General features: G+C 37.1%; 5 protein-coding genes across 9 annotated transcripts in view; 4 read left to right on the top strand and 1 right to left on the bottom strand.

Annotated features, from left to right (window-relative positions):
* LOC132276332 (2-phytyl-1,4-beta-naphthoquinone methyltransferase, chloroplastic) overlaps positions 1-5657 on the top strand; it is a 5847-nt gene extending 190 nt beyond the window's left edge. Inside the window, exons 2-8 of one of the 2 annotated variants that reach the window (XM_059777717.1) lie at positions 66-130; positions 231-321; positions 2619-2707; positions 2957-3152; positions 4442-4541; positions 5164-5260; positions 5361-5657. In XM_059777717.1, the coding sequence (XP_059633700.1) occupies positions 66-130; positions 231-321; positions 2619-2707; positions 2957-3152; positions 4442-4541; positions 5164-5260; positions 5361-5373 (651 nt within the window). In that variant the 3' untranslated portion in view covers positions 5374-5657. Of the gene's footprint in view, positions 1-65; positions 131-230; positions 322-2618; positions 2708-2956; positions 3153-4441; positions 4542-5163 lie in introns of both variants that reach the window. The other variant, XM_059777718.1, reaches the window with a different exon arrangement.
* Positions 5658-5894: 237 nt separating this feature from the next.
* Positions 5895-10020, bottom strand: LOC132276331 (cysteine-rich receptor-like protein kinase 3). The gene is made up of 7 exons (XM_059777715.1): positions 8993-10020; positions 8250-8363; positions 8009-8148; positions 7694-7904; positions 7371-7605; positions 6607-6751; positions 5895-6510 (listed from the first exon to the last, which is right to left on the bottom strand). The coding sequence occupies exons 1-7, from the start codon at positions 9753-9755 to the stop codon at positions 6178-6180; spliced, it is 1941 nt and encodes a 646-aa protein (XP_059633698.1). The 5' UTR covers positions 9756-10020; the 3' UTR covers positions 5895-6177.
* Positions 10021-25674: 15654 nt separating this feature from the next.
* LOC132279439 (polygalacturonase At1g48100) lies at positions 25675-28218 on the top strand. The gene is made up of 8 exons (XM_059781417.1): positions 25675-26042; positions 26131-26259; positions 26395-26562; positions 26663-26698; positions 26873-27080; positions 27225-27306; positions 27439-27547; positions 27677-28218. The coding sequence occupies exons 1-8, from the start codon at positions 25749-25751 to the stop codon at positions 28079-28081; spliced, it is 1431 nt and encodes a 476-aa protein (XP_059637400.1). The 5' UTR covers positions 25675-25748; the 3' UTR covers positions 28082-28218.
* Positions 28219-31405: 3187 nt separating this feature from the next.
* LOC132276554 (uncharacterized) lies at positions 31406-32058 on the top strand. The gene has a single exon (XM_059778017.1). The coding sequence runs from the start codon at positions 31480-31482 to the stop codon at positions 32011-32013; it is 534 nt and encodes a 177-aa protein (XP_059634000.1). The 5' UTR covers positions 31406-31479; the 3' UTR covers positions 32014-32058.
* A 3144-nt stretch (positions 32059-35202) lies between these two features.
* Positions 35203-70400, top strand: LOC132276329 (alpha-glucan water dikinase, chloroplastic). Of its 4 annotated transcripts, none has more exons than XM_059777713.1 (35): positions 35203-35344; positions 35573-35867; positions 37389-37430; positions 37599-37708; positions 37809-37887; positions 38016-38107; positions 38215-38368; positions 38828-39052; positions 39372-39713; positions 39803-39910; positions 40060-40155; positions 40306-40437; positions 40581-40669; positions 42731-42865; positions 43163-43325; positions 43446-43535; positions 43611-43796; positions 44298-44360; positions 44448-44522; positions 53414-53476; positions 53582-53641; positions 53748-53900; positions 54068-54151; positions 55070-55246; positions 55346-55452; positions 56586-56799; positions 57077-57180; positions 62279-62417; positions 62603-62728; positions 63574-63684; positions 66885-66983; positions 67454-67627; positions 67932-68024; positions 68730-68845; positions 69864-70400. In XM_059777713.1, the coding sequence occupies exons 2-35, from the start codon at positions 35598-35600 to the stop codon at positions 70066-70068; spliced, it is 4476 nt and encodes a 1491-aa protein (XP_059633696.1). In that variant the 5' UTR covers positions 35203-35344; positions 35573-35597; the 3' UTR covers positions 70069-70400. The 4 variants fall into 4 exon arrangements, with proteins under 4 accessions (XP_059633696.1, XP_059633694.1, XP_059633697.1 ...); XM_059777711.1 differs by having other exon boundaries at positions 40306-40446; XM_059777712.1 differs by lacking the exon at positions 35203-35344 and adding an exon at positions 35409-35430 and having other exon boundaries at positions 40306-40446.
* Positions 70401-70717: the final 317 nt, after the last annotated feature.

Below are 70717 nucleotides of genomic sequence, written 5' to 3'. Positions count from 1 at the left end.
TACCTCTTACCATGTACTCTCTAACACTTGAAATTTTTCTAAATTTTTGTTTGTTCTTTGTGTAGTTGAATGACTTATTGAGTTTGGGTCAGCATCGATTATGGAAACGCATGGCTGTATCCTGGACTGGGTAATTTTCCAACATTGTATATTTATTCATACATACATGTACACACATATATATCCATACAAGTGTTGGTATTGAAGTTTGTTGTATTGGGTTTGCATAGAGCGAAAGAGGGAGACAATGTGTTGGATTTGTGTTGTGGGAGTGGGGATTTGGCGTTTCTCCTGTCTGAGAAAGTAGGACCCAATGGCAAGGTTTCATCTTCTTCTTTCTCCGTATTTATCTTTAATTTGATCATATATATATGTGTGTGTGTGTGTGTGTTAATGGCATTTGGATTATACCATACTGCTTAATATGTGGAAATCCAACCTTAATGGCGACATGATATCTTTCTTTGGAGAGTGGTGGAGCGTTTGATTCTTTGCCTTTAAGGTTCTTTGTGGAAGAGATTGCTTGCCCCCTTTGTGAATTTGAGTGGGGTGTGAGTAGATAATTAGTTTCAGAAAATAGTTCTTGACGCTATAACAGAATGTTCTTTGAAATTTCAGCTTTTCTAAAGCTGTAAACAAAACAAATTTTCCTACTGTATTATGTGTTTCTGTTATTTGAAAAGGAAAAACTGAACCAGACATGTGACATACTAAGTTGAGGCAATCTGACTCCATCCTGATTCAGGAGGTTATTAAATCTCATTAAAGCCTGCATCTAATCCAAATATGTAGTTATATATGTGCACATCCGTATTTTCCGCTAGACCCGCCTCAACTGTGCTGGTGGGTTTTTAGGTCAATTCCCATCCCCAAGTAGGCTTGGCACCCACATTCAGTAGTTTTTCCTCAATGGCATTATATCTTTCTTTTTCGCCATTTATGTTATGTCTTCCTCTCCTTGTTTTTGTTTGCTACTTTGCTGTAGGGGGAGTGAAGCATCATTTTGAAGCAGTGCCTAATAGTTTCTGTGCCTCATTCTAGAATAAAACTGCATGTTGGGATTTGCCTCCTTCAATACAGTGATGCTCTAAGAAGTTGTGTTCAATCATAACTTTCTCATGATATATTCTCTCTTGTAATGCTTGAACTATTATGAAAATAATTCTTTATGGCATTGAAAATTTGGAACATATACATAATGAAGACGACAAGATGAATTTGGAACATACCATAATATTAGAAAGGGGTCACATAAAATCATAAAAGACTTATATGCATAATGATAAATCTTATTAACTTCTAAAATTTGATCTATTAACCCTCCATATGATTTTAATTATCTGAGCAAGTTTAGTAGCATTGGGTGTAGGTGCTTCCTTCTAAGAACCATGTAGGATATTAATTTCAATCTCGAACTTGTGTATTCCAGCTCTGTAACTATATTCTTATTATTCTAGATCTATCTTTGCTACCAATTTCATCTTCTGATAGTCTAATCTCTCCTTTTTTCTCTCCAAATGCTGTATCATTTCCAAAAATATAGCTTTATTTAGCCTTTTTATTTTTTTATTTTTTTTGTAGCATAAATAAATATATATATATATATATATAGAGAGAGAGAGAGAGAGAGAGGGGTGGGGGGTTTGTTGGAATTTCACAATTCTGGGAATTAAATTTGAGACAAACTCGTGTTCTTCGTAGCTCAGAGGTCGAATCAGGAGTACTAATATCCCCTGTCTAGAATCTCCCCAAGAAGCGTGAATGAATGATACAAAGCACTTCCTCACTTAGACACAAAATCAATTAAAGAAATTTATTCCCGTTGTACCTTAAAGTTACACAATTTACTATAAATTATAGACGATCAATTGTTTTATGTTTGTTGGTCTTTCATTATTTTTGGTACTAAACATGCAGTAATACGTGCATGTTTTTTTTTTCCTTCTTTTTTTCTTTTTCAATTATATCATCGAGCCATCAGAGATTTAGCAAGTAGTGGAGCTATTTCCAGTTACTCCCAAGCCCTTTTCACCAGTTTCTTATCTCGAATATATGGTATTTCATGATTGTATTATCTCTAATTAGCATCTAGTTCTACTATGGAAGTATTAGGAGAAACCTAAAGTTGCTCACTGTTGCTCTTTCACTGCACAGACTTTTCTACATTTTTAGCTTCCTCTAAGGTTCTCAATAGTTCAATCTCTGTGATGATATAACATACTATATCAATAGATGGGTGAAGACTAGTTTACTAGAAAGTATTAGGTGTCCATAGTACTTAAGAGGATGTAGTTTATTTTGGGTGATGACTTGTTACCCAGTGGGGGAGAACCCAATTGCTTAACCTTCTTTAATCTTCTTGCCTTCTACTTATTATGACTATTATTTGCAATGTCTTGATTCTAACTGGATTTTCAGGAACTACATCTGATAGATCTAGTTTCTTATTCTATTTTACTACATTTTGCGAATTTCTATTCTCATAGCTAGCTCCATTAGTTTCCAATAACTCATGCGCTTTGCTTTGGAGGAGCTCATACTTAAATCTACCCTCTAGAAATTTGGAAATTTACTTAGAAATCTATACTAGGTCTTCCTTTCTTGCTTGCAACTTGCAGGTGACTGGTCTTGATTTCTCGAAGGAGCAATTGTTGATTGCTTCGTCTCGGCAGCATTTACGCTCAAGGGCCTGCTACAAGAATATTAAGTGAGCAATTGATAAATCTAAGCGTTGATTAATTAACTGACTTGAGTCACTTGATCAAAATCGATAAGGCCTATTACTCACAAAAATCAGCAATGCTTTCTCCAAATCTTTCTACAATGTTATCTTACAGCTATAGTTAAATAATTATGTAATTCCATGCAATTGCATCTGGAACTGATAAGCTTTTTGATGATGTTTTTTTACTAAACAATAATATCAGGGAAACTGATATCATGTGATGCATCATAGGTGGGTTGAAGGCGATGCTCTTGATTTACCATTTTCTGACTGTTGCTTTGATGCCATTACCATCGGCTATGGGTTAAGGAATGTGGTCAACATAGATAAAGCTATGACAGAGATGTTTCGAGTTCTGAAGCCAGGTTCAAAAGTATCCATCCTTGACTTCAACAAAAGCACTCATCCATTTGGTGCTTTTATTCAGGTATTGCTTAGAAGGCAGAAAGTTCTTTTATATTGATTTGACATTTAAATGCTATTCAAACTGATGAACTAAAATTAATATTTGGGTTTTCTTACACAGCTTTTCCATTCCTGCAACTTTATAATTTTCTTTCTTCTCTCTCTACCTGTATTGAAACCTCGATCTAGGGCTTGAGAATTAACACCCAAAGCCACTAAGACAAAGGTGGACCAGTAACTTTAAAATTACTATACCATAAAATAATGGACAGCAACTATATGTTCACAGGAAAGCTTGGAACGTTTGACATTGCTTCTTGTGCATGCTGGACATTTGTGAAGCTGTTGATTTGTAGAAGCATGTAAGATTTGTTTGTCTAGTAGTGACTGTAACCAATAAGTCCGTAGTGAAATATGAGGGTGCCTTGGCCTTGTCAACTTTATGTGATTTATATTGGACAATACTACTATGTGGTGGATTCCTAAGTGTGGATATAGGTTTATATTTTGTTCAGTTTCAGGTTCAAGAATGTGCATGTCTTAAAAGGCTAATTTTTCTCTAGCTTTCCTAGTTGAATTTGTCTGCAAGTTTTCACAGTGGAGGTAGTCAGCCACGTTACATTGACATCTTCCAAATATCTGAAGTACTCTGGTGGACGCATGACACTTAGTATGGGTATATGATATGTGTCTTGCATGTCTGTTGGATGTACACCTATCAAGCATGTTATGATTTAAGGATACTAGTTTGTAAATGAGAATCAAACTCATCATTATTTTCTTTCTTGTTAATACATTATTACTTTAAAACAAGTAAAATATCCGTATTGAACACCTGTTACATGAAAACACCATTTTACCTTATAAAATCAAAGAACTGAGAAAAATATGATTTTTTAGTTGTGATCGGGCTTCATGACTTAATATATTTGATGCTTAGATATAACCATCGTTGAACATACATTACAGTCCATGTAAAATAGTTAATTAGTAATATGATGGATTATTATAACTTCAGTTCACCTTTTGCAATTTATCTTTACCTGATTTTCTTTACAGAACTAGCTACTTTAAAATATCTGCATCTAAAATGATAGGAGAGAATTAGGCATGTTGTTTTCCTTTAGTTGTCGTGCCAGTACTTAAATCTTTTCATGTCATGAATACAAGTCTTATGTAGGTTAATTGACTTACCTCAACTTTAGAGTGCATTTACAATCATTCTATTGAACAGTCATTGCAGTAAATGCTTTCTGAATATATAGCCTATAGAACATGAAATTTAAATTTTTTTATCACTCATTTTGCAAGGAATGGATGATTGACAATGTAGTTGTTCCGGTGGCTACTGGTTATGGCCTTGCAGAGGAGTACAAATATTTGAAAAACTCAATTCGTGAATTTCGCACAGGTTTGTTCTTCTCATTAAATAGAGCATCTCTTGGACTTTTAGGTGGATGATACTTGGATCTAGTAGTCTTAAAACCTATTACTGTTTTCTTTTTCTTTCCTTCATGAAACCTAATTCTGTTTGATAGCCAAGTGTCCCATACTGGAAAACTTCAGTATTCTCTCTCTTAAGAGCATTAAGTGAAATCCACATTTAGTTAGCACCTTAATAGAAAATTTACTTACAAAGTTTACCCTTAAAATTTTCCGTTTTGAAAATCCAGTTGTGTAAAGCAGTCGAAACTATAATTCAGTACTAAAAAATTCAGTGACTTAATTTCGTCCCTTAGTCTTGTACACGATAAATTAATTATATTATCATTGTTTATTTCTCCACTGAATCAGCAACAGTATAAGACTTTTTGCATGTTTCTTGATTATACTAATCAGTCTATACTCTATACCTCGGAAGATTCCTTCTTAGGCCCTTTGCTTCATTGTCAATAGAAGTGTACCACTGGATATTACATAGCAGTTTATGTCTAAAGGTGTTAATCGCACTTAGCTGCTACAATTTTTTTTTTGCTACAATTTTTTTTTTTTTTTTCGCCATTAAGCTTCTTGTTTAATCTGTTTTGATGCAGGAAAGGAGTTGGAGAAGCTTGCTTTAGAAGCAGGATTTATTAATGCTAAACATTACGAAATCGGCGGAGGACTCATGGGGAATTTAATAGCCACACGGTAGATATGATTTATGCTTAATTATCCCTTGTCATTTTTTTGACTTTTGTTTTATGTTTAACCTCCCTTTTAAAAATATTTAGAATGAACCTTTTTATAGCCACTGTTTGTGAGAGGTTGCATATGGAAAAGGTAATGACCGTTGCAAAGGTTGTTCCGGGTTTACTAGAGCAGCTGGTTACGTTTTTTTTCCTTTAATATTATATGTAGCAGACCAATAGCTTATGATTGACCGAGAATGCAATTGGCAATTTGGTTACAAACTACTCGTTGTATATGTTCAATCAATTTGAAAAACAAGTCTCTGTTTGACAGCTAAACAACGTTTGATTTGGTCCCGGCAGCCACCTGTATTCTTCTATTATTTCAAACCATAAATAAATTATGTGTTTTATTAGTTTGGAATCTTCTAGAAGCTACCAGCAAGATTTTGAAGTTTTTATCATTGTACAAAGAATGGATGGTCAAATAATGCTGCCCCACCTACCAATTTAATTGTGAACTCTTTAAATTTCTTTTTTTTTTTTATTTTTTTATTTTCATACAAGTTTCATTTCGTATATACACTCCTTTCAAATGTCAAGGAGGAATTGAAAATAATAAATTGGATTCTTCTTTGCAATAAGAAGAAGCATTAGGAGAAAAACAAATAAATAAAATCATTAACATAGATGATCTAAAGTCGATACAAAAAAGTTGTGGGTGCTTCATAACTGTTACAACTTGTTATACAAAAACAATGGTTTTAGTGCAAGGCTTACAAAATTTTTGATGTTTCAATTTCATTCTAAACTAATCTCAAAGCCATTGTCAAAGAATTTAGTTTTACATTCAATTTACAGTAAGCATTTAGCTCTATCTTCTATCTTGTATAAACACAAACACACACACACACACACACACACACACAAAAGATGTCATCTAGGTTCTATCCAGCTTTCTGATATGCTATTACCAGAAGACTGGGTGTTAGAACTGGGCTGAAAATTGTTCGTTCCGCGTTTTTGACTGAATGGACTGATTTCTGTACTACTAGAATTGAGAAATGGTGGCTGTTTTGGCTGAGGAATTTCATGGTTAGAGGTAAGCATTTTCACAACTATTGACATAGATGGTCGCAGTTCAGCGGAGGCTTGTACACAAAGTAGACCTACTTGAAGTAATGTAGATGCCGCCTCTGCTTGATATTTACCATCTAACGACGGATCAACTGCTTCACATAACCTTCCTGTTCCATACAGGTTCCAGACCTATAAAAAAGTCGATAACAAATGTAGATGATGTTTGAAGTAGTTCCTCAGACTATAAAATTTAAATGAGAAGATGTCGAGCAAAAAGAGGTGTACCATTTCTAGGATGGAGAACGAATTCTGAGAGAAAGAATTGGTCCTCTTCCCACAGACAACTTCAATTAAAAGAACTCCAAAACTGTATACATCTGCTTTCTCAGTCAATTTACCACGAACTATGTACTCTGGAGCCATATAACCTCTGCAGATGTAAATATAATTAACTTTCTCTTGCTCTAGATATACAAACAGAGATGCTAGATACATCAAGAATTCAATATCACAGAAATAAGATGGATGTTGTGTTTGGGAGCACCGAATCGGTGCTTTGGATTTGGTGCTTCCAAACATAGCAGCAATGTCAAATAGTGAACTCAAAACTGAGGACAAGTTTATTCAACAAGAAGTGCTAAATATTAAGGAAAACTTGAACAGGAGACATGCACATACTCCTAGCAGAAGGATAAATTTAGTAGTTGTGTTTGAATTACTCGAAATTTTGTAATCAAGAAAAACCAGTTGGCTTAAAAATTAAGAGATGACATAAGTTTAGCAAGGGAATCATTAGAATCTATCTTCCGGCTAACATTGGAACACCATCACTTTTGTTGTTGCCAAACACTGGGAAGAGGCTTTTGACATGTGAGACATGCACAAATTTGCTATAATTTATTGTAAAGGCGTTAACATTAAACATACATTATCTTAGCAATCTCAAATGCTTTACATTTTTAGTTAAGGGAAGAGAAAAATGAAAAACCATGAATTAGATAAGGCTTGAAGAACTTAGAAGATGAATCAACCGGGGGGACTAGACTTACAGTGTACCAGCAATGGCAGTGCTGATGTGAGTCTTATCTTCTGGAAATAATCTTGCAAGCCCGAAATCAGCAATTTTTGGCATCAAGTTCTCATCAAGAAGTACATTGCTCAACTTTATATCTCTGTGTATGATCCTCAACTCCGATTCCTCATGAAGATAGGCCAAGCCCTCAGCTGTACCCAATATAATATTAAACCTCACTTCCCACCCAAGCGGCTGAACATTCTTTTTAACTGGATCAAATAAATAAAATCATCATTAAAAAGTAGTGAAAAGAAAAAAACTAGTTACTCAAATTCAGTTCATGGATGGGAGAACAACCGAAGAGGTAGTCGAGAAGGCTTTGATTTGGCACATATTCATAAACAAGAAGGCTTTCAGGGCCTGTAATACTGCATCCCAACAACTTTACTAGATTCGGGTGATGAATGTCACTAATCAAGTTGACCTCATTAAAGAAATGATCCACCCATTGCTTGGTATTGAAGAAAAGCCTCTTTACGGCAACTGTTTGTCCGTCCGGCAAAATCCCCTGTTTGATCCAAGGAAGGGGGAAGGGGAGAAAAGGATTAATGAACTCCATAAGTAAAAATATGCTTCCCTGCTAAGAGAATAAAAGGTGAAATAAGGAATTACTTTGTAGACTGAACCAGATCCACCTTGACCGAGTTTATTGGAATCATGAAAGTAGTTTGTGGCCCTTTCAAGAGTTTCATATGAAATATTGAGTTTGGACTTGTTTACAGTGGCCAATAAAGCACCTAGTTGCTTCTCCTCTACAAAAAGAAGAAGAAGAAGAAGAAGATAAATATAACTTAAAATCATAAACGATGACAAATATTTGAAGACGAATATCCTAAGTTTCAGACATGGGTACCTCTCCTCTTCTTCACAACTTTTTTCCTCATGAAGAAAAAAACCGCCGCTACCGTCAACACAAAGGCAGAAGCAGCTGAAGTTGAAGCCAGAATAACAGCAAGGCGGCTGTCTCCTGATGACCATTAACATATGATACCATGGCTTAGTACAAATTTCATTAATTGGAACCAAAAGGAAAAATATAGACAAGACATTTCTTTAGCTTCGGCATACCATGGCTTAGTACAAATTTCATTAATTGGAACCAAAAGGAAAAAAATAGACAAGACATTTCTTTAGCTTCGGCTAGTGTGAGCACAATTAGAAAATGATACACAAGTGTATCTTGCTTAACGACAGTTGTTGCTAAGCTTGCTCCACTTTCTGAATTAACATTTGCAATAATCCAATTTGCACACATGAAACCATTGGATATCAATCATTTTTATTATAGTTAATCTTGCAAATCAGAATTATTTCTCATGGATCACAATTCCATAAAACCAATTTCAAGGATCAAACAAGGTTTACTCTGGAATATAAAATTCAAACTAAGTCCAATTATGCGCAACAAAATAACTAGAATGCAAGAAAAACAAATATCATGACAAAACTCGATTGTGTTTGATATTATGAAATCCACATCTTAAAAATTGGAACTTAAAATGAAGCATATAAATAGTTCAAACTATAAACTAGTTTTTCTCTGATTCCAATTCCAAGACGCGAATTTCATGCTATCTATAAAAAAATTCAACTCACCTCCATCTCCATCAGATGCAACACTTGCTGAATTGTTATAGAACTTCTGCGTCGAATATCTCATGTAGCAACCGGCATTCAACACCCTCCCTCCCTCCATTGGAAGGCATGAACTGATATTAGACACCGATTTCGCCAAGCAATGCTCACAAGCACTCCCATTCACATATTCCCAACACTGAGCCAACCCATAAACGGATAAATTCCCTCTATTCACAGAACCCACAAAGAACCCATCGTTCTTAGGCCCTTCCACACTCAAATTCTTCATCAACTCAACAACATTAGACCTAAACAGAGTCTGATTCCCACCAAAACTACCATTCCCACACACAGTCGTATCAACCGAACTCGAACTTTCATTGAAGAACATATAATCATCATACCTCAAGTAACATCCATCAAAGAAATTTCTACCCCCACGAGTCAGTTTCTGAAATGGAACGCACCTGAGGATTGAGGTTTTGCACTGTGCAAAGCAAAGATTGCAATCATTTTGAGACAAATCTTTCATGCACTCACCAAAGGCATAGACTGTTGTGTTACCACTCCCATTCACCACATCCCCGTATCCTTGGTTGGCAATTAATGGAGTCAACGCCTCCATGGCTGCCAAGAAGTTTGCAACAAACACTTGGCGATCAGACGAAGCTGCGCTTATGTTGCTACATATCAGAGCCGCCTCTGTAGCTCTGGGATCTGAAACAGACTGGTTTACCAAGAAACATAAGTAAATAAGCGCACATAGTATTCCAAACCCCATGGAAGGAAGAGATTTGAGAAAATATTTTACTGGGTTGTTTGGAATGAGAGAGAATTTGATCAAACAATTAGAAAAAAAACAAAAACCCACTGAAGGAAGAGATTTGAGAGAATTTGATGAAACAATTAAACGTATAATATATATGTGCAAGTTTTGGAGGGTAGGTGTGAATAGAGAAATAACTACATAATTACAGCAAGTTTTGGAGGGTAGGTGTGAATAGAGAAATAACTACATAATTACAGCGCATTTGACTGATGAGAAAGTGATGAGAAAGCGCGAGATGGGGGGGGGGGGGGCAATCTATACTCTATACGCGGAGGACAAGGCGACGTTGAGTGTTAGAAACGTACGTCTTCTGGGACATTGGCTTGTTGTGAGAGAGACCGGGGTGAGTTTGACGTTTGTGTGGTGCTATTACGTGTAAGCTAATGATAGGGCGGTGATTTATAGATAACGACCATGGAAGTTGAGTTAGCAAACTTAGCATCATTTTTTTTTAAGCCGGAAAAAATGGAAGTCAAAGGCGGTTTTAGTTTCGGATCGCGTTCGAATCCAAACAGTGCCCGTGGGCCGTGACGGCGTGAATGGGAAATGAAAATAACTTATTTATACCCGTACAAATTGTTTACAAAGAGATCTTATTGGCCAAAAATTAAACAAATAAATTGTAGTTTTTCTTTTTAAATTAATTTTCAAGAAACATGTATACTCCTCTCACCTCTGTGATTGATTCTTTTAGCACAACGAAATTTTTTTTCCTTCCTCGCTTAGCCAGATGTTGAGTTTAGGTCTATTTGTTTTTCATTTTTCAAAAAAAATAAGTATAGAAGTATGAATGGTAATATTTGAAGATAGTCTCAAAAAAATCAACTCAAATTAAGTTTGACTCTTAACAAAATTTCATTAATACTTGAATTATATAATTGTAAATGTGTTACATGACCTTCAATCATAAGATTGCTTAATTTGAAAATTCCCAATTAATTTATTTAAATTTTTAAAAATAAGAGAATTTTAATAAATTTAGGGGTTAATAACACTCACACCTTTATGTAGACGTGTTAATGGATCGGATTCGGATCGGATCGATCAAATCCATATCTAATTTGTTAAGTAAACGGATTATCAGATTCGGATCACTAACGGGTTCTCGGACTAAATGTCCCAATCCATATCCTATTTAGCTCGGACTCGGATCGGATTGGATTCGAAATTGGATTAAAATAATATTTACTAACATATATAATTTTAAAGAGTATGATTTTATTAGTACGTGTACTAAAAGATTTATTAGCATATGCATGAGGACACCACAATATTTATATATAACATTATTATTATTATTATTATTTTGGATTTTTGGGTTACCTCTAATACGATTCTAATAAGAGTTTTGATATATATATATATATATATATATATATATATATATATATATATGTAAAATTATTGATAAATAATTATATATATATATATAATTATATATATATATATATATATATAATTTCAATTGGATCGGAATTTTATCGAATTGGATCAGCATAATCCATATCCGATTTGTTAAGCTAACGGATTATTAGATTCGGATCATAACCGGGTTATCGGATTTTTTGTTCAATCCATATCTAACTAATCGGATCGGATTCGGATCGGATCAGGATCCGTTCCATTGACAGGTCTACCTTTATGAGGTTTGCTGTATTGATAACCAGATGAAAGTTAATCCATTTTTAAACAATGACACCTACTCAAGTTTCGTAAAGTTAACAATGACACCCACATCTGACACAATAAATTGACCTTGTTACCTGTTGATGACCGCGCCACGATAGCTGATTAAGTGGCGCCACCTCTGCAACATAGGCATAACTGGCCAGTGCTAACTTGGCGTGCCCATGGTGGATTAGGTATTCTCGAGCTACCTATCCAATAATGGAACTCACTGGTCGAGGGAGGGGTCGCTACCCTTCCTCTACTGTGGACGCTCCCCGCTCCAGTCGGATGGGCTCCTCCCCCCCCCCCCCCCCCCCGGGCTCGCTCGAGGGTGTTCTTTGAAAGAGCAACCTCGACTAACCTGTGTACACATTTCCCTTCTTGGCAAAGAAGACCTCGGGATAGAACTGAGATGGGAACCTGCGAGGTCATGAAGGTAGGACCTAGAAAAGGGCTTATCCCTACTGAAGTACGGGAATCTGAGGACATGTGGATAGGTGGCTGAGATCTAAGGGGTCGCCTCAGTCCGAGGCCAACACAAGGGGGAAAGGATACCCGGTACCTAAGCTCGAGCGATGAAGGATAAGCAACGCATTAATTGCGAAAGACATTTGATAAGACCCGCATTAATTAGGGAGCGTCGTTACCTTCTTTGACCGGGGGGCAAAGCGCCACGACCCATCCATCAGTGTCGCATCCGTCAGACGAATAGGCCATCGAACCTTTGGATAAGAGCGGGCTCAGCTAAAGGACTAAAAGGCATTGACCAAGGAGGTAAACGCTATAAATAGGGGTGTTAATCAGCCTTAAATGGATCAACCACCACATTAACACTTATCCTGTGACAAGCTCGAGTTTGCATGGTACCGAGGTTGGCCTTCCCCTTCTTAATCTCCATACCTAGAGAATCCCTTATGTTGCTTAGATCTCCACTTGGATACTGATCTCAGATCTCTTGGCTTGCGTGGAATGATCTCCTTATCCTATTCACGAACTACCATTAACATTTTGGCGACTTCACTGGGGAGGAGCGCTTCACCTATGTTAAGCATACAAGAGATCAGTCCGCCCTCTCAAACCAACCCTGCCTTGGGCGAGGGCTACGATGGGTCTGTAAGTATGCCGAGATCGTACTTCCCTGGAACCAGGATTATCTATCCTGATGCGCTAGTCGAAGCCTATAACGCACTGTCGCATAGAATGGAGTAGCTAGAAGGCACTCAGAGGGAGGTAGTGACCCTGCTGCGATAGATTACTGACCAAGGAGCACTGCGGCAAGGCGCAAATCCGAGTGATACTCTCTCTGGTGAACATGCAACCCCAGACAATCCGGCGTGACAGACGCTCTCGTCGTCAGCTGAGGTAAGGCGAGCCACTGGTCGACACAGGCGAACGCGGGATACATCGCCGTGGGCTCGTCGAACCCTTTTTAGTACTCCTCTTACAGCGCCTGCAAGGTTGAGTACGCCGAGTACTAGTCGGAGATAGGCTTGTCACAGAAACATGGGCTCGGAAGGATTTGGCCATCAGCAGGACCCCGTGCAGCGATCGCCATATGTAACTATGGCGGACCTACAAACACTGTTACGAAACGAAAAAAATATACTGATGCAGGAGGTAGCCCCTGAACCACCTTACGCGCAATCCATCGCGCTTCTCCCTTACCCCCCAGGGTACCTAACCCCCAAGTTTAGCAAGTTTGATGGAAGGAAGGGGAACCCCCGAGAGCATGTGGTACGGTTTATTGAGGCTTTAGAGCCCTTCGGAAACGATCATACCTTGCATTTTAGGGAGTTTTCAAAAACTCTCACGGATAGGGCCTACAAATGGTATGCAAATTTGGAATCTGGGTCACTCACTACCTGGAACCAATTAGCCACGATTTTTCAGTCGAAGCTCTTTCACGTAGAGGAAAGGGTGACTACATTTTCCTTAACTAAAGAGACTCAAGGCCCAGGAGAGGATTTGTTTACCTACATCCATAGATTTCATGCCATGGAATGCTATGAGACCCATGAAGAGGAAGCGCTGGCAAAGATTTGCATACAAGGCATGTAGGGATCTTACCGAATCCATCTCATTAACCTCAAACTCCCCACTTTCGCCTACCTGATAGAGGCATCCCAGAACTTGGCAAGTAACCTCGTTATTTGTGCATAGGCCGCTACACAGGAAGAATATCGAGGTATGCGTAGACCTCAAGTTTCAGCTGCAGACGAGTCTCCGAATAAGAGGGGCGCAAGACCAGCCCGTGCTCCCCGCTCGAAGAATCCGGACGAGGCTCCTCCGCCGTTCCCATGCACTCCAAAGGAAGTAGAGACCATTCTTTAAAAATGGATCCAACATGGAGACATCAGGCTGCACGAGGTGGCCCACGAGCCCACATCAAAGGAGATGGCTAATCCGAAGTATTGCTTGTACCACCGGCATACTCGTCACCCCACCTATGACTGTTAGGCGTTGCGAAATACTTTCCACAGGCGGATTGCTAGTGGTGAACTCATTCTTCCCCCCAGGGATATGAGAGAGGAGCCTTTCCCTGCGCATGATCGAGGCGTAGCGATGATGGTATTGGAAGTGGCAATCGGCAAGGAAGGGGTCGGGAAGGATGCCGACCAGGTCACGTTGGTAGAAGAACATGACCTGAATGCGTTTCGTTTATTGGGAACGGCCCGTGTCAAGAATATTCTTCAAAAGATGGATTTATCCCCTTTTGCCCAGAAAGAAATAGCGAAGTTTCTGTGGTTAGCGGTGAAGGAGGGTGTCAAAGAGGTAGCGTCCATCGCGCCACTCCCTGTATCATAAAAGTCAGCTGGGTCAGCTATAGTCTTTACAGAGGAAGACAAATGTGTCCCTATTCCACACAACAGGCCATTGTATGTCACGGCGTCGCTCAATGGGGTCGAGCTCAAACGGGCGTTTCTGGATAATGGTTCGTCTCTCAATATCATGCCTCTGGAAGTCTTTCGCCGCAGCGGTCTCCCAGACGAGAAACTTATCCGAAGGCCAACTGAGATCGCTGGGTTTGGAAATGATATCCGGAGAATTGAGGGGCACGTGACGGCCGAGCTGGCCATTGGGAAGTTTAAAAGTTCGGTGAAATTTCATGTCATTGATTCGGACACCTCTTATCATTTGCTCATGGGTCGAGGATGGATGCACAAGTTCGGGATCGTACCATTCTTGTATCACCAATGCATGCAGGGGTTCTGGAACGGGAAGTAAGTAATGGTCCGTTGCTCCGATCGACCATTTACTAAAAAAGAGTCTCATATGGTGGAGGCTGGATTTTTTAACGAGTTAGAAGATACAGAGGAACCCCAGCCGTTGAGGGCCTTTCTTCTACCGAAATGGGAAGAGATTGACCAACAGAAAGAGGAGAGAATGCCAGGGCCGACTGCTAACCAGAATAGGCTAGCTGTTTGCAAAAGGATACGTTTGTCCAACGGGAGAATATCATACCATTTATGACGGTGTTGGAAGGCACGATCTTGGGCGAGACCGCGCCCCCGAGTAGAGTAGTGTCAAGTAGAATCCCCGGGCTCGGAGGAGGAAGCCAAAACGGATTCAGGCGAATCCGCTTGGCTCGACCAAGATGAAATAGAGGAAGTCAACTTAGCCAATGATGGCCGCTCCCGGGTAGTCTACGTGTATAAGAAGCTGGAAGGAAATGAGAAAGCGGCACTGGTAGCTCTGCTCAAAGAATTCAAAGATGTCTTTGCCTGGACATATGAAGAAATGCCCGGACTAGACCCTCAATGTATGCCCGGTTAAGCAAGCGCAAAGGAGCTTTCGGCCAGAGCTTGAGTTGCAAATACAGGAGGAGGTGCAGAAGCTTTTGCTAGCCGGCTTTATCAAACCAATTCAACATCCTACGTTGTTGGCGAATGTGGTTCCGATGAAAAAGAAAAATGAAAAAATCAGAGTTTGTGTGATACCCCTCGGATCCGAGACACGGGTTGATCAGGCCCAGGCCCAAACCCGAGGGAATATCAAACAATTAATATTTTATAATGAACACGGAATACAAAATAAATTAAGAAATGAAATTAAAGCTGGAAGGAACTAAAAATAGAATCCGCAAAATATTATAATTATTAAAATCCATCAAACCCAAACTCCAAAACTCCATCAGTTTACAACTTGGGAATCCATCTCTAGTGGACCCCTATTAAACATCCAAACGGAAAATAGAACAACTGTAATAAACGTCCAGAAATAAAACTATAGAGAGAGCCCTACATCGTCGGAAGAGTGAATAGAGACCTCTGCTCAGCACGAACACGTTTAAGCCTGGAACTGTCGTGTACCTAAAAAATAGAAGTGGGTCAGGCCCACGCGCAAGTTCTATACTACTACAATCCAAACAGAAGCCCGATACGCATGTACATCCTAAACAATTCAACAATAGCTAATAGTCCGTAAATATATATATAGTCACACTAAAGGACTCTCACTGGACTACAGGCCGGTCTCAACCTGAATAGAGGTAACATGCTAAAACGCACACGAAGTGGGCATATGTACCTATACCTAAACAGGGTACACCTCCAACCATCGTAGCCAGCTACACATCCCGATTCATATACGCTCCCTAGCCATCGGTCCTGAGGTTCAAGCTCATACCGAGGCACCATAACAGTACATATATAAAATCCATCCAAAACCCCTGGTATTGCCGCTCAACAAGTAGTTGCCATGACAATACAAATCCACGGGACTTAACTTTTAGTTAATCCCATCCTTATTCCAAGTAGGTGGGTAATGGTATTATTTTAAAAACCAAACCCATCCTTAGTATGCCACCGTCCCATACCGGTGCCTACTTTCCAATCCTCCAGTAGTCAATAATACCAATAAATCAAGTATATATCAACTAAATTCCAACATCCAACATTCAATGTTAGCAGTGATAAAGTAAGCATTGATAAACAGGGTCACAACAACAACATATACATGCCCAATTTAAGTTGTTCCCTTTAGTCTGATATAAAGACAGAATTAATTAAAACTTCCATTTAACACCTTACAAATGACATACAGATATGTATCACAAAATCCTAACCTCCACAGTTGATACTAACTGTGATAATGTAAGCATCAAAACAATATTCACAGTATGTATGTAGACATGCTCAAGTTATAGTGTTCCACAAAACCGATCTAGTGTTAAACTCAAATCCTCATAGTATTTAAGTTCCAACAGTTGCTATTACAGAAGTTAAGATAGCTATCATCTAGACCCATCCTTCCAATAATTTATACTAGCAGTGGTAAGGAAAAACGTGAACCACAGAACCACAATGCATCCACAAACATGCTTAGTCTAGGTTGAACAAGCATACAACACTACTGTAACTACCAGTTTCATAGCAAAACAGATATCATTTTAGTTTGGTTTAATCTTCATTAATCCTGGAATCATTTAAGAGTGCAAAGAGTATGAAGCCTAAGGGGAAGAGTAAGGATAGAATCTTGCCTCAGAAACTTTTGTTCAAAGTTTCAACGTCGTCTTCTTAAAAAATCCCGGCGAGTTCCAAAATTCGGTTACTGTTCACGGGTACGAAACACTATTCCCGAACTTAAATATGATCTCCACCGTTCAGATTGTGCGATACTGAGTCATGAACCTATCCTCCAAATTTCAGCTCGATCGGACCACGGACGAAGTGGGATCGGATGTTTGATGAAATCTGGGGCAGAATGGAAAAAAAAAACCTGTGCGACCCAGTTACTGTTCACGAGTACGAATCACTGTTCCCGAGGTCAAACTCTGATCACCACCGTTCATATTGTGTGTTACTCAATCGTGAACCTCTCCTCCAAAATTCAGCTCGATCGGACCACGGACAAAGCGGGATCGGATTTTTGATGAAATCTGGGCAGAATGGAAAAAACCTGTGCGACCCAGTTACTGTTCACGATTACGAATCACTGTTTCCAAGGTCAAACTCTGATCTCCACCGTTAAGATTGTGCATCACTGAGTCGTGAACCTCTCCTCCAAAATTCAGCTTGATCGGACCACAGACGAAGCGGGATCGGAGCTTTGATCAAACCTTGGCAGAATGTGAAAAACTGCATTTTTCCTTCTCCACTTCCACAAAACGTGTGCTTTGTTTAAAAACTCTACAAAGACGTCTACCTTATACTTATAGAGTTTTCCTAAACCCTAGGTTCATTTAAGTCCAACTCACAATCCTAACCGGCCCATCCAATTAACGTAAAAACCTACGACGGCTATAATATAAACCTAATTTATACTGTAATTAAAACCCTAGTTAGATGTATTTACCTAATTACCCTATTCACCATTAAATACTTAACAAATAATCTAATTGAACAAAATAATAATTAGTAAACCCAATTAAACCAAATAAGACACACATAAAATAAGACACACATAGAATAATTAAACCAATTACACTTAAACCATTAATGCCAATTAAATAATTAAAACACTAACAAGTAATTCCAATCAAATAACTAAACCAATTACACTTAAACCATTAATGCCAATTAAATAATTAAAACACTAACAAGTAATTCCAATCAAATAACTAAAAATAAATATCATTTAAATAAATTAAATCACCACAAAAGAAAATAATTAAGCACCTAATAAAAAAAAAATAATAACACATAATCAAATAAAATGCACTTAAATAATAAATTAAATACCATTAAATACCAGGAATATCCTTTTTAAAATTAGGGGTATTACAGTTTGCGTAGATTTTAGAGATCTGAATAAGGCATGTCCTAAAGATGATTTTTCGCTGCCTATAATTGACAACTTGGTAGACTCGACCTCAGGGCATGAGATGTTCTCGTTCATGGACGGATACAGCGGATATAATCAAATAAGGATGGCGCAGTGTGATGCAGAGAAAACAACATTCCGCACCCCCATGGGGAACTTCTATTTTACAGTCATGCCCTTCGGCTTGAAGAACGCATGAGCCACTTACCAGCGGGCCATGACAGCTATTTTTCATGACATGTTACACAGGTAGATGAAGGACTATGTGGATGATCTGGTGGTGAAATCCCGAGTTCGTAGTGAACATTTGGCTAATTTGAGAAGTGTCTTCGAAAGATGTCGGAAGTTCAAGCTAAGGATGAATCCGCTGAAATGTACCTTTGGGGTTGAGGCTGGTCGTTTCTTGGGCTTCATAGTGCATCATTAAGGGATCGACATCGAGCAAAGCAAAGCCCGAGCTATCATAGAAATGCCTCCGCCACAATCTCTCAAGCAACTAAAGAGTTTGGTAGGGCGGGTCTCGTATCTACGACGCTTCATACCGGCACTTATTGAGGTGACTCATGCTTTTGGCGTTCTGATGAAAGATAGATCCCAGTTCAGATGGAATGAGGAGCACCAACAAGCTCTCGACCGTCTCAGAGGACTGCTCTCCTCGCCAACCACCATGGTAGCCCCTCGGATAGGGATCCCCCTCAGACTTTACATTACCTCGACAGAACGCTCCATTGGAGCACTTCTCGCCCAGGAAAAGGATGGTCAAGAGCGCCCTGTGTATTATATCAGCCGAGTTGTGCAAGGTGCCGAGGCACGCTATTCTCCGATAGAGCGCCATTGCCTCTCCCTCGCGTTTGCAGCCAAGAAATTTCGCTATTATTTATTAGCCCATACCATTCATCTCATCACCAAATGTGACCCGCTGAGATACCTGCTCTCGCGACTGATCATTTCGGGGTGAGTGGCGCGGTGGCTTTTGATGTTGGCCGAGTTCGATATCCAATGCCTAGCACCTCGCGCTATTCTAAGTCAGGCCATGGCTGATCTGATAGCCCAATTCCCTTCTGGGAATTTTGAACCAGTGCTCGATGACCTTTCCCTTGACGAGTTCGAGTGAATTTGTTGCGCGGATGAAAACATGATTTGGATGTTGTCATTTAATGGATCATCGACCTCTACGGGAGGCGACGCAGGAGTAGTGTTGACCCCTGAGGCGGGGGCAAGCCCGGAATCTTTCATACAAGCTCACCTTCGGATGTTCCAATAACACAGCAGAATATGAAGCTCTCGTGCTGGGCCTCCTGGTAGCACGAGAAGCTAAAATCAAGCGGTTGCACATGCAAGGAGATTCAAACTTGGTGGTAAAATAACTAGATGGCTCTTATGCTATCAAGGAGCCGGCCTTGGCGGCATACAAAACCATTATTCAGAAACTTAGTGGCCATTTTAGTGAACTTCAAATAACCCACGCGCCGAGGACTGCTATCGGCATCCAGACGCTTTGGCCACTCTGGCATCCAAAGTCGAGATCACAGGAGAAATAGTAGATATCCGTATTCACAGGAATAATGAGTCATGTCTATACGACGTACAATTTGCGGACTCTGAGGATAAGGATTGGCGAGACCCTTATGAGTCGCAGCTGAAGGGTAGTGTGGGCGAGATTCCTCTGGTGGAACTTAAAAACTTTACAGTGTATCTGGGGGTGTTGTATTTTAGGGCACCCGGAGGAACTCTGGCAAGGTGTGTCGGAAGAAAAGAAGCCAGTAAAGTGTTGAGCGAAATTCACAGGCACACATGTGGCGACAATTCGTTAAGCTTGTACTGAAGAATACAAAGGCAGTGATACTATTGATCAACGATGGCAAAGAAGGCAGCGGCTATTCAGAAAGCATGCCACAATTGCCGAGAGCTGTTCGAAGGGAACCAACATGTGGCCAATGTCGAGGAAGACTGGAGGCACAAGTATATGGAGTGTCTCGAAAACCGGTCACTCCCGCAGGAGCTTGGAGAGGCTGCTCTACTCAGAAGGGAGGCGAGCCGATTCTTCATTTGCAGCGGTGAACTAATGAGGTGGGCTTTGATGGTAAGGCCAAACAGTGCGTCAATTTGGCTAAAGCTCGTGAAGTTCTGAAGCAAGCTCACAATGATGAACACCAAGGGTGGAAGAAATTGTACAATCGCATTATACAACTGGGCTATTATTAGCCTACTATGCAAGCTGACAGCAAAGACTACGCCAGAAAGTGTCGAGAATGCCAACTCCACAACAATGCCATCCACGCGCCAGTTGTGGAACTGCATCCCACTGACGCGCCTTGGCCATTCCACACCTGGGCTATGGATTTGATAGGGAGGGACGTCGGGAACATCATCGCGAATTGCCATTGCCTTTTGTTTTGAACAAGAAGTTTTTGCAAGAAGCGAGCAAGGACGAGTGTACGAGTGTTGTTGGTGCCTTTAAAAAAAATTTGCATGTTTTGGAATGACTTAAATATGGAGGCTCGACATCCCAAACGTCGCGCCTCCCGCTGACGAAAGGACGTGTCTCGAGACCCGAAACGTCTTAACCTGACACACTAATAAAAGGGCGACACGTGGATTGAGAAACCAAAACGACACGACCCCTGAAATGATATGACTGTTTAATACTTAAATGACATGACCCTTCAGGGGGGCAAAAAGCAATAATAAAAATTAAATTAGTGGTTTGCTCGAGCCCCTCTCTCGACGACCTCGAGCAGGGGGCAAAATGTTGATGACCGCGCCACGATAGCTGATTAAGTGGCGCCACCTCTGCAACATAGGCACAACTGGCCAGTGCTGACCTGGCGTGCCCACGGTGGATTAGGTATTCTCGAGCTACCTATCCAATAACGGAACTCACTGGTTGAGGGAGGGGTCGCTACCCTTCCTCTATTGTGGACGCACCCCGCTCCAGTCAGATGGGCTCCTCCCCCCCCCCCCCCCCCCGGCTCGCTCGAGGGTGCTCTCTGAAAGAGCAACCTCAACTAACCTGTGTACACATTTCCCTTCTTGGCAAAGAAGACCTCAGGATAGAACTGGGATGGGAACCTGCGAGGTCATGAAAGCAGGACCTCGAAAGGGGCCTATCCCCACTGAAGCACGGGAATCTGAGGACATGTGGATAAGTGGCTGAGATCTAAGGGATCGCCTCAGTCCGAGGCCAGCATAAGGGGGAAATGATACCCGGTAACTAAGCTCGAGCGATGAAGGATAAGCAACGCATTAATTGCGAAAGACATTTGATAAGACCCGCATTAATTAGGGAGCGTCGTTACCTCCTTTGACCGGGGGGCAAAGCGCCACGACCCATCCATCAGTGTCGCATCCGTCAGACGAAGAGGCCATCAAACCTTTGGATAAGAGCGGGCTCAGCTAAAGGACTAAAAGGCATTGACCGAGGAGGTAAATGTTATAAATAGGGGGGTTAATCAGCCTTAAATGGATCAACCACCACATTAACACTTATCCTCTGACAAGCTCGAGTTTGCATGGTACCGAGGTCGGCCTTCCCTTTCTTAATCTCCATACCTAGAGAATCCCTTGTGTTGCTTGGATCTCCACTTGGATACTAATCTCAGATCTCTTGGCTTGCGTGGAACGATCTCCTCATCCTATTCACGAACTACCATCAACATTACCCTTTAACTTATGAATTGACCGATTTAAATAATAAAATTGTCATTTTAACTTTTTTTTTTTTAAAAAAAATTATTTAAATAAACAAAACTAACCCCTGTAGTTATATAGCAAAAGCAAAAATGGAAGTCACAGGAGGTTTTAGTTTTGGATGGCGTTCAAATCCAAACAGTGTCAGTAAGGGTATGAATGGAAATGAAAATGATGTCTTGAGATGGCCCATACTGTAAATAACTTATTTATATCCATACAAATTGTTTACAAAGAGATCTATCTATATTGGCCCAAATTAAACAAATAAAATGTAGAATTTTCTTTTTAAATTAATTTTCAAGAAACATGTATAGTCCTCTCACCTCTGTGATTGATTCTTTTAGCACAATTAAAAAAATAATAATTCTCCTTTAGACCAAGCATATCGCTTAGCTGGATATTGAGAGTTTAAGCCTATTTGCTTGAACTTCTGAAAAAACGAGTATAAATGTTGAAGATATTAAAAAAGAACTATTCAAGTTGACTCACTTGTTTTTAGTTTTTAGAATTTGAAATGTTGGAAGAGCTATATATATTCAACAAAATTTCATCAAATACTCTAGTTATATCCTTGTAAATGTGTTATATGACCTCCAATCATAAGATTGCTTAATTTGAAAACTCCCAATTCATTTATTTAAAATTTCAAAAATAAGAGAATTTTTTAAAAATAGATTTAGGTTAATTACACTTACACTTCTTGAGATTTGTAGTATTGATAACTAGATGAAAATTGACTAATCTTTAAATAATGATACCCCCTCATGTTTGGTAAAGTTAACAATGACACTCTTACCGTCTCTGACACAAGATAAATTGACCTTATTACTCTTTGATTTATGAATTAACTAATTTGAATAATGAAAATATTATTTATACTTTTTTGGACACACCTATCCAAGAAGAAGTCGATGGAGAAGCTATAGCCCAAGCAAGTTGTTGGACCACACGCTCTAAGCTTCAAAGTCATTCAAGCGGTGCACTTTGTACACGGCGAGTCAAGCTTGCACGTAGTGGTGGCGATTTACTATAGTTTGGGAAGTTTTGAGGAGACGAATCCAATGTTAGTGTTAAATGACGTAAATGGAAGCGATAAATTTGTTCACAAGGAACATGTTACATTGAATCCACAAGATGAGTGTTTTGACCCCACAAAACGAAAAGAGAATTCAGAGAAATCTGATATATTATTTTATAATTAAATGAATGATCTGTTCTGTAGTACATGTATTTATAAATAAAAACCCTAACAGCATAAAGGAAATCCTAAAAATGTAAGAAAACTAGCAGCGCAAGAAAATTGCTTAAAAAAAACTTGTTCTGAATATTCTTAAAAAATAAGGAAAGAAACCTAATTACTAAAAATTACTAAATACCAAAAAAGAAAGCAAATCAAATCCGTTTAGTCTTTTAAAGAAAATCCCGAAATATTCCAAAAATGAGAAAATGCTATTCTCGAGCCCTAAAGGATTGAATTTGGCCAAAAGACGCCTTACCTCGGCAATTTTGCTGCCGATCTATGCAAGTTGGGTTGCTTTGGATAAAACTGGGCTCTTTCCAGGTTCACTTCGGTATCAATCTAGAAAATCTATCAGTATGTCCGTTTGGTCCCCTAGCGGTCCAAACGGACTATAAAGATTTTAACAATCAGTTCTACATCACTGGAGAAGGCAATTAAGGTTCTAGATGTGCTAAGTTTGTTTGGGTATTGGCCTATTTTAGCATGGTGGCGGCGGCTATGTCATGGTAGGGTGCGGTGGTGTTTGGAGGTTGAGATAAGAGGGAGAACTGATAGAGGAAGAAGAGAGAAGAGAGACTAGTTTAATAATTATAGCAATGGTCATTTTGCTATTTTGATATTTTTTTTTTATTAAAATTGATTAAAATAATGGAGAATAATTTTGACTTTTCACACCATTTTAAGGGTTGCCCATTGCCCCCAATTTCTGACAAGAGTGTCATTATTTATTAATTGACTAATTTTCATTTGAGGACAAATTTAAAGGGTTTGAGTATAATAATTAACCCTATTTTATACTTTGTATAAAAGTCTAAGCTGTGAGATTTGGACACATATAGGTAAGAAGCCTATATATTCATGAAACATATAAGTGATCAAAAGATATTATTAGTTTCTCCACCCTTCCTAGTCGCAAATCAACATAATTAATTATAAAAGAGTGTTTGACTTTGACACCTAGTCGCGTGGGACTAGTGGGCCTGTTTTACGTTATAACAAATAAAATTATCTGAAGTATGAGATAGGAAGAGTCCCTCTCATTTGAATCTGACCTATTTTATTGACGGATGTATTTTTAATCGGATGAACATGCCAATCCGACTCACCCGATATCTACTGGGGTGAGCGGTGTTGCAGTGAATTTATATTTTCATGTGGTTAGGATTGGGCAAGAGGCCATGAGGGCCCACCTACGAAAATGGGGCTTATGGTCGAGCCCACTGGCATCCTTTCTAGGTCCAAATCTCAAGCAGAGCTTAAGTTTACAGGCTGTTGACCTCCCGGGCTTTGGGACAAAATATTGGGCTCAATATCAAAGGTTCAGTTCAGCCCATACGCTGCAGGCTGCAGCAAGTGATGATGAGTGAAACAGTTTTCACCAAATTAAAGAAAAAAAAAACTCTTCTCTCTTACCCCTTTTTTATCCCCCACGTCTCATTCAGCAAGTAGATATAGGTTGCCTATGCACCATTCAAGTTGATTGATTCTACTTATTCATAAAAATTATTCTCAATTAATTTGAATGGTATATTTTAATTGATTAAGCGTATCAATGACTTGATCTGTCCGACGCATTTTGTATCTACTCTTATCAATATGTGAATCTTTGTCAATCCCATCATTCAAAAAGACTAGCGATCCATGGAGTCCTTCATTTGTAACCACAAAAACTACCACAAATTTGTAGATTACAACTTACACCCTCAGTCCTCAATGGACATTTTAGTAAGCCAAAGGTTCCTTCAGTAAATTCCCATTTAACATAAAATAAATATTGTTATGGGCGGCTTGTGACCCATCTTCATAGGTGACTGCTAAATTGCCCAACTCTTATTTGTCTGAAACTAAAAAACCTAGGACCACATATCCTTCAACTTTTGCCTTTCGGACGCTCCATAATCCATAAACAATGAAGCAACTAACAATGCTGAGGTGGACACTTCCTTACTTTAAGGTTAAGATAAGATTAGGGCTTTTAGTGAAGTAAGGGTCGTATTAGCCTGATATGACAATGAGGCGTTTTATTATTCAAGGTACGCACTTTATTATTTTTTTTAAAAAAAAAAAAAAAAAAAAAAAACTAAAGACATATAATAACAAAGTTATCCAAAATCCAAGTTTAAGCTACATTTTCTTTTATGTGTCTTCCACTAACAGAATTAATAAATTGCCCCAATACATGTAAATTCCAATTATGAGGCCAATTAGTTAAGAAAAGCTCCAACAATGACTCAACACTCATTTTGTTTTGGAGAACTTGAATTCTCAACTTTTTACTTGGTGAGAAAGTACTATAATGTTTAAGCATGTTATTCAAACAAACATGTATTGATGATCCAAGGAAGCCCTAATGGGGGTATATCCGTAAATTACATAATCATTCTAAATGGAGGCCAGGAGGGTATCCTTGCAAATTTGAAGCGAATGAGGGCTATTTTTGGCAATGTTCAGCTATATAAACTGTCTGTAACTACCTCATTCCCCTGTTCAAAGCAGAGCAACCTGAAACTCTTCATAGAGTTGGGAGTATTGTCTGCTCAAAAAATATTATCCTAGCAAGGGAAAGAAAAGGTTACATAGAAATGAAGGGAAACAAGAACTCATCTCTTCTATTACTTCTTCTTTTTCTAGTCCTTGTCTTCATTACATTTTCTATTATTTCCGTCGAAGCAAAAAAGAATCACAGCAAGAAGAACAAAACTCATAAGCATCAGAAACAGAGGAATGGCAGCAGAAATAATGCTCCAGACAACGCAAATCCTCCAAGTCCAGCCCCAGCCACTCTTCCTCATTATGGCTCTTATCCGACCCACTCGAACATTTTCAATGTTTTGACATTTGGTGCTAAAGGTGATGGAGTTTCTGATGATTCAAAGGTAAAACACATTGACAAATTAATGTGTGTGTGTGTATAGAGAGAATTGTAGTCGATATTCCTAATCTATCACTATGTTAAACACACAGGCACTTCTTGCAGCATGGAAAGCTGCCTGCAAGGTACAAGGAGGTACCATACAAATTCCATCAGAAATCAATTTTCTGATCAAACCACTAACACTTGAAGGCCCATGTATGCCACACCTTGTTTTCCAGGTTTGTCTCTCTCCTTTTTTACTTTTCCAACTGACCTTAAAGTGTGCACTAAAATAAAGAAATAAGAAAGCAAAAGGCATATTCTCTGTCTGTTGAAGTTTTTTTCTAGAACTAATGTCAGTGAATTGGAAACAGATAGATGGGAGTCTCTCAGCTCCTCCAAAAGTGAATGCATGGTCCAAATCAAGTTTGTTTCAGTGGATAAACTTCAAATGGATTCACAATTTCACCATCCAAGGTTCTGGTACTGTTGATGGGCAAGGCTTTTATTGGTGGAGTTCTTCTCAATTTGATTACATTCAGGTTAGTTCCAAATATTGAAACTACAAACTTTTTTCAGACAAAAACCAAACACTTGGTGAAAGCATAGCGGCTAATCCTTTTCATTTTATTTGTTATGCAGAAGAGATCCAAACACATCCCATATATGAAACCAACTGTAAGATTTCTTCCACAATTTTATTTTTATTATTATTATTGTTTTTTTTTCACATTGCAGTATTTGTGGCTGGATTTTTGGAGAGAACAGAATACCAAATTTTATGTTCATAGATGATTCTATTATCTTGAAGTACAATTCAATTTTTTTTTTTTTCTTCCCTCTTGGTTACAGGCTTTGAGATTCTATGCCAGCTACAATGTGACGGTCCGTGACATAAGAATTATTAACAGTCCTCAGTGCCATCTTAAGTTTGACAACTCAGGAGGAGTGAAGATTAACAACATTACAATTTCTGCACCAGAGAACAGCCCAAACACGGACGGCATTCACCTGCAAAACACCCGAGATGTAGAAATCCAGCATTCCAACATTGGCTGTGGTAAGAATCTGAGGGATATAATGGTTAAATGCCTCTAAAGTGACCTTTTGGTTGTGACAGCTAGAAACAAGAGAAATATGGCAATACACTCACCATAGTATTCATATATTAATTTCTTAATTTGTGGGCTTTCTCAATCAACAGGTGATGACTGTGTCTCCATACAAACTGGTTGCTTTAATATTCATGTTCATCATATTAATTGTGGCCCTGGACATGGTATAAGGTAATAATATATTGAGATTTGAGACTATACAAAAAATATAAACATAATTAAATATAATGAGTTCGAAAAATAACATGCCTTTTGATGGTGATTAACTTAAATATATTTGTTACATTTTATGTATGATCCCAGTTTAGGAGGATTAGGGAAAGATAGAAGCGTTGCTTGCGTCTCTGATATCATAGCCGACAACATCTTTATGCAAAACACTGTATATGGAGTAAGGATCAAGACATGGCAGGTATATATCAAACTTGAAAATACCAAAACCTGAACATTCAATTTATTTATTTATTTATTATTCATTGAATTCCTAATTATATCCTAATTGTTCTGTCTTTTTTTTTTTTTTCGAATTTATTTTTGGTAGGGTGGTATTGGATCTGTCAAGAATGTATCATTTTCCAACATTCAAGTCTCTGATGTAAAGGTTCCAATCATGATTGATCAGTACTATTGTGACAAACGCTTTTGCAAGAACCAAACTGGAGCTGTAGCGATATCGGACATTAAGTATGATCAGATAATTGGGACATACTCAGTGCAGCCCATTCATCTTGCTTGCAGCAATGACATTCCATGCACCGGGGTTGATCTGTTCGATATTCAGTTGAAGCCCTCACCAGGTTATCGAGGATTTCATCAGTCTTTGTGTTGGAATTCTTATGGGAAATCACAAGCTCCTTTGGTTCCTTCAAGCATGGACTATTGCTTAAGAAGGGATGGTGGCTCAGTCAAAAGAGTAGCAAAATTACATGAAAATGTTTGTTACTAGTACATGAATTGTGTGGTTCTCTGTGTTTGTGTGTGAGCTCATATATATATTATATTATGTATATGCTTCCCTTCTACAACATTTTTACTGTTGGAAGGTGATGATTTGGTACAATGTATCAATATTGAACGAAAATTTCTGAATATTCAAGCTCATTTACTCTTAAACATTAATGACTGGAGGGAGTGGGGATAAAGTGGTTATGGCTTGAGATTGTACAGCCTTATGTGGGTAATGCTTTTTCAGAAGAGGCATAAAATAAAATTTCAAACTTAATATTTGTTAAAGAAGTAAAGGTAGATAACACATCAGAGATCCATTCATTCTGGTCTTTCATATGCTTTATTGATTATAAATGTCTATATGTAATATATACAATGCCACTATTGTGTAGGCAATCAACTATAGTGGCAAGTGTACTGTTAGTTAGCTCTACTTTCCCTAAAACAGAGATTATATTTTTCCCTGAAACAGACATTATATTAATCAACTGTAACAGCACTAATTAATGTTGCAATATGAAGAGAAGCTGGGTTCTTTCCCCCAATTTTGTTAGTATTATAACTGCAAATACAAAAGCCACAACGTATTCACAGTACATAAATTTACCATTCATCCAAACAGGGTCTGCTTGGTTTGTCTTTCAGAAAACAATTTTTAAGAACTTCAAAATTAGGAAACTATTTTCAGAGGATTATAAAAGACCATTATTGAAACATTCCTTTTTATAATTGAGTGTTCAGAAAATAGTTTTTAGAAAATTAAACCAAACAGAGTATTTTATTTTGTTTAATTTTTTATTTTTGATATTTGGTTGTCTAAATGACAAATTAAGAAAGGCCTAAGTGCCTCAATTGTATTTTTAAAATAAGTGTCCTCTTTGAAAAAGTCATGCAATGTACAAAAATAATGTCTTTCATAAATAATCTACAAATTTTGAAAAAATTACTAATTTAACAATGTGTCTTTAAACTATTAGAGGACTAGTTGTAAAGTTTAATAGAGATATGTTAATTGTATGTCTCATTAACAAGTATTTTTAAGCTGATGCTACTCATATATTATTATTATTATTTTATTGACAAGAAATTTATACATTCTGTTGTCTCTTTGGAGATTTGAACACTCATTTTTTTTCTTTAAGAGATAAAGGAGATAATATTAGGCTACACAGCTTTTGGTAAATCGTATATTATTTTTCTTTTTCCAAAGTGAACATTTATTTTGGAATGAAAGAAAAAGTATGACCCAAAATAGGAGAAGTTTGATTTTTCTGTTCTGATTAGGTCTAATATTTTTGCCACACCCAATCTATTTTATTTTTTTATTTCTATTCCGATAAGAAATTCACACAACCACTTCAGGCTTATGCAGCTTGTGTCAACCCCCATCTTCTATTTTGAAGAGGATTTAGAAAGTAGACTATACCATAGCCCTTGGTGGTTGATGCCTAATATATATATTTGCATTTGTTCTCATTGTCTCAATCAAATATTCTTTCACTTGAACCTTATTTCCCCTTTATTCCATGTCAAGCTTTGGTGAATGGTGGAAGCATGCGGTTTTATGTCACAAGTGCATGCTTGATGAGATGAAGACCCTTAGGCCATGCTTGCTTGAACAAAACACAGGAAGGTCAATTTAGCTAGGCAGGAGTGGGCATGGGGAGAAACTTTTTGTGGGCCCAAAATTCAAACTAGATTTGTGGGAAGCAAAAATTGAGGCTAAAGATAAAGGGGAAGTCGATCAAGAAGTTCCAATACTCATGAAACTAGGCATTGAATGTGAGATCGACTTTGCCTTTAGAACCAGCCAAATATGAAAATAAGAATGAAAATGATAGAAGAGGAAAACCGGCAATTGTTGATTTGAACATTTTAAAATGAGAGATATGTTCTTATCCATTATTAATTAAGAATTTTTATTGGACACTGCAATTATTACAAACTGATTTGATTTAAACATTTTGAAAAGAGAATCATGTTCTTATCCATTACTAATCAAGAATTTTTATTGGACACTGAATTATTACGAATTGATTTGATTTGAACATTTTGAAAAGAGAGACATGCCCTTATTCATCACTAATTAAGAATTCTTATTGGACAATGGAATTATTACGAACTGATTTGATTTGAAAATTTTGAACAGAGAGACGTGCCCTTATCCATCACTAACTAAGAATTTTTGTTGGACACTAATGATTATAATAGCGAAAAAAAAAAAAAAGCAAAACCTCAAACAAAAATCGAACTATTACTATTTGAAATAATATTTTTTAGAAGTTGTAATTAATATTTCTTTCCCAATAGAAGTCAGAATATTGAAAGGTATCATAGTATATATTCTTATCTAAGGGGACATTAATAAATTAAAGCACTTCATATCTACATAATGAGTAGAAGAATGAATATGCTGGTTATATTTAGTTTTTTTTTTTAAAATTTAACCCTCCCTCAAAATGTGAACATTCCAAAAATAAGATAAAAAATGGGGTCAAATGGAGGCTTCCAAGATCCAAGTTGAGAACAAAGGTAAGCTATAAATGAGGATACAAAAACCCTTAACAATGCAGTGATGTTATTCTTTGTTCCTACACTCCCACAATCTGTGTTGGTTAAGTTCGGTGGGATGTTTATGAAATTTATGGCGGTGGTGGAAGAGCCAAAGCGTGCACCGTCCCACAATATAAAACCTTTATTAATTTCAGCATTTCCACTTTTTGTCTCACATTCCATAACTTTCATCCAATCATTCAACCATATTCTTATTTTACAACTGATATATTTTAAATGTCACACCCATCTTCCTTTTTAAAATGTTCTCAGAAGTTGGGTTTTGATAATTAGCTAGCTCCTTGACCAAATTCATTTCCCTTCCCTCTTTATTTTCAACAATTCTTCTTCAACTCTGCAGGAGCCCTTTACATCTAGTTCATGCAGGCCACCCTGAATGCCCACGAATGAGGTAAAATTTTAAAAATTTAGAAAAATATTTGTAAAAAAAATTATTTTTAAATTACCACTCAAAAAGTTGTCAAAAAGAAATTTGAATCCTTTTATAGGTTGCTAATATAGTCAATAAACATGGATGTTTGACCCAGTCAAAAGTAGATATGCAATGTTATCACTCTCTCTAGCTCAACCATGCACAACGGCTGTGCTTAAAACGCTCCTTGTATATGTATAATTGTATATATATAACTATATAAGATGGATCCTGCTATAATATAGGCCTACCTCAAAAACCTACCCAAATCTTCAATTTGCTGTTGTTGTTGAAGAAAAACGGCTTCTTCAACAAATCAAAACGAGAAAATAACCCTACCGGCCTACGTACCCTAATAAGATCAGAAACCAAAGTGAGAAAAGAAAAATTGTACGAGAACCAAAATTAACATGTATTACACAACCCAATATTTCTCTTTGTCACTCCTGTTTCTGGCCATTAATGTCACCCTCTTCTTCTCCGGCTACGTACAAGCCGTCAAACCCTTACCCACCGGCACGAACCCCTTCTGCAATACGGCAGATTTCAAGCCACTGTGCAATAGAATGGTCCGGGGAGCCAAGACATTAGATGAAGCAACGGCGAACGCTATCAAGTCCACACTCGAGGTAGTAAAGGGTGCAAAGCCGAAGCTAAGGATTCTTGAACCGGCCGTGGCTAAACTGAAGCGACCGGTGACCAAAAAGGCGATGAAAGGGACTTGCCAGGAAAGCTTTAACAACGTTGTGAGCAACCTGGAGGGGGCTCTGAAGGACCTCAAGTCCGGGGACAAGTATTCGGTGAATGACAGGCTGTCCGCGGCCACTCTCGATGATTGCAACGATGCATTTGCCGAGTCTGGAAAGAAATCGCCTCTGGCCGGGTTCGGTGGGGATCTGCGAATGTATGTGAGCAACTGCTTGGCAGTCACACAGCAAAAATGAAGGGTATATATATATGCATGGCATGTTTTTGCTTGCTGCAGTTTGGTGTTAATTAGCATGTGGTCTGTGTATGTGATAGATTGAAAAAGGGGAGTTCCTTTGTTTGTAACTTGTATTGATGGGGTATCATACATGCCCACTGTGCACCACCCCTAGCTAATGCATGTGGAAGGTACGTTTGGTGCCTTTAGTTAAACTAATTTTTTCTCCAATTTTAATTTCAACACACTGTTTCATGCTGACGAACAAAATAAAAGTAATTTTTAAATTTTGTGAACGACGGTTTCTCCCATCTAGATATTCGAAATAGACCTGAAATGAGCATCCAACAGAGAGATGCTGGCTCAAGTGCTCCATATGTAATTTTACGTTAATTGGAAGCCTACATTTTGAAGGAAATTAAGCTAAAAAAATCCATATATAATCCCTAATTTTTTAATATATATAGTTCAATTCCCATTTTTACCCCTTTCAAAGACATGCAAAAAGTTCGCCTCTTCTATTTCCATTAGGCGCTGCAAATGTCCCTTCACTGAGTCCATTGCGTGTGGTTGGAATTGCTGTGTTTGTTGATGTTCCCGCCCATTGTTAGTTAGTTAGTTAGTTAGTTAGTTCCCGCCCATTGTTTGTTACTTAGTTAGTTAAAGACCATTCCATATTTGGGCCTAATTTCTTTTGTTTGCTGGACTTCAAATCCTTGTTAGCCCATATGGACCTCTGGTCTTTTTTTTTGTGTAGACATGAAGTTTGCACTTGTACATTTTTTATTTGTTTAATCTTGTTATACATTCTTATTTATTGATTTTTTTTAAAATTTTTTATATATCTATTGTAAACCAAGTTCCATCATATGCCCTATTATTCATAAATAAAAAATTTACTAGAAGGAAAAAATTAAAGACATAATAAATTTTTATTTTATTTTCGTTGCTTTTCTTTGTAGTGCAAGTAAAACTGAGTAGTGCACGCAACACTCTTTTTTTTTTTTTGGGTTAATGTGAAAGCAACACTGTTGATTCACCCTGTCAATTTTATTTTATTTTATTTTATTTTTTTCTGGTAAAGAAAAAGGTTAAGAACAGATCACGAAGCGACTTTATTTACCTACATCTTCCTTTTCGGACACCGAGGCCTACTCTCTTTCTACATGGGCCTCCAAACAAAGCCCACATGCTGCCATGGATGTATCACATCAATTAACACATATATAGTATATATTTTTAATTAATGAAATTAGGAGGTAGAACAAAAGATTTCTTTCTTTTTTTTCATCGGTGTATCAAATCAATTAACAATTTTTTATTTTTTATTTTTGGTATTAAATGAATTGACAAGCGTGAAAATATAAATTGAACCATGTGAAGAGTAGCTTTGTGCAAGATTAAAAAAAAAAAATTTAATTAATTACGTCTTTAATTTTTTCCTTCTAATATTGTGTTTAAACTAATTATCTTCTTATAAACTGATAGAATAATACACATGGCAGCTCTAAGAATAAAGCATGCAGTATCATAGGCTTGCATTAGCAAAAGATTAGAAGGGATTGCTTCAATGGTTGGACAAGTTTCTCTCCTAATTAAATACACACACACAAACAAAATACATATATTATATCTACTAAGAAAATCGGAGACTATCAAATACGTCATTGGGTGATACCCACTTATATATACTTATCTTAGTAGGAAGAAAAAAAATTAAATAAAAAATAATTTTTTTAAAAATAATTTTGTCTTTTTTTTCTTTGAATCTATAATATATATTCATAAAAATAAAAAATTGTGAAGAATTCATTCGTTACCGTTTCTTTCCCCCCAACCAACGGACGGAAATTCTTTTTTAGTCCTTTTCATCTTCCCTTCACCCATGTTTCTATTCTACTATCAATCATAGCATTAATGTATCTGAGTTATTACATCAAACAAAAAGCCCCTGAATTTACCCCATTTGTTTTTTGCTCGCGGGACCTATCTATCTAAAGGTAGTGTAGATTTTCAAAGATCCCTTTCGTTGTCCTCACACTTGCGTGTTGTGTGTATTTATTGAGTTTTAGATATGAAGTACGTGCTAGCTAGTTCACACCACAGAAATACCTAATACAGTATATTATAAAATTAAGATATTTAGAACTTACTCCTAGAAAAAAAAAAAAAAAAAAATCTTAAATATTAGTCAAATAGAGACATATATAAAAATTAAAGTTGGAAAACTCGGCAATCTTGGATCTATCAATAACTGTCACTAAAATAAACTTTTCTAATAATAGCCCCAAATAACTTTCTAACCTATAAAGAAGAGGAATTTACACAAATGACCAATCTCACCCCCTTTTAAACTCTACCGACACTAAGACCAAAAAATAAAAAAAAAAAGAAAAAGTTTCTAAAAATCAAGATTCTTGCGTAACCAAATATATCAATCAAACCGAATGTTTAACTTTGTCATGTTAAGAGAGTTTATCACAATTACAACAAAGATGTAACAAATTCAATAAGTGTAACACATATAATATTCTTAAAATAATAGTTTTATGCGTATTTAAAGTATTACATTAAATATTAGTGTCATCCATAAATATTAATGTTCTGCAAAATATAGTATAGAAATTTCTCTCATAAGATATATTTATGGTCTAACAAATTTTTATCTTTCATTTATTTATTTATGTTAGCTTATTCGTAAAGTGATTTTGAACTATATTGAATTGATACCTAAGTTTCTGTTTGTTAGCCTAAACAGTTGTACTAGTTCCAATTATATAGTACTTTAACTGGTTCTTTGCTGTTGGCCTTATTAGTTGAATTGAAAAATGTATTACTAGACTTCCGTAACCACATATATAAATCACTTTATTGGTCCCAAAATGGTGATTTCAACATGGCTGTCAATCAACCACACGTTTTTTTTGTTTTGGACGCTAAAATACAAAAATCATGCCAAAAAAAAAAAAAAAAAATCATGCGAAAATATCCCACAAAAAGTTAAAATAGCCAAGGTTACTTTCGATAATAACCTTCAAAACTAGGGGCATTTCATAACTAGCATTTTAAATATCAGGCCACCCGCTGTTCACGGACCCACAACTCCCATGCCTCGCACGTGACAAAGCTCAAATTCCCAACTTGGATCGAAACGTGGCAAAATGGAATGCCCACACGTGTCCCAACGTTCATGATAAAGCGCCAATTTCTCTTACGACGTTCTCCGCTCTCCGATTTCAGTGTCCGAGCGGCTACTTCAGTTGCTTCTCCTTGATTTTTTCTTACTACGTTCTCCACTCTCCGATTACAGTCTCTCTCTCTATATCTATATATCTATAACACGAATCAAGGTAGTCTCAACAATTCAATTAAATTTTATTAACAAATCCTATTAATTCAATCATCTTTCCTTACCACAGCATCTTCGATTGGCAAGGTTTTTGCTTTTTTTCTGTCCTTTTTTGGTACAAATTTTCAAATCTGTATCTCAATTGAAATATATATAAAATACAAATGGATATATGTATGTATCTATATGTAATTTGTATATACACTGATATTTTCATTTCTTGATTCAGATTCTGATCTCATTGACTGAGGAACATGAGCAATTCGATTGGCCATAACTTACTTCACCAGAGCTTGCTTTCACCGACGGTTCTAGAGCATCAAAGTAAAAGCAATTCTTTTTGTATTTTCACGGGAAACAATTTGTTTCAAGCTCAAGCAACTTCATCCATACGAAAGTCACCTTTATCAACCATATTCCGTGGTAATTGTTTGGATGTGCGGAAAATGAAGCCGCCGATGACAACGCATCGTGCGCTTTCTGTTTCTCCTCATGCTGTATTAACCACTGATCCGTCTTCTCAGGTATGTCTGAGCTATCAATTTATTTTCTTTCTCATGAGATTTACAGGCATTATCTATTAATTCGATAATTATTTAAACCTGTTTTGTGTTTTTATCTTCTTCTTTTTTTTTGGAAAATTCGGGGAATGTTTGAGGAGCAAGAAGCCAGACATTTATGATTTTATTTGAGACTGCTATTACAACTAAGAAGTAGAATGTACAAATATATTTAGGGACAAAATTTCTGGGCTACTACTACGAATATATGTTTACATTAATCATTGCGAGTATTTGTTATGTTATTCACTTTGTATGCTTAACATTATTGGAAAATTAGTGCCCTGCTTTTACCGGAGAACAAGGAGCACCAAATTGGCAGCTTGGATTTGGGATTGGAGAAAATTTAGTTCAAAGTTCTTACCAAATTTCCTCCAATCCCAAATCCAAAGCACCGATTCGGTGCTCCCAAACTCAACAAGAATGAACAGCTTTTGGCCATCATCAGCAATTATAGTTTTCCCAAAAGTACTCTCTCTGGAAAATAACCTCATTAACAATGTATCACATACATATAAATAAATAAATAAATAAAAGAGCATCCTTAAATCTTAACATCCTGTTCAACAATACAGCATGGCCCTTTCAGAGACAGGATGTCAACTTCATTTATGAAAAGGCCAAAAAAGAATGTAGGTTAAGGTGTTGCGAAGATTTGATGGTATATTATCTAAGGGAAATTATAGTCCTTGATGAATGATAGCGGCTAAAAGGATTTGTGTAGTTCATCCAAGTTTTAGGGTTTTAAAACTTCATTTAGTTTCACCTTGTTCCGAATGTCACACTCAATCTTACTTTAAAGAGAAAGGCGAAAGTGTTGAGTATATACCAACAGGCCAGTGGCCTAGCGGTACCAAGCCCCTACTTCTCAAAGAGAGGTCATGGGTTCGAGTCTCAGTGGATGCATGTGTGTGTGAGTACCAATAAGGAAAAAAAAAGAAAGTGTTGACTATATGTCGTTATCACTCATGAGATGCGATGTTCAAAAATTAGATAAACATGTTGAAATTTGAAGCTTAATCATTAACGAGGGCATGTAACCAAGTTATTGGCTATTTTTTCGGATAAGCAATATATTTGTTCCTTTTAGTACCTGTTTTTAATATCAAAACTAATTAAGTTTTATGTATCATTTTTTCCTAAAACAAAAATGTTTGGTCTACATACAGTCTTCTGAATTTTGTTCATAATTATATCTCAAAAGTTATTTTCTTAAGTCATAAAAAATGCTTGCTTCTGGCTTTGCTAACAACTACACACAAGGTTCCTCCCGAGCTCTGAAACATCGGTAAGGAATTGCACATCTTGAGCTTGAATTCATATGTACATGAGTTGATATGAGTATCTTGATTCTTGCACATATTGACTTTGAAATCATATATACATGATATGTTGTGCATTTGCTAAAATTGTGTATAATTGCGTGCGTGCTCTTATTTTGATTTGGATGTGTATTTATTATGACTATATCTTGCCTTGTTCCAGCTCGCAGGAAAGTTCAACCTTGATGGAGATATTGAATTGCAGGTATGTATAGCTTATTAGCTTAGGCATTTATTGTTGACTTCAGATACTTGGGATATGTTTTTATTAAGTTTCCAATGATTTGAGTAATTTGAAGCTTATTTTAAAAGGGAATCAAGTGCACTATATAGATTATATATTACCATGGGTTTGACTTATGCAACTGAACAGGTTGATGTTAGTGGTCCCATTCAAGGTTCTATGTCACAAGTTAATATCAAGGTCACAAATAGTAGTGACGCTTTAAATCTACACTGGGGTGGCATACGAAATATAAAAGAGTAAGCTTATTCGTACTTACAGTTGTTTCCATTAATCTCAAGTTTTCACCTTCACCGTTTCAAATCTCTTTTTTTTTCTTCATTATTTTACTTTTTTCAGGAAGTGGTTACTTCCTGCTCGTCGTCCAGATGGCACTAAAGTATATAAAAACAAAGCTCTTAGGACTCCTTTTGTAAAAGTAAGTTCCAGAAAACAATACAAAATCAATCTATGGAGTGTACCCCGTGATATTGAACAATAGGGGAACCTCCTTTTTACTCATCTAAGTAGAAATTAGAGGCTAAATTTTTATTCATCATGTTTTAGTCTGGCTCCAATTCTTTCCTGAAAATAGAGATCGATGATCCTGCAATACAAGCTATAGAGTTTCTAATATTTGATGAAGCCCAAGATAAATGGTAAATATTCATTTCATAAGAATTTATTAATTTTATAGCTTCAACTCAATCTATAGAACTGACTCTATATAATCCTGTTCCCTTCCCATTTTTTTCCTTATCGGTAGGTTCAAACATAATGGTGAGAACTTCCATGTCAAGTTACCGTTGAGAGAGAATTTGGTTCCAAATGTTTCAGTTCCTGAAGATCTCGTACAGATTCAGGCGTACTTGAGGTGGGAGAGGAAGGGTAAACAGATGTATACTCCTGAGCAAGAGAAGGCAAGTAACTGGTGCTTTTCTATTTTATGGATAGACTATTAATAGTCTTTATATTGCACGCCAATTATATTTTTCTGTTTCCTCCTATCAAAAGAAACAGTCATGCTGCAAACTCCTTTATTAGTGCTGCTGACAATTTTTGCCTCCATAATTTAAACGTCAAATGTGTTTGTCATATGCATTAAACTGATACAAAACAGTTTTATACTTATGTAGCAAGTGGACAATTTAACATTGAAATGCTGAGTGGCCTGTGCTAGTCATGATGTAAATTCAGGACCTTTTGCAAGGCACAATTTATAACTTGCTTTGTTCTATTTTGTACTGAATCTGGTGTGGCATCTCTGTTGTAGCTCAATAAATGTCATTTTCCATTGAACAATGTTATGTGACTTGTAGACCACTTGGGTATTTGTGGTTTTCTCCGTAACTTATAATGAATATGCTTACTTATTATAGGTGGAATATGAAGCAGCCCGGAGTGAGCTATTGGAGGAAATAGCTAGGGGCACTTCCATACAGGACCTTCGTGCAAAGTTAACAGACAAAAATTATGCAACTGAAAGTAAGGAGCCACTTCTTTCTGAAACAAAGAACAACATACCGGATGATCTTGTACAAATACAATCTTATATACGATGGGAAAGAGCAGGAAAACCAAACTATTCCCCTGATCAACAACTTGTAAGTCTCGAATCTCTATGCGCTCAATGTTCTTGATAATATTATATTATTTCCAGTTAGTATATTAAATACATGGGCCATTGTTTGGTGCAATGGTAAATGCTAGGCTAACAAGCTTGAGAATGTGAATTAAAGTTTGACGGCCACTTTTTGCAAAATAATGCTAAAGTTTAGGTTTATCTCGTCTTACCCTCCCAGCACCCAGCAGGACCTGCAATCTGTCAGTTGCACATAAACTGAGTTTGATTTTACTCTTTTGCATAATTAAACCTGTCATTGCTTCTGTGGAATTTTTATTGGAATTATGTTGTATTAATAGAGAGAATTTGAAGAAGCAAGAAAAGATTTGCAAATTGAACTAGAGAAGGGAACTTCTCTTGATGAGATACGGAAGAAGATCACCAAAGGAGAGGTACAAAGTAAGTTTCCAAAGCAAATCCAAAAAAAGATTAGTGAGGAAAGGATTCAGCGCAAAAAGAGGGACTTGATGGAGCTTCTCAATAAGTATCCTTCGGGATCTATGGAGCAAAAGATCTCAACCACACCGTCCACACCACAAGCCTTGTCTTCAATTGAGCTTTTTGCTGAGTCAAAGAAAGAACAAGAAGGTGGTTCTATTCTGAACAAGAAAATATACAGAATTGGTGCCGGGGAACTTCTGGTGAGGTCATGCCGTTCTATTGGTGTTCCTCCTTTGAAAGTTTTAGTTGCTAGGATAATTCTAAATTTTGGACTCTGTACATTTTCAAGGTACTTGTAATGAAGCCTGCTGGTAAGACAAAGGTTTGTTTGGCTACAGATCTCAAAGATCCTGTTACCCTTCATTGGGCTTTATCAAAAAATTCAGGAGAGTGGCTGGTAAGAATCAGAAGATGTTGGAATTTATTAAACATACCCATTATGTTATCTCTTGGTGCTGAACATTTTGAAGGAATGACATTATTTTCTACACACTGCTTGCACTGCCTTTCTGTTATAACTTGTAATTCTGAATGGACATTCTGCAGGCACCACCTCCAGATGTATTCCCCCCTGGTTCAGTTTCCTTAGACAAGGCCATTGAAACGCAATTTGCAAGCACTCCTGTTGATCCAGCGCAGAAGGTGTGCCAAGAGAAGAGAAATTTGATCTGATTTTATATGCTTGACCAGCATGAAACTGAAAGAACTAATACATTGCTGTTAGAATCATTTAAGAATAATTTATGATTACATTTGTGCATGGCAGTCTTATATTCTCAATTCAATTTTCAGGTCCAATCCTTAGAAATAGAGATTGAAGATGATAATTTTGTGGGGATGCCGTTTGTCCTTTTGTCTAGCGGAAACTGGATAAAGAATAATGGCTCAGACTTCTATGTTGAATTTAGCGTTGGATCTAAGCAGGTCCAAAAGGTTGCCCTCTCTATAATATTCTGAGTAGGATTTTTTGTTATTTATCTAGTTGTTTTCTTTTTCTTTTTCTTTTATTCTTTGTCATAGCACTTCACTTTCCAGATGCAATGACTATTTTCCTTTTTGATTAAAAGGATGCTGGTGATGGCAAAGGTACGGCAAAGGCCTTCTTGGATAAAATAGCAAAGATGGAAAGTGAGGCACAGAAGTCCTTCATGCATCGGTTAGTAATCTCCCATCTATCTCTACGGGAAAGGGCTTGCTTGGTTCAGTTTTCTGAAAACTGTTTTCTGAGAATTGAAAATCAGAAAACCGTATAAAATCTGTTTGGTTGACAATTTCCGAGTACTATTATCTGAAAACTCAATTAAAAAAAGTCATGTTTTTAGCGAACTGTCTTTTATAGTTATCTGAAAAGAGTTTTATGGGTGACAAACCAACTAGGTCTTTTTTTTTTTTGTCAAATGGCAAGACTGTACGGTATTTACTTTTCATGTTTTACTGTTACATGTAGTTTGGTAAATTTGGGTTGCATTCAGGATCTCAGTTTTTTTGGGAAATCTTATAGAATTTTAAAATTTATTTTTTAAAACTAAACAGTAATGGGAATAATTTAGTTTTTTAGGCATATATTTTACATGCAATATGTATTTGAACAAATCACAAATTATTAGGTTTGCATGCTAAAGAAGCAACTATAAAATTGTGATTATATAATTGACAGAAATAAAAGTTGGAGTTGAAGAAAGTTGGAGTAATAGCACTGCACGTGTAAAACATCCTAAACCTGACAGTCCTCTTTTACGTATTGGTGCTAGTGGTAACGGTCATATCCAAGATACAACCCAATCTACTCACAACAACATCCCTCTATGTGCACAAACTATGGTACAAGTCTATATATGTTTTCTTTGCCCCCAAAAGTCAAGCAAAAATGTACAAAATGAAGGTTCAAGAAAATTGTAGGAGGTGATCTTCCCAACAGAATAACAGAGAAGAGAAAGCTTTTATTAGAGTTGGTTGATATAATGTGTGGACTTTTAATTGCTCAGCATAGTGTTTGTATTTTGAAGTTCAATTGTTACAATTCTCAGCCATGGGCCATGTGAAAAAAGAAGCCCACAAGCCTGTGCGAACTACACGACATGGCCGGTCTACTTTGGCCAGGTGGGCATGTGTGTGGCCTGAAGTGCTAAAACTTGGGTCATCCAATGATGAAGCCCAAACAGGATAATCTGCTTGGCCGGCTGGGTGCGTTTGCATGTGTGTATGAAGTCCTAAAACTTGGGTCATACAATGATGAAGCCCAGGCAGTATAAGAAAGGTTTAAAACTATTCGTCTCCAACAGTTGTGTTGTATGTGCTGGATATAGTTTCTGGCACGGTAGAAAGTTTTGGTAAAAGAGTCTGTCAGCTTCAGTTGTGAGATTTTAACCTTTTATTGTAAAAATTGAATATGGCAGGGAATGAAAAGAATGAAAAATTGTTTAACTAAACCACCGATTCATTCTGTATATATAGATGTTTAATACAATGAATTTTGACAAATATTGACAGCTAACAAATCCCAAAATTATAGCTAACCAAACTAACGTACAAGTTACAATCTGTATTGCTGGTCTATTGCTGTAATCAAGCTTTCCAGATTTGATTTTACTGGTCTATTGTTGTAATGCCTTGATTGTCTCCAATATTTATGTTATACCTTTTCACATTTTCAAGTTCATTCAAAATTCCAGTGTCTTATTGTGTGCCTTGTCCTTTAAAAATAAGCTAGTTTATCTCTGACTTTAATTTTGGAGTTACCTCTTCATTTACTGATTGTTTCTTCCTCAAGCACTTCTTAGAATAAACAGATGATATGGCTCAACCACGGGTCTATATAATAAAATTCACTACAGGAGCAAAAATCACGAGGCTATTAGTATGGATTTGTGGTTGACTTTTAAAAATTCTACTCGCCTGGTTTTAGTACTGCAACAAAGGCATTATCTTTCAAATGGTATTTTGATGAAAACTTGTGCCTGTATGTCAACTTCCGGAAAGAAAGAAAAAAATTATATATATATATATATATATATATATATATATAATATGCACGATGTCATTGTTATCAAGGCTTAAAATGTAATTCCTGTTCTTTATATATACAGTCCATCTTACGATGAAATCCCTATTTTCACTCAATATTGTTGGTTTTATATTAGCTTTCATGTTTGGCTTCTGAAGTTTAATGTTTGGTTCATTGTTACGAAGTAATAAGTCAATACTTTCTTTTTCTTAGATTTAATATTGCAGCAGACTTGATCTATGAAGCCAGAGATGCTGGTGAATTGGGTCTTGCTGGAATTCTCGTGTGGATGAGGTTTATGGCTACAAGGCAGCTCATATGGAATAAAAACTACAACGTAAAGCCACGGTATAACTCTTATGAGATAATTGCCTCATGCATTTGAAGACTCGGTCATTCTTTTAACCTCCTACAACTTTCACATATTAATTTCTCTTTCGTTGGTGCTCACTGAATGGACTATTGAGCAGTTCTTGATTCTTAATTAGTCAAATTTGCTTGGACATCTTACTTTACAGTTGGGCGTGTTAATCACATGTGCTTTTGAAGTACTTTTAAACTTTATATTGGATTAAATATGGTAAAATTATGCATGGTCATTTTCTAAGAATCACTGTGCTTAATATGCGTCCATCGGTTATGCAGTGAGATTAGTAAAGCTCAGGATAGGCTTACAGACTTGCTCCAGCATGTTTATAGAAGTCATCCGCATTATCGGGAACTTCTGCGAATGATTATGTCTACTGTTGGTCGTGGAGGTGAAGGGGATGTTGGGCAGCGAATCCGAGACGAAATCCTGGTTATCCAGGTTGATATCTAAGATTGCTTGATTTTATTTTCCTTTGGGTATGAATAATTTTCAGTTATATGAATAGTTATTTGTTGATTGCGGAGAAATAATGATTGCATAGTTATTTGTTGATTGCAGAGAAATAATGATTGCAAGGGTGGAATGATGGAGGAATGGCATCAGAAGCTACATAATAACACTAGCCCTGATGATGTTGTGATCTGTCAGGTTTTGTGGAAGTAGATCTGACTGGACTTCTTTGGTTTACATTATTAGAATTTGTCTCACAGAATTTTCTTGCAGGCTCTGATTAATTATATCAAAAGTGACTTTGACATCAGTGTTTATTGGAAAACCCTGAATGAGAATGGAATAACAAAAGAACGCCTTCTAAGTTATGATCGTGGCATCCATTCTGAACCAAATTTCAGTAGGAATCAGAAGGATGCACTTTTGCATGACTTGGGAAGTTACATGAGAACACTGAAGGTTGGCTCGTAAACTTCTCTGGTCAATGTTGCTTTTTACCTAGTTTGTGTATGTATTTCTCTATGGAATGATAACTTCATTCTTTTTATTAGCCAAATCATGGTGAATATATTGACGCATGTTTGCAAATTTATAAATGTTCATGGATCTATGCATTAGTTTCTTACTGAAACTGAAGGATTGTAATTGAGTGCGTGAAACTATGGCATAATTTTTGTCCAGAAGCTATTTATGTGACAGTAAATATTTATGCATTAAATCCTGATCAAAATGAAATTATTTAGTGAGAGATATTCTTTTGAAAAAGAAAAAATGAAGTTCTGTTATCTGATCATCGAATATCTTATAGTATGAAAAAGAAAAAATGAAGTTCTGTTATCTGATCATCGAATATCTTATAGTATTTTGTGAATTTATTTTTCACTCCCATTACTTGTCTCATAATTTTGTTGCCATATCTGATGAGTTGACAACTTTAGTTTGATCGTAATCTACATGCAGGCAGTTCATTCAGGTGCAGATCTTGAGTCCGCTGCTTCAAATTGCATGGGATACAAAGCTGAGGTAATGCTTGTAAATGTGTTGTTCTGCAACATGTTTTTTTTTAATCATATGGTAATATTTCAGTTAGAATCTGTATGTGTGATTTAGGGTTTAAAGAAGATAAGAAGCGGAGAAGAAGAACAGAGAAGAAGAAGAGAAATTAAGGAACGTAATCTGATGGCTGTAGGGTTTCTACACCACCTCTTATATATATATATATATTGAGATGAGCAAATTACAACTATGACCCAAAGTAAACAAGTAAAGAACTAAACACTCTCTAACTCTTAATACTCCCCCTTAAGCTGGAGCATATAGATTAAACATGCCTAGCTTGAAACACAACCGCTGAAAGGCACCAAGAGCTAGTGGCTTAGTAAGAATATCACCCAACTGATCATCCGAGCAAATACAAGTTGTAACAATCTGTTTTTGCATCAGCAGATCACGAATAAAATGACCATCAACCTCTATATGCTTGGTATGCTCGTGAAAAGCATGATTGCTAGCAATAAAGATAGCTGCTTGATTATCACAATGCATTGGCATATGAGAAGGAATATCAATACCCATCTCTCAAAGAAGAGAGCGAACTCGTAACATTTCAGAAGCGGTGTGAGCCATAGTACGTTACTCAGCCTCAGCACTAGAACGAGCAACGAAGGTCTGCTTTTACTGTGTCAAGTAACAAGATTACCGCCAACAAACATGCAATAACGAGAGTTAGATCGCCTATCAGAACGATTGTCAGCCCAGTCCACATCACTAAAACCTGTCGCAGATAAGGAGGAAGAAGGCTTATACAATAGCCCACGTCCAGGTCCTTTAGATAACGTAAAATATGACAAACATCCTCAAAGTGAGGCTGACTTGGAGAATGCATATATTGACTAACCACTCCAAAAACATAAGTAATATCAGGATGAGTAACAGACTAATAGTCAAATAAATCAATTTCCCAACAAGGCAGCTGTATCATCCAATATTGGCAAATAACTCACCTTGCTCACCATCAAGTTTGACAGTAGAATCCATAGGAGTATCAAAAGGTCGAGCACCTAAGAGACCAGTCTCGGAAAGAAGATCAAGAACATATTTCTATTGAGACAGTGAGATGCCCTGATGAGAAAGAGCAACCTCAATCCCAAGGAAATAACGAAGGGCACCCAGGTCTTTAGTATGGAATTGTTGACCCAAATGTCGTTTCAACCATGCAATTCCTGTTGAATCACTCCCGGAGATGATAATATTATCAACATGGATGATCAGAACAATGGTGCTCGTAGAAGAATGACGAACAAACACAGAATGATCAGAACTAGAATGTTAAAAACCAAAGTCAATCACCGCAGTGCTAAATCTATCAAACTAGGCATGAGGAAACTGCTTCAAACCATATAGAGCCTTGCGCATGCGACAAACTAGGTGCTCATGACTAGCAGGCGGTTGATCCATGTAAACTTCCTCCTGTAGATCACCTATTTCTAAAGGTGTTAGCCAATTACAGAGGCGTCGTTTTGATGATCCTTCTACAATCTTCTGGAGTTAACTGAAGAAAAAGAGATGGATGTATTTTTTTGCTTCGGCGACTGGTGGAGGTCCTATTGAGAAAGGTTTTCGCCACTCTCAATGCTGTGCAGGTTTATCATCTTCATCTCTCTCTGATTCTTTACAGCCAAAAGGAAGTTCTGTCAGGTCTTCGTTTCGGGACATTAACAGAAATCACAGTGTTAGATGGTCTCAAAAAGAGAAGCAAAAGTGGATTCCTACTAATGCTCCAGGTATGCATTCAGTTTCACATCCTCAGAATCTTAATGATCCATCCTCTTTTTTTACCCCTTCTTGTACGATGAGGAGCGCCAGTGTTGTGCTGGATTCGGAGAAGAGGTGCGAATTGACTGTCACGAATAATGGAATTGTTTCTTCACATGGGTTGAATATGGAGGGACGGAGAGATAGTGAGTTTGGCATTTCTAAATAGATGATAATTGCAGATTGTGCTGTTAAGAAATTATCTGAAGGGGTTACAGTCTGTGTGGGCAGAGATTTGCATTTTTAGTTGTCCAATGAGGAGGCAGTAGCTTTGATCAAAGAGCTTCGATTAAATGTAGCCCTGAAAGGTCTTAATACAGGGGTTGAAGAGACTGATTCTGGTAGCTTCGCTGGAATGGGCCCTTTTGTTTCAGACACTGGAATGGGCCCTTTTGTTACAGACACTGATTCTTTTTATGAGAATGATAGGGAGGTGGATGAGGAGGTGCCTGATGATTTGGGTTCTATCCAACAGGTTTGCTCCAATGAGCTTACACCTTGGGTGGAGAATAGTTCTGAAATCCTACAGGAGGTACCATTGGCTACGGTGCGACCGGATGAACATATTGCTGATATGGGGAAAGATTGGGTAGTTGACAATATTGGAGTAACTAGTGAGCTTTTGGGAGTCTCTTCAGAAGGTAATGATGTTCAGACATATCTATCCTTCAAGCAATTGTAGAAGGGAGAGAGGTTGCAGTTACCAATGAGGTTATGAACACGAAGCCTTTATCGTCTTGGAAAGGAGTACATGAGATAAAGAATCTCATCTCTGAAGTCAACTACGAAGGGAAAGGAGGAGTGGCGAAGGAAAGGGGAAGAACCAGGAGCAGGAGTCTCAGGAAGGGTGGGGGGGAGATTATTTTATCTGGTTTACAATGAAGCTACGAATTATCTCATGGAATGTTCGCAGTCTCAATGATCCGAACAAGAGAAGGGTAGTGAAGGTAGCTTTAAGGAAGTGGGGTGCCCAGCTTGTTTGCTTACAAGAAACCAAGTTGGCATCCATTTCTGATAGAGTGGTTAAGAGCTTGTGGGGAGGAAGGTTTGTGGAATGAGAGGCTTTGGATGGTATAGGTTCCTCGGGTGGGATCCTAGTCATGTGGGATAGTAGATGGTTAACTCGAACGGAGGTCTGGATGGGGAGATTTTCTGCATCCTGTGTGTTTAAGTTGGAAGAGGACAACTTCAAATGGGTTTTTACTGGTGTCTATGGCCCGGTTGTTGATGATGAGCGACCTATCTTTTGGGAGGAGCTTCGCCATGTCCAAGGATTGTGGTCTCTCCCTTGGTGTTTGGGAGGAGATTACAATGCTGTTAGATCCTCGTCAGAGAGATCTACAGGGGGTAGAAGATCCCTGGAAATGGACCAATTTTCTGATTTTATTGATGAGCATCTTCTTATTGATCTACTAATGGAAGGTGCAGCCTTTACTTGGTCAAATGGTAGGGATCCAATCACTCTTTCAAGGCTGGACAGATTTTTAATTTCAGGGGATTGGGAAGAGAAATTCCTAGATGTTGTTCAGGCAGTGTTAGCAAGGGTTACCTTTGATCATGTTCCTTTGGTCTTAGATTGTGGTGGTTTATGTTCTCAAAGATCCCCGTTTAGATTTGAGAATATGTGGCTGTGAGCGGAAGATTTCCAAGGGAAAGTCAGATCTTGGTGGGAGGAAGTTACTGCTTCGGGATCGCCCAGCTTTATAATTACGAAGAAGTTAAGGGCTCTCAAATTTGTTCTTAAGCAGTGGAACAAGGATGTCTTTGGGAATCTGGAATGGAGAAAGAATAGAGTTCTTGCTGATTTTTCTGAGATTGATCGTCTTGAAGAGGCAGGAGGGGATGTGGAATTTTTACGTTCCAGAAGAGTCTCTTGTCAGGCGGATTTCGCTGAGATTGCAAGTATGGAGGAGATCTCGTGGCGACAAAAATCTCGGGTTATTTGGCTAAAGGAAGGTGATCGGAAAACAAAATTCTTCCACCGGCTTGCTAATGCTCATAGGAGGAGTAACCATATAAGAAGAATTCGGGTGGATGGTGAGGAGTTGTGGAGAGAGGAAGAGGTGCGTAATGGTATTGCCTCCTTTTATCAAAAGCTTTATATCGAGCCTTTAGTTTGGAGGCCCAAACTTGATGGTCTTCATTTTGAGGCTATCTCTGAGCTTGAAAGAGATAGGATTGAGAATCCTTTCACTGAAGAGGAAGTTCTTAAGGCTTTATCAAGTTGTAATGGGGACAAAGCTCCGGGACCTGATGGCTTTACCATGCGATTTTTGATGGAAAGTTGGGCAGTTGTAAGAAATGAGGTAATGAGTACTTTTCAAGAGTTTCATTTTTTTGGCGTCTTTGAGAAGTCGCTTAATGCTTCTTTCATTGCCCTTATCCCAAAGAAGGGAAGCACTTCAGATATAAAGGATTTCCGTCCAATCAGTTTGGTGGGCTGTATTTACAAACTTATTGCTAAGGTGCTTGCTTTAAGGATGAGGGAAGTTATGGATGGGATCATCTCGGATTCCCAGAATGCCTTTGTCGGCGGTAGGCAAATTCTTGATTCAGTTCTTATTGCTGGCGAATGTGTAGATTCCAGATTTTGGAGTGGTATTCCTGGAGTTTTATGCAAACTTGACATTGAGAAATCATATGATCATGTGAATTGGAATTTCCTACTCTATTTGTTACAAAGAATGGGGTTTGGAAGTAAATGGAGGAAGTGGATTGAGATTTGTCTTTCGTCTGTCAAGTTTTCAGTTCTTGTGAATGGTTCTCCCGCTGGTTTCTTTGGTTGCTCTCGGGGTATAAGACAAGGTGACCCTTTGTCCTCTTTCCTTTTTTTTGTTGTTATGGAGGGCTTAAGCAGACTTATGCGCAGGGCTGAAGACCTTGGTTTTATAAAAGGTTCAGGGTGGGCAGAGATTTAGACCATCAGATGGAGATTTCTCATTTACTCTTTGCTGATGATACCCTGATTTTATGTGATGCTGATGTGTCTCAACTTCGATACTTGAGGTGTATCTTGACTTGCTTTCAGGCAGTTTCCGGGCTTAAGGTCAATGTGGCTAAGAGTGAGCTTGTCCCAGTAGGGAATGTTCAGGACATTTCCTCTTTAGCTGCAGTCCTTGGATGCAGAGTGAGTTCTTTCCCTATTCCTTATTTGGGCTTACCCCTAGGGGTTTCTGTAAGGTTAGTGGGGAGTTGGGATTCCGTGATTGATAGGTATGCGAAGAGATTGGCAGGCTGGAAGAAGCAATACTTGTCAAAGGGGGGTAAAGTTACTCTTATCAAAAGTACGTTATCGAGCCTTCCCACTTATTTTCTTTCTATGTTCTAAATTCCTTGTTCCGTTGTAGATAGGATTGAAAACATTCAAAGGAATTTCCTATGGGGAGGAAAGGGCGATGAATTCAAGTACCACCTTGTCAAATGGGAGGACGTTTGTAAGCCTGTGAAATTGGGTGGACTTGGAATAAGACGTTTAGTTCCTTTCAATCAAGCTCTCTTGGGTAAATGGTTATGGAGATATGGGAGGGAAAGACATCGTCCATGGCGCAGGCTAGTATCTTGTCGATTTGGGGACGATCTTTGGTGTGGGGATCAGCCATTTTCTCGTACATTTCCTAGATTATTCTGTATTGCTGTTGATAAACACGCCTACGTAGTTGATTGTTATCGGCTTGATAGCAGTGGGATTACGTGGGATGTGCATTTTCGGTGCTCTCTTCAGGACTGGGAGATGGACGAGGTATGTGTTTTTCTGGATCTCTTGTATCGGCAGGAGGGCGTTGGTAGAGATAATGATGTTTTGATTTGGGTTCCTTCTTCCCACGGTCGTTTTGAAGTTAAATCCTTGTTCTTATGTTTGTCTAATTTTGTTAATCGAGAATTCCCATGGAAAACCATTTGGCGGTCTATGGCTCCAACTAGAATGGCTTTCTTTGTTTGGACTGCTATGAGGGGAAAGATTTTGACAGTTGATAACTTGAGAAAAAGGGGTAATTATATTGTTAATTGGTGTTGCATATGCAAGGATACTGAAGAGTCCGTTGATCACCTCCTTTTGCATTGCCCTCTAGCGACTGATTGTTGGAATCTTATTGTTGGGTTGTTTAGCATGTGTTGGGTTATGCCACAATCTACTAAGGAATTAATCCATGTTTGGAGAGGATGTCGGGTGAGAAGAGATGTCCGCGATTTCTGGATAATTGTACCTCATTGTGTATGGTGGTGCATCTGGAAGGAGAGAAATAGCAGAATGTTCGAAGGGAAAGAGTCGCCTACAGCAATGGTCAAACTTTACATTCTTCGCTCTCTTTTCAATTATGTGAAGAGAAGTTTTTGTTCTTCTTCGGATGATTTAATTACTTTCTTGGATTCTTTGTTAGTCCTGGTCCCACTCTTGTAATTGGGACGCGTTCCCCTTTTGAACGCCTTTTCTTATATTATTTTTATTTATCAAAAAAAAAAAATATCAAGTTGATATATAGGCCAATAACAACAGGCTGCCAGAGAAAGAAGAAGCTGGATAGAGCTTAAGACAAGCTATAGGAGAAAAAGTCTCCGAGTAATCAACTCCATAGGTTCGAGTGTACTCTTTGGCAACTAAACTTTGCCTTAAGACTCTCAACAGAACCATCAACATGATACTTGACAGTGAAATTCCAACGATACCTGATAGTTCGTTTCCCAGAAGGGAGAGCAGCAAGATCCCATGTGTAATTCTTGTGAAGATCACTTATTTCCTCATCCATTGCGTTTATCCATCCAGACGTACACAAAGCCTACTGATAAGATAAAGGATAAAGTAAGTGCAAAAGATTGCGAGGAAGAACCACGATCATAAAACACAAAATTAGCAATGGGATGTGTAGTATAAATACGTTTACCTAGACATAATGCAATTGGTAAACCAAGGCACGACCACTACCGTGAGAACTATGGCCACCACGAATAGTACCACGGCCCCCACTGCTAGAAACTAAGGCAGAAGATTCTGTAGAAGTGACAGTGGAGCTTTGTCCCAAAGAGGACCTCAATAATCGAGAATATGCATTGGCAGCCATAGGTAACTTCTCGCTAGCAAGAATCTTTAAAGCCATGAAGATCGGAGTTTAAACCAGATAGCAATGAAGTAATCATAAACTCTTCCCAGTGACACTTCTGTTGCTCCAAATCAGCAGTAAATGGTTGATGTTGCAATAACTGATCCTAAAAATTTTTAAGAGTGCTGTTGTATTTAGACAATGGATCTCCGGACTGCTTAGTAGTGAAAATCTGCTCATACAACTAATAAACCTGAGAAAACATTGCTCTGGTGCAAGAATGACTCTGCAAGAGATTCCCAGATCTTCTTAGAAGACTCACCAAATGCAACTGTAGTGACAAATACGGGGTTCTATATTATGCCATAGCCATCCCATAACAATAGAATCTTCACGCATTCAATCTTCGTATAGCTTAGACTTCATGTCAATGGAGGTGGGGGTGGGGGTGGGGGTGGGTTGGGTGGGGTCCTCAGTAAAGTATTTCAATTTTCTATGCCCACATGAGCAAACCTGTATGGCATGAGCCCAAGGAAGATAATTAACCCCATTCAGCTTTGTCGAAGTAATCGACTTAGGTATATCATTATCCTTGAGTGGTTGTAGTTTATCCTTAAAAAAAAAAAAAAAAAAATTCAAAACTAAGATCCAAGGACAGAAGCAGAAGTTGGTCAGCAAGTTCAGATGAATCTGGAACCAGGGAAGTGCAAATTCTGAAAGCCCAAGCAACCAAAGACAGTTGTAGAAGCAGAAAATTCCAGAAAAAGCACATCAAATCTTTGCACAGAGACAGCCTCAGCCGAACCCCCTATACTATGTTTGGTTGGAGGGAAGGATTGAGGAGGAATGTATGAGAGAGGTGATAAAATAAATTTTCCGTGTTTGGTTGGAGGGAAGGGAAAGGAGGGAGGAAGCATCCCTCCTTCCTTTGTATTTTTCTATCCGCACAAATTTGGGAGAAAGAAGAGAGAGAGAAAAAAGTAATAATTAACATAAATATGTATTTTCTAATTCTAACCTTCCTAAAAATTTGGAATCAATATAGAATTTTAGAATTTTAAATAACAAGGGTATATTAGTAAAAATTATATAAAAATCATCTTTCCCTTTCTTCCAACCAAACAAAAAAAATGTGTCATCCCATCCATCCTTTCTATTATCCATTCCATCCAACCAAACAAAAAGTGAGGGAAACACTTTCCCTTTCCTAAGGATACCTCATCCATCTTCTTTTGCATTGCCCCATGGCCAAGGATTGTTGGGATTTGATGCTTGGCTTGTTTGGGTTCCAATGGGTCATGCCTCACTCCGCCAGAGAGTTGGTCGAGGCTTGGAGAGAGTGTTTTGTGGGGGGCCATGTTCGTGATGCTTGGAAGGCTACTCCTCTTTGTGTGTGGTGGTGTATTTGGCTTGAGAGGAATATGAGATATTTTGAGGGGAAGGAGAGGCCTATTTCTTTTCTTAAGTTCTCTATTGTTTTCACTCTTTTTTGTTGGATCTCAAGTAGAGATTATAGATCTTTTGATGAAATAGTTGATTTTTTGGCCTCTTTGAAAGTGTAATGGCTGTTTTGGCCTGTTGTTGTTCCCTTGGGATGCGCTTCCCTTTTGAGCGCTTTTTATAAATTTCTTACTTATCATAAAAAAGGATACCTCATCCATCCGTTCCCCTCTACCGTCCATCCTTTTTTCCATCCCTCCAACCAGAGTACTAGAGCCAAAGAAATCAATCCAAATGCAACAAATCAGCCAACAAGCAGCAATCAAAGTATCTCCAAGTCAAAAGCACATCATATAGTATTGATCTTGACCAACATAAACAACTGAAAACCCCCCAGAAACCAGATCGAAATCAACAGGGTTGAAATCCAGAAATTCTTTAGGAAAATGAAAAAAAAAAAAAAAAACCTATACAGCTTCAAAAAGAGTAAAAAATAACACCATAAATCCCAGAAAATTCAGGCTATCCAGGCTGTATAATTCTTGACCAGTTGATGCTGACATCAGCATGTCGTCATTGTGACATCAGCGTTCTCGGTGGCTGATTTGTTGTAGGGTTTAAAGAAGAGAAGAAGAGGAAAATGAGAAGAGAAATTAAGATGGTTGTAGGGTTTCTACACCACCTCTTCTATAGATTTAATGAGATATGCAAATTACAATTATGCCTCGAAGTAAACAAGTAAAACTCTAAACACTCTCTAACTCTTAACATTTTCAATCCTTTCAGGGAGAAGGTTTCATGGTTGGGGTGAAGATAAATCCTGTACCGGGTTTGCCTTCTGGATTCCCGGTAATATTCTCTAGTCTACTTCTTATAAGCATCCTTCTTGAGCTCACCTGTGTGAAAATTTTCTGAAATCTGATACCATCTACATTTGACAAATCCTTTGAAAAGGAATTGCTTCGATTTGTCCTAAAACATGTTGAAGATAAAAATGTGGAAGCCCTTCTCGAGGTATGTGGAATTTCTTGCAGCCTTCTGTTTTTCCTAGTTGCCAATACACCCTAACCTCACCATTAGATTATTATTATTATTTTTATCATCAAACTTTTGTATTCAGGGATTACTAGAGGTTCGTGAGGCGATTAGGCCATTGCTATCCAATTCCAATGACCGTCTTAAGGATCTTTTGTTCTTGGACATTGCACTTGATTCCACAGTTAGGACAGCCATTGAAAGGGGATACGAGGAGTTGAATAGTTCTCAACCACAGGTATATTCTCTTGTCAGCATGTCTGCATCTGTATAATTCTGTTAACTAGTTAATTTCTTTCTTTTTCTCTTAACTGGATTTTGTCTCAGTTCTTGCAACAGTTATGGGTGCTTTTAGTTTCATAATATGAAATATATTTTTGACTAGCAGATTTTTGTGTTTTGCAGAAAATTATGTACTTCATAGCTCTTGTTCTTGAAAACCTTGCACTTTCATCAGATGATAATGAGGATCTCATCTATTGCTTAAAGGTAATCACCAACTCATTTAAATGATTAAATCATTAAATTGCTAGCTCATTTCTAGATAGTACTCTAATTCAAAAAGATGTAATTTCACAAATATAAGGTGCAGAAATTTAGGTTAAAAGACACAATAACAGCTTTTTATCATATTTATCAATGGTGCTTTGACAGGTCTATAGGCAGTGCATAATGTAAACAGGGTGCACAAAATCTTCTACTTTCAAAATTGCTGTTTGTACCACTTAAATCCAGTATGAAAGATTTTCTATACCTGTACAAAGTACAAACACTCATAAACAATTTGATTTGTTTATCAGAAAAATGAACTATGTAGAATGCAGTATATAGTCTTTAAGAAGCAATAAGAAAATTAAGCAATATAAATACCCACTTTTTTTTTTTTTTTTTTTTGCCTTTTTGGGTAAGTAAGTCACACACATCCCTTTGTCCCACTGGGGACTCGACCACTCAACTTCCCATTTGGAAGGAGGAGGAGATACCACTTGGGCGAAGCCTTTGGTAAATGCTTGCTGTTCACGTGGCTTGCATTTTAGAATATAAGAAATAGAGAGCATAACTTTTCCTTCTTTCTTAATCATTGAGAAATTGACAACTGTACATGTCCTTTTGTTGCGGTTGAACTTTATATCTGATTTTGAGGAAGGCTTGGGTATTCCTGCTTTGTGGACAACATGGTTTCACCTAAGTTGGTGGAAATATTGAGTTACGATTCCAAATGAGTTCATCAATATATGTACTTTTGGCATGAATTTGTTGTTGTGCAAGTTCATTGTCTTTTGAAAATTCAAATCATCAGTCACCAGACATCACTCACCAGTCATTCCATGTGAGGGGGAAAAAGAAGAAAAAACTGATGCAGCGTTGCCATAGTAATCTAAAAATGTTCTCTTTTGTGCTTTTAAGGGATGGAATCAAGCTTTAAGCATGTCAAAGAGTGGAGATAATCACTGGGCACTATATGCAAAATCAGTCCTTGACAGAACCCGACTTTCACTTGCAAGCAAGGCAGAGCGGTACCTTCAAATATTGCAACCATCCGCTGAGTATCTCGGATCACAGCTTGGAGTGGACCAATGGGCTGTATGTTAATCCTGCTATAATCTAAAGATTCTAAATAAGAACTTCTGATTTTGTTAAATACAACTACCTTTATTCCATATGTATAATCACTTCATGCAGGTGAACATATTCACCGAGGAGATTATTCGTGCTGGTTCAGCTGCTTCATTGTCCTCACTTCTCAATCGACTCGATCCTATTCTTCGCAACACTGCCAATTTGGGAAGGTGGATTAAGCCTTATTGTTATAAACTCAACAATCAAGCAATTGTTTCTTTTGATTTTTTAACATAATTGGTTCATCAATTCTAGTTCCTAACTGTTCACTTGGTATTAGATAAAAGTTGGAGGAAGGGTGGGGAAGAGGGACAGGGATGGACCCATGATGAGACATGGCCCTCCAAATTTTTTGGAAATATGAATAGTTGAAATTAAAAATATTAAAATGATTTACTGATCAAAAAATATATATATATAATAAAGATTTTACAGTGGCCTCCCAAAAGCTCACTGGATTCCTCCAGGCCTTACTTTTTGAAGTCCACATTAAAAAAATTGATAAAAAAAGAAGAAGATGATGATGATGAGAATATAACCTGTAAACCTCTTTCTCATCATTTTACTATTTTTTCACTCTGGTTTTTTGGTCCATTTTTATGCATATATATGCCAAAACTAGATATGTTTTTTTATGCTTGGGTTACAATATGCTTTTTGTTTACTAATGATCTTATCTTGGCTTTTTTTATATTAAAAATATATAGTATGCCTTCTATTGTAAAGAAACCATATTATAGTATGTATGTTACTTAAATTTTTATTTATATACTACTAATTTGAGTCATTTGACTCCTCAAGTAGACGTTTCTGAGTCCGTCCATGAAAGTGGGAGGAAAAGAGATAAGATGGAGAGAGCTTTCCTTGCTTATTATTAAGAAAGGGAGAAGGGAAAGGAAAGGAGAGAGGAGACTTCCCTTCAAGCCCACTATTTTCTTCTTGCCCAAAAGTGGGTGGAAAGGAACAGGGAAACCAAGGTTTTTTCCCCATTTTTGTCCATCAAGTTATACCTTTTTGTTATTATGTAAGAGTATAACGGTAAAATTAAGCGACATCCATTTCCTTCCTACTCAACCAAACAAAAAGGAAGAAAATTTCTTTTTTCTTGGAAACTGTTGCATCCCTCATAATAGCTTCACTTCCAATTTTGCATCCCTCGTACCAAATGGAGCTTAAAAGTTTCAGCTTTCTGATCTTGAGTTATGATTTGAATGTCATTATATGGTATGGTGGTGTTATAATTTGAAGCCAAAGCTTGGGACTTTTATAGTAATATTAACCATCTTTGGATGGCCTGATACAGTTGGCAGCTTATCAGCCCGGTTGAAGCTGTTGGATATGTAGTTGTTGTAGATGAGTTGCTTACTGTTCAGAATAAATCCTATGGACAGCCAACAATTTTGGTGGCAAAATCTGTAAAAGGAGAGGAGGAAATTCCAGATGGTGTGGTTGCTGTGCTGACACCTGACATGCCAGATGTGCTATCTCATGTCTCTGTTCGAGCAAGAAACAGCAAGGTAATTCTCTGTCACTCTTCTTTTCTTTTTCTTGTCTGTACTCTCTTTCATACATGAGATGTCCCTTTTTTTTTTCCCTGTTCTACGTGGGTTTGAGTCTTATACTAGTCATTTTGTGCAAAGTATGTCATAAGTTATCTTTTCTTCCTAGCACCTGGTGTAGATGGGACATACATTGGGTAATATACCTTTTTTCTTTTCTTGTGGGCTCTTGTTGAAATGAAATAATGAATGATATTGACGACAGACATTGAGACCATTATTTTTCTCTTTACAGGTTTGCTTTGCTACTTGCTTTGATCCGAGTATTTTGGCTGATATCCAAGCCTATGAAGGAAAGTATTTGCATCTAAAACCTACATCTTCAGATGTAGCTTATAGGTAATAATATCCTGAATTATTGTTGGAGATTTCATATTGTTATCCGAGATATGATAGGCTAAAATCATGGATGTAACTTACCATATTAGCCAATATATGATAGGCTAGAATCATGAAATTTGACTTTATTTACGCATATGTCTAGGCATAGAATATCAATGATTTTATTTAGTTTCCCTTTTTGTAATAGTAACATGTGCTTTTTTAGTATATAAATACCAGAGCTGTGAAAGAGTGTTAAAAAGCCACATTCAAGCCTTTTACATATATCTCTTGTATTTTTTCTATCTTGTATTTCTTTTTGGTATTAGAGCCAGGGTGGTTCAACTGCAACAAGGGCATTGCGAGTGGCACCACCCATTCCCATTCAAGAATGGTCGGAGGAGACATTGTTGATGGTTTGTGGTACGAGGAGACATTGGTGATTCTTCCATCTACATATTTTTAAATGTGTGTATGAAGGGAAATGGTCTGAGGAGACAATGTTAATTATTTATGGTCTGAGGAGACATTGTTGATTCTTTCATTTACATATTCTAAACATGTGTATGAAAGGTAATGGTTTGAGAAGACATTATTGATTCTTCCATCTACAAATTTTAAACATATGTATGAAGGTAAATGGTCTGAGGAGACAGTATTGGTTGTTTTTGGTTTGAGAAGACATGGTTGGTTGCTTATGGTCTAAAGAGACATTGTTAATGGTTTATGGTCAAAGGAGACACTAGCTGAGTTAGATAAGACGTATCCATAATGGTTTGTCGAAAACATCATGATTATGTCTTGGCTAATCAATTTAATGTAGCCAAACAGAGTTGTTGGCTATATATTTATAAAGATCGTGTTTGAGGAAACCTTGTCCAAAGTGGACGTCTCGGATATTCACGCACCAACTTGAGGGGGAGTGTTAGTCGCAATATAATATGCTAGAATCATGAACGTAACTTACCATATTAGCTAAGATATGATAGGCTAGAATTCTGGGATTTGAATTATTTATGCATATTCCTAGGCATATTAGCATAAATATGCAATGATTTTATTTAGTTTCCTTTTTTGTGATATTAACATGTGTTCTTTTTAGTATAAAAAGAAGAAGTTTTGGGTTTTGGCTTACCTAAACTAAGAGCCAAGAGCTATATTTATATACAAGAATAGGGTAAAAAGAAAGGAAATCAAATCAAAGAAAAACAGGAAATATGCCAAAATCTACATGATCCCATGATTACGGGGATCTTATCTGTGTTGCTGAAAACAACTAATAATAAAATAATAATAATAATACAGATATTTCAGCACTCCCCCTCAAGCTGGAGTGAAGATATCAATCAAACCCAGCTTGGTAATCGAGGAATGAAGCAAAGATGGACCAACGGATTTGGTGAACACATCTGTGACTGATTAGAGGACCGAACAAAACACGGCTTGATAATTCCCGAACGAACCTTCTCTCTGATAAAATGAATGACCACCTCTATATGTTTAGTCCTCTCATAAAGAACAGAATTTGAAGCAAGCATGATGGCTGACTTATTATCACAAAACAAGTCTGAGGACTGGAGTTCCTCCAAGAAAGATCGAAGCCAGAGAATCTCACAAGTACCCTGGGCTATGGCACGATACTCAGCCTCTGCTGAAGATCTCAAAACTATAGGTTGCTTCTTACTTTTCCAGGATATAAGATGATCTCCATAGAAAGTACAGAAGTCAGATGTAGAACGTGAAACGTGGCTCCACAATGTTGACAAATAACCTTTCCCTCTGGAAGTGTAGAATTAGCAGCAAGAGCCATCCGATAAATTGGAGTCTCTGGTAAAGCTACTGGCTGAGAGATCTGACATCTATGTTCCTCATGGTCAACAGTAGCGAATGCATCATATAAATCAGGCATAGGAGAGGTGTTTATGATCTGAGTTCTAAGAGCATCACACTCGGATAGTAAACCCATAAAAAACTGGTAGGTATGCTGGCGGTCCAGTTTCTTGACCAAAAAAGTTGCAGCAGCTTCAGAGAAATCGGAGAGAGGTTCATACTGTGCTAATTCTTCCCACCTATACTGGAGGTACCCAAAATACTCTGATATTGATAGCTTAAGTGTCTCCTGAGATGTATGAGCAATCTCCTGATAGAGTTCAAAGATACAAGCGTCATTGTGGGAATGGGCATACATCTTGTTAAGGGCTTGCCACACACGAAAAATGGAAGTGTGAAACATGAACATATTATAGATATGCTTCTCCATTGAGTTGAAGATCCAACCCAGAATGGTGCACCTGTCCATGTCCCATGCAATATATTTAGTGTCTGTCTTTTCTGATTCCTTAATTAGACCCAAAAGCCAACCAGTTTTCCCTTTCCCTCCAATATAGAGTTGAAGAGAACGGGAACGAGATACGAAGTTGCGCCCATTCAAGAGCACACTGGTAACTTGCTGTGCCGGAGTATGATGTGTCAAAGATAAAGTATGCTGGACTGATGATAAAGTGTCCGTTTGGCTACTAGAATCAGTCATAGTACCAAAATGAGGCTGGTCCACACGTCAAAGCAGGAGGAAAGAGAAGAAAAAAAATAAGGCCAGAAAAATTGGCGTTTTCGTCCAAATATGCTGCCGAACAAACACCGGTAGCCCACAAAAGGAAAAAAAAAAACCAGGACCCTTAGATCATAAAAAACCTAAGACTATGTTTGGTACGATGGGTTTGAAGGGAGAGGATAACATTAGTTACGAGGGAAATGGAAGGGAAGGGAAAGGAAGGATAATTTTAATCTCCCATCGTGTTTGGTTGATTAATGAATGGAAAAGAAATGGAAGAATAATAATCATGTTTGGGAAAGGAAAGGAAAGGAAAGAGAATTATTTTAATAAATTTACTATTATGCCCTTTTATATTTTAAAAGATAAATTTATATATATATATTTTGTCTCCTATATAAAGGCCCATGGATCGGCTACCAGAAAAGGAAAAATTTTTTTAGGGCAAATCATTTCAGCCTCCATCTCTATTCTCGTTCTCAACTCTGAACTTGCCCTCTCTCTCTCTGTTACTGCAAACTACTATAAGAATCAGAAGTTCAAAACCCATATAATTCAATTTATATATTTGTCTGCAAGAATCAAAAGTTCAAAACCCATATCGGCATCATTTCAGATTGTTTAAAAAATCAAAACCCATATCGATCTTTCAGTTTCCATCGCCTGCTATTCCAATTCGGGTTCGCCGTTCGCAAGATTCAGCCGCAGGCCCTCTTTCTCTCAACTCTCAAGCTTGCCCCCCTCTCTCTCTGCAACTGCTAACTTGTACGTATGGGTTTTGTTTTATTTTTATTTTTTCTAAATCAACTAATTAAGGTCTGTAATTCTTGTTTTGCAAACTAAATTCACATGTAATCAAGGGCAAAATTGGCATTAGAAATCACACACCAAGCCTCTCCTTCCCTTTCCTTCCATTATAGGAGGTTAAGAAATTTACTGTTTAGGCCTTGTGTTAACCCTCCAAAACCTTGCCTTGCCTTCCAACCATTTAAGCCAAACGCAAATTTTTAATCACCCTCCATCACCTTCCCTTTCCTTTCCTCCCTTTTCCATTGCACCTAACTGACCCTAAGGGAATTCTCCTAAAAAAAAGGAGTCAAAAACAGAGGGTCATCCGAGGGGTCCGGCGCAAGGGCTAGGAGGAGATGGAGGTGCGCCGGAGGTGAGGGAAAATAGAGAGAGAGAAGGTGGCGGCGTTGGGGAGGAAGATGGGGAGGTGAAGGTTTTTGTTTTGCTCTGATACCAAAAAGAAGAAGTTCTGGTTTTGGCTTACTCAAACCGAGAGCCAAGAGCTATATTTATATATAAGAATAGGGTACAAAGAAAGGAAACCAAATCAAAGAAAAATAGGAAATATGCTAAAATCTACGTGATCCCATGATTATGGGGATCTTATCTACATGATCCTATGATTACGGGGATTTTATCTACGTGATCCCATGATAATAGGGATCTTACATAAAACACCTAATAAAAGACTGAAAACAGCTAATAAAAATAAAAATAATAATAATACAGATATTTCAACAGTATATAAATACCATAGTTGTGAATGAGTGTTAAAAAGCCTCATTCAAGCCTTTACATATTATTATGAGTAGTGCTACACATCTTGAATAAAAATTCGAGATTTGATCTTAAATTAATGTCCTCTAATTTAATACATATTACATTGTAGTCTTTTATGCATATGTGTTTACTATTTTAGCTAAAAGAACTAAATGAATTGTCAATTGAAGGAAAAGGAAAGAATAAATAATTACACTAGGTTTTCTCTCTCTATCTTTAATTTACTTTCATCTACTAATCATTTACAATATATATTCAAGTGTGTGTCAGTGTGTGTGTGTGTGTCTATATATATATATATATTCTCTTATGCACTCTCTATGTTTTTCAGCAACTCTATATCTTTGTTGGGTATGTCTTTAAAATTTAATCTTAATTAAAAAAATACCAAATTAAAATATAATTATAAAAAGTGTTAAGTGAATTATGTAAATTTGGGTTCTTATTCACCAGGAAGAGATCACTCGTTCATGGTAAAAATTTGTAGTTTCTAGTTTTAATTATTTGCAAATTTAAGAGAAAGAGTCTCCCAAAAGAAGATATATACCGGTAAGATTGAATTCAAGTTATTAAGTTATATTAGGATTTGGATTCTATAATCATAAGTTTTGCCATTTTTTCTCTCTTTCCTATTTTAAGATCTTTTCTATATTAAAAAAATTATTTTAAAAATATACAAAGCAAATTATTTTTAAAACATACAAAGCATCCAAATAAGCTGACAACTAAGCAGCCACCTAATTCACGATAAAATCACAAATTAAAATTCGTGAAGTATAGCATTTTCCTATTATTATTCTCATTCAAGCCTTTACATATTTATCTTGTATTTCTTCTATTATAATGTGCATCATGAAATAATATTTCAGTTTTTCTCCAGTACAAAACCCACTTTTTATATTCTCGATAAGTAGGAAAATTCATTGCTTAGCTACAATTACATGATCTGCAAAAACTGATAGCTAATCTTTCTCCCACTCTTATATTTTATTTCAGCGAGGTGAAGGAGGGCCATCTAACAAGTGAAAGCTCATCTAATTCGGAAGAAGCTGGACTTTTTCCATCTATAACTTTAGCCAAAAAGCAGTTTGGTGGTAGATATGCCATATCCTCTGAGGAGTTCACAAGTGAAATGGTTTGAGTTGGCAGTGTGAACTTTGTTTTGTATTTGAGGAGTTATTTGATTATCTTCTTTTCTATTTAGTGCTGAGAGATATATATAATGACAATTATTTATATTAATTCCATGGAATGCTGTACAGCTTTCCATATCATTTCCATTTTGAGATTGTGCAACTTACAGGATTCTTATTTTTCTAGGTTGGAGCTAAATCACGTAATATTGCATATCTTAAAGGAAAAGTGCCATCTTGGGTTGGGATTCCTACCTCTGTTGCCCTACCATTTGGAGTTTTTGAGAAAGTTCTTTCATATGATTCAAATCAGGTTTTTCTCATTGCATGAGCCTACCTTTTCATGTATCCTTAAAGTAGTTTGCAATAACAGTTATTTACTATCATTTAATTCAGTAACTTCTAGCATTTTCATAATTTAAGTGTGTGTAGTGTTTTTTTATTTTTGTATACCTTGGAATAGAGACATCATTAACCTGGTAAATTTGACATTTGCATCAAAACTACAAAAAATATTGGTTAGTTGTAATTGGTGCAGTAGTATGCCCATTTAAGGGATTTTTCTCAGGGAGGGATTTCAGTTAGTAATCTAAAAGGATAGGTTAACACAGGTGAGACTAAATTTACAATTATAATGAAGCTACACTGTGAGTCTCCTTGGTTGACTCTATCAATCTTCAACAATTTGGAAATGAAAATAGAGAAAATGATCATGTTAAGAAACACCTTTATCACTAAACAATGGTTAGTAATGTCTTAGCTCAGGGTTAATTTTGCGTGTGGAAGGTTGCACAAAACAACGAGTATTTCTTGAAGCAGTCACAGTAATATTGTAAATTGCCACATGCTGGAGATGTAATTCCATTCCTAGAATCTGTTAAGCCAGCATTTCTGTCATGGTGCCTTCCATCACTTAAAGGTTGGCAGAGTTTCTGTTTGTGATGAATTCCGTTCCATCTGTAGAAATTGTAGAAGGAAACGCACATATTAATTTACTTTTGTTTGCATAGTATTTAGTTCCTGGAAAGTTCAATTCTGCAGCTCAAATCATGTAGATAATATCTTCTGTTCTCCTTTAATCTTTGGTGTGGTTTTTTTGTTCCTTTAATCCATTTCTTAATCCTGCCAGCTCATAACTGTCCTGAATTTAATTGGCAGGGAGTAGCAAAAAAGTTGCAGCTCCTGAAAACAAAGTTAGGGAAAGAAGATTTCAGTGCTCTTAAGGAGATCCGTAAGACAGTTTTAGAGCTTGCAGCACCACCCCAGTTGGTAAGCCATTCTACTGATGGACTTGAAAGATTTTATGTATTTTCTTGTCACATAAGTAAGATTCAGAAAATTGTGAGAGCACAAAAGCATATGTTTCTTACATTGTTTATGGACAACTTACCTACAAATAAAATACGTTAGCGAGGTGATATAATATTCAAAATGTTTTGGGTGCATTTGTATCTACCATTGACCTCTGCATCTATAGCCGGGCCATAGATTGGATACTGTTAGAGGATTTAAATATTAAAGTTACACCCTCTTTAAGAGCTCAAACTTGTAGAGTAGATGGTGGTTAACATATACTATTTGCTTACAAGGGGTTAAAACATAGGGTTTGTGTTCGTAACCCCTTGGATGCTTAAGATGAGGCTATCCATCAGCTAGATTTCACACCTGGAATGCATTTTTGCTTTTGAAGTTTATAATTTGTTTCTATAGTGTCAATAAAACATGAAAAGTGGTAATCTTATTAAGAAGCAACTCTGTAGGACTTACTTGCTTAACAAAAAGTCTGTAGTAAGGACTTCATGGGAAAACGATGTTAAACCATAGTTATTAATCCCGCTTCACATTGACTCAAACAGACCAAAACGTTCAACTCCAGTCATGAAACAATATCTTACCTCACTATATATTTCATTTTGTTCCGCATATGTTGTCACTATTGAAATGGGTTGTATGGATTATAATTCTCACAAAGTGGAAGATAGAGAATCACTGGAATTCAAAATTTTATTAGTAGGATACTAAATCTAAACAGTATCATGAGATAATTTAGTTCAGAATTTTGATTAATATACAAGGATATATGCATGTATCATCCATAAAGTTTGGGGTCAATTTATAAAATACCCACAAATATGATTTTGTTTGCAAATATGAAAATTTTCATAAACCAAACAGGTGTTATTATTATAATAAACAATTAGGGTGCAACTTGGGTGGGCCAACCCTACCCCAAAAAAACCATTTTTTTACGGGCTTGGGCAATCAGTTTTACAATAAGGGTTAGGTTTTGGGCAGAAAAATCTCAACATCAAACTTAATCTGAGTTTAATTGGGGTTGGGTGTCAATCTATGTTACATGGACTCAGGTACGTCTGTCAGGTGCGGGAATATATCTGGGAGTTAGATGTGTCAAATCCCCAAACAAAAAGACACATGAATAATACTGAATATTTATATTATTTAATAATATTTACCATTTATTTTATTTTTTAGGTAAAATAACGTCTTTATTTAACAGTGTGCAATATTGGCATTTCACTCATTTTGAAGCAATATATAACAAAATCGAATTGTTGGACGCGGTTTTTAGGTGCATGTCTCGAGCAAAAATGTCGGACGCATATCCCATACCCATTTATGAACAATGTATGTCGGACACATATACTTCACCTACTATTGATTTATAATTTTGATCGACCTTTCTTCAACAACCCAAACTTGAATTCTTGTTCTACCATTTTTTTTTTATTTTTTTTTATTTTAACATATTACATATTTATAATTTTAATCGACCTTTCTTTGATTTTTTTTAAATATTGATTTGTTATGTTTTAATCATGTATTAGGAAGCTTGGTTGAGGGTCGGGATCGGTTGGGGCTGGATTGAACCCTAAACTGGCTGAATTTCACCCTTTAAACAATCAACATATTTTAGTTGAATATTGATTTTTTTTTTTTTTTTTACTGAAAAAAAAGAAGAAAAAAAGAAAAGGATGTCAAATAAGTGACCGTTAGAATGATTTGGATTGTGCTTGTTGGTGGAGAAAAAACAATATGGATTGTGTTTCTTCCATGAAGAGCCCTAATTCACAGAGAGAGAATTGAAGATTTTCCATGATCACTGGTGTTGCCCATCCTGCTTTTACAGGTGTTATAAAGCATAAAATATATGTGACGAGAGAAATTAAACGAGTAAAACACACAACTATTACATGGTTCAGCCATTAGGGCCTACATCCACAGCACAAAGAGCCCCAAAGGGCCACCTATCTTTCATTATAATCTCTCTTTTCATACTCAATACACTGGTGGAGGCTCCTCTATATAGGAGAAGAAATTACGAGAATGGAAAGAAATAGAAAATAGGAAACAAGGAGGATTTTTCTCCACTGATTCAATCTTCAATAATAGGAAACATCAATTCCGTTAAATCAAATCCTCCCCTGGTTCCTCCATTAAATCTTCAATAACAGTTAGCAATAAAATCCTAAACTATTTCTCATGATCATCATATTCTTTTTTGCTCCTCTATGATCTCGGGATTTTTTTTCAAGAATTTGGATGTTATATGCTTATATAGGATACATTTGATCTTTGTGAAAAGCTGGACATTTGAAATCCAACAAAATTAGTATAAGAAGAATGATTGAACAGGTCCATGAATCTGAAATTTGAATATGTGAATTGAAAACAGTGTGGTTGTGGATTAGGGCTAGATTTTCTCTTAGAGCATCGATCTGCTCATAGCGTGAGAGCAGTACCCCCTTGTGGGCAGATCAAATGACTTGGCTCTCAACTCTGAAGCCTCAAATCCTGAATAAGATTAAAAAGTTTCGAGTTTAATCCAATCAAAGTTTGGGGGGAAGAAAAAAGAAAAAAGTACAAGTGAAGTTATCAATTTGAAGATGAAAGCACTCACAAACTACTGAGTGATTCCAAAGGGGTTTGAATTTCTATGAAGAGCAAGTATTTTCTTTGTTCTATGATTTTTTGTTTTTTCTTTAGTGTTAATTCAATCCTAGTGCTGGTTCCTTTATTGTATTCGTTCTTTCCTTTTTGGTCTGTTTACATTTTTATCTTTTCTTAATGATTTGTTGTCTATGAACAAGATGTTGATAATTTTGAAATTGACACTGCTGAACTAGATAATGGCACTTTTATGTTAGGCTTCCTCTTGAAGTTCTTTTTCCCTCTTCATTGTGGGTCTGTGGATGATATTTTCTTGGTAATATATTGTGTCTTCTAGGGTATTGGTGTAAACATATATATATATATATATAACTGATTAACTGTAGTATATATATATATATATATATATATATATACCTGATTAAGTGTCTATTGTCTACTACTTTACAGCATTATTTCTATCTGTCTTGGTATGTTCCTTTCCATGGAAAAACTGAAACAAATGGAATTCATAAATGTTCGAAATATAACCTGAGACCTTATGGCATGAGTTATTTCAGGTACAAGAGCTGCAAAAAACAATGCAAGGTTCTGGCATGCCTTGGCCTGGTGATGAAGGTCAGCAGCGATGGGAACAAGCATGGATGGCTATAAAAAAGGTAAGCTTGCATGATCCTGCGCAGAGAAATAGCATATGACCCACAGTTTAATGATGGCTTGCAGTCTGTCTTAATGCCAAAAGCAGTCACTCGTTATTCTCTAGAATTGACATCTCCTAAATACCCCTATTTATGACTTTTTCTCCTCTCGCTTCTCCTAGATATTAATGCTGATATTCTTCATTGCATATTTGAAGCAAGGCCATAGTTAGCTGGCTCCTTCACATATATCCATGTTTTACCTGAAAGATCTGTTCTGGATTAAATTTATCGACATATGCATGAATAATTTGCAATTGATGAATTTTTTATTTGATATCCCCAATACTTCTTTATCTACGAGTAATTGTGATATAAAGCTTGTTCTAAACTGCAACTTTTAGTATAACTTTCTTACTTTTAATTTAAAATTCTTTACATGTCAATTTTCCCATTTAGAACCTTGATATCTTGAGGCATTTCATTTACAGGTTTGGGCTTCAAAGTGGAACGAGAGAGCATACTTCAGCACAAGAAAAGTTAAATTAGATCATGATTATCTTTGCATGGCTGTCCTGGTTCAGGAAATAATAGCTGCTGACTATGCATTTGTCATCCACACCACTAATCCATCTTCAGGAGACTCGTCAGAGATATATGCTGAGGTAACATGTTTTTACTTCTTTGTTGTTGAATTACTCCCTGGTTGCATGACTTCAAATCATATGATCAATCTGGTTTGTATTCATCCCAGCCCAACAACTGGTGTTCACATCAGGTTTATAACTGATTGTAAGATGGTCTCAAACCATGGGGAATCATTATTTAATTTATAAAGCAAACTCCAGATACTGGTGATTAAAGGAGTGCTAATTTCTAGTTGTAATTTCTTTTTTTGTTCATATCTATAATTATTCAAGTGACTAGCCAAAGAAAAAGATGTTTATGGAAGTCTCCCTTCTGGCACAGGTAGTGAAGGGGCTTGGAGAAACTCTAGTAGGAGCTTATCCTGGCCGTGCTTTGAGCTTTGTCTGCAAGAAAAATGATCTTAACTCTCCTCAGGTAAATAACCTAGTTTCTTTTGGTTTCTAATTAGAGAATGGCCCGTATATACATGAATCGTGATGGATGTCAGTAGAACTGTAATCGTGATGGATGTCAGTAGAACTGTTAATTATTTTAGTAGTTATGAAAGTGTAGTGCCAAAATGGCAGCCATGTGGATGCCAAGGTAGCCTAATGGAAGACCAAGAGTTGTCTTGAAAATTGGTTTGGATTTTTATTTAAACTACCCATTTTTTTATTTGTCTAGTATTTCCTGTCCATTAAGTTGTGTTTTATTTAACTTTATATTGTTGTCATCTTTGCGTTTTGTGCCGGAGTTGGAGGTTGTGTCCGAATCTAATGATTTAGTGGAAAAACTACTATATCTAGGTGGATGGAGGATGGAGTTGTAGCTTCTGAATTATACTTGATATTTAGTAATATTATAGTGTAGCTCTTGTTATCGAACTCCTCTTTCCTTTTCTTGGTTGAACTTTTTGTTCTAAATTCTTCCTCCTCATTCTTGTCCACCCGTGTCAGAAAGTCAACTGTGAAAAGTTTTTCTAATGTTAATTTATATAATAATATTTTGTTGCATTTTGTGAACCAATGTTGTTGTGATTTTCATTAAGAAAGAGACCATTTATAATGTTTCTTCATAGTAAGATCGTTATTCTTTTGTGAATTTGGAGTTGTCTGTGCTCACGAATTTGAATATGTTCAGGTATTAGGTTACCCAAGCAAACCCATTGGCCTTTTTATCAGACGATCTATTATCTTCAGATCTGATTCTAATGGGGAGGATTTAGAAGGTTATGCTGGTGCGGGCCTTTACGATAGGTAACATTTTTAAAGCTCTTCTCAGCTGAGAAGCTAATTTTTAAATAGTGGATGGCATTTGTCGTTATTGTTTTGCCTTTACTTTATCCCAACTTCATGTTATGAGTTATGCATGCTGTTATTCTCCATGTCAAAAGCAATTTTATATGTTAAATATTTATTTATTCTCGCCAATTATCTAGCTATCTGTTCTTGAATTTACATAGTTGAAAATCGTGTCAGGCTTAACTCCACTAATTATGAAATTTAACTTGTGCGAAGCTGTGAAGTTGATATCTTATTTTAGTTTGTAGAATGGTGTGGTTCATTTGGAATTCATTTTGTTCTTTGAAAAGATCAGTCTAAGTACATATGCATAGAATAAATAAATAAAACTCAATACTAGAACCCAAGTACAGCCCGTAACAGTCCGCAATCTCTCTAAGTTGCCATGATTTGATAACTTCAATTCAGCCACACTGGAGGCAGCATATTCTGGCACCAGTATTGCAACCAATTCCTGTTCTTAAATGCTTTATAATAATCATATATTGCAATTATGTTTCATCTTTGAATGCTATATAACCACATATGCATACCCAAAAAAAAAAAAAAAAAAAACCTACCTCAATAGAAAAACCTAAAAGCAGCCCATAGCAGTCCGAACTATCTATAAGTTGCATTGCAATCAATTCTTGTCCTCAAAATGCTATATAAAAATCACATATTGCAAACACTTTTTCATCTTTAATTAAGGGACATTACATAGTGTTGGTCCTGCTACAGCATGGACTTGGGGTGGGAGGACTTGAGATAGACCTAAACTTTGGTAGTTCACAAAGTGGCTGCTTTGAGACTCAAACTTCTACCAGTGGCACTGATATTCAAGCGTTAAACCGTTGAACTATGCAATGACTCTCATTTTCTGTCCTTAAATGCTATTTAAAAATTTATACACTTGACATCAATAATTTGATGTGTTAATTAAATGTCAACTTCAAATGCATTTTTGCTGATTCACAATTCTTTTTTTCTGTAGTGTGCCGATGGATGAAGAAGAGAAGGTTGTGGTTGACTACTCATCTGACCCCTTGATGATTGATGGTAATTTCCGCCAATCGATCCTCTCCAGCATTGCACGTGCAGGAAATGCAATTGAGGAGCTTTATGGATCTCCTCAAGACATCGAAGGTGTGGTCAGAGATGGGAAAATCTATGTCGTCCAGACAAGACCTCAAATGTAATCCCGATACTTTCAGAGGTGATTTTATAAGAGTTGGTCGGAAGTGGGAGAATCTACATTATCCGGACCACGAATATTGTTATGCTGATTATTTATATAGTGTTTTTATGAGGGTATAATTATCTAAAAATGAGAGAAAATAAAAGGCTAGAGAATAACAAGATTACGAATAGAGAGTAGTGAAAAGATGAAGTTAACATTCGAACCGCAACATGGACATTGGACTTTGTACGTAAATTTCTCTTTTAAGGACTACTTGTTTACTAGTAAGACTGATAACCACTGGTGTGTCGGTGTGTGTCAGCTTTTTACCATTTGGTTCTTTTCTTTTCAGTGACTGCTTACTACGCATTACACAATGTGTGCTCTAAATGTACTATCTGCGAACGCAGAGAAGACATAGCTCAGCAAAAATGATTTGGTTCTCTCAATCTCAGCAAGATTCACCCACTCTAGTGAAATCTTGTGCGCATATGAATTGATTCAGAGAGGTTTTCTTGATGATGATGATAAAAGTTTAGGAAAGTTCGAGTAATGGATTTGGCGGAAAAACTTTGGGCTAATTACTGGCCTGTTGGACCAAGATGGGTCAATGTGTGGGCTGCACCGGTGGATTAGGATCCACATAAGTAGTGGACCTCCCATATGAA

This window comes from Cornus florida, unplaced genomic scaffold (assembly GCF_030987335.1).
Source record: "Cornus florida cultivar Cherokee Brave unplaced genomic scaffold, ASM3098733v1 CherokeeBrave_3.0.0_Hap2_Chr10, whole genome shotgun sequence".
Classification (NCBI taxonomy): Eukaryota; Viridiplantae; Streptophyta; class Magnoliopsida; order Cornales; family Cornaceae; genus Cornus; species Cornus florida.
The sequence above is the reverse complement of the archived record's forward strand: the minus strand, read 5'-3'. Positions and strand labels throughout refer to the sequence as shown.

What these genes read in the sequence shown, in the direction of transcription:
- LOC132279439 (XM_059781417.1), top strand. Translation starts at nt 25,749, where the DNA reads ATGAAGGGAAACAAGAACTCATCTCTTCTATTACTTCTTCTTTTTCTA. An exon ending in GAGTTTCTGATGATTCAAAG is followed by an intron (nt 26,043 to 26,130) that starts GTAAAACACATT and finishes TTAAACACACAG; the next exon opens with GCACTTCTTGCAGCATGGAA. An exon ending in GCATTCCAACATTGGCTGTG is followed by an intron (nt 27,081 to 27,224) that starts GTAAGAATCTGA and finishes CTCAATCAACAG; the next exon opens with GTGATGACTGTGTCTCCATA.
- LOC132276554 (XM_059778017.1), top strand. Translation starts at nt 31,480, where the DNA reads ATGTATTACACAACCCAATATTTCTCTTTGTCACTCCTGTTTCTGGCC.
- LOC132276331 (XM_059777715.1), bottom strand. Translation starts at nt 9,755, where the DNA reads ATGGGGTTTGGAATACTATGTGCGCTTATTTACTTATGTTTCTTGGTA. An exon ending in TGCATCTGATGGAGATGGAG is followed by an intron (nt 8,364 to 8,992) that starts GTGAGTTGAATT and finishes AATGGTCATCAG; the next exon opens with GAGACAGCCGCCTTGCTGTT. An exon ending in ACTGCCATTGCTGGTACACT is followed by an intron (nt 6,752 to 7,370) that starts GTAAGTCTAGTC and finishes TTACATCTGCAG; the next exon opens with AGGTTATATGGCTCCAGAGT.
- LOC132276329 (XM_059777711.1), top strand. Translation starts at nt 35,598, where the DNA reads ATGAGCAATTCGATTGGCCATAACTTACTTCACCAGAGCTTGCTTTCA. An exon ending in AACACTGCCAATTTGGGAAG is followed by an intron (nt 55,453 to 56,585) that starts GTGGATTAAGCC and finishes GGCCTGATACAG; the next exon opens with TTGGCAGCTTATCAGCCCGG. An exon ending in ATGATCTTAACTCTCCTCAG is followed by an intron (nt 68,025 to 68,729) that starts GTAAATAACCTA and finishes GAATATGTTCAG; the next exon opens with GTATTAGGTTACCCAAGCAA.